Raw genomic sequence first — 72,089 nt, forward strand, 5'->3', positions numbered from 1 at the left:
TATTCTGATGGAACCTACGAGCTACAATGGCTCCCATATGATAAGATTGGTATCCTAACACAGCACTCCTAAGAATGCTAAGATCAGGGACACACATGTGACATGCTTCATCCTTAGCATTTATGCATCTACCGATGAAGAGAGCAAAATAATGTATAGCAGGAAAGTGAATGCTCCCTATGGTAGCCTGCGTTATATCTCTAGATTCCCCCACAGTTATACTAGCAAGAAAGTTTCTAAATTCAGATTTAGGGGGATCCCTAACACTACCCCATGATGGAAGTTTGCATGCAAGAGTGAAATCCTCTAGGTCCATGGTATAAGATTTGTCATAAAGATCAAACATGACTGAAGGAGAATTATGCGAAGATGAATACTCAAACCTCCTCACATATGAACTTGTAAGATCATGATACTGGGGGCATTTGTTAGCCTCAAAATCCTCAAGACCGGCATTGCGCAAATATGATTTGAATTCTTCTTTAATTCCCGCACGGTCCATAAAATTTTCCAACGGCCATTCGCAAGGCCGTACTGGAGCGTCTCTTGGTGGATCCTCGTCAGCATCGCGCATAGCAATCTTGGGTCCTTGCTTCTTAGAGGAACCACCTTGGAACATCTTCCTAAGCATATTGTTTTCCTCTGAAAAATTCTGAAATTTTTAGTAGCTTCAAAATAAAAGTAAACCAAACTCAATAATATTGATAGCAACTACTCCTACAAGTGCCTAGAGCCTATATCAAGCATTAGAACTACTTAGAACCATATAAATTTGACATGCAAGCTCAATAACATGGTCACCTATGTAGCACAAATTTGCAAAGAATAAAGCACTAGAACAAAAACTAATTGGACCAATGGAGGAGTCACATACTAAGGAACAATCTCCCCAAGCAGTTTTGCGAGAGGTGCTTTGAGCAAGGAGATCGAAAATCTCAGCAAAAGTGGCTGGAACTAGTGCTTGAGTTGGTTTTTCGGGTTTGTGTGAGATAGAGGAAGAAGATGGGTGCTCGGATAAGTGGAGGAGGGCCACCGTGGGCCCACGAGGCAGGGGGCGCGCCCTATAGGGGGGGCGCCCACCACCCTCGTGACCAGGTGGCAGCTCCTCCCGCGGTAATTTTTGCACAGTAAATCCTCAAATATTCCCTAAAAAATCATATTAAATTGGCATGGCATTCTGAGGACTTCTATTTTCAGGATTTTTTTATATTGCACGGATAAGTCAGGAAACAGACAGAAAAATACTATTTTTACTTTATTTAATATAAATAGCAGAGAATATAGAGAGGGTGCAGAAGGTTGTGCTTCTAGTTTCATCCATCGCATGCTCATAAAAAAGAATCCACTAACAAGGTTGATCAAGTCTTGTTAACAAACTCGTTCCGATTAACATGAAACCGGAGAAATTTCAAATAACACTAAGTTACCTCAACGGGGATATGCACATCCCCAATAATAAGTATATCATATTTCTTCTTGACAGTAGGAAGAGGAAATTCAAAACCTCCAAATATAATCGATGGAATTTTTCCAATAGAGTTGATACTATGAACTTGAGGTTGTTTCCTCGGAAAGTGTACCGTATGCTCATTACCATTAACATGAAAAGTGACATTGCCTTTGTTGCAATCAATAACAGCCCTTGCAGTATTAAGAAAATGTCTTCCAAGAATAATAGACATACTATCATCCTCAGGAATATCAAGTATAACAAAGTCCGTTAAAATAGTAACGTTTGCAACCACAACAGGCACATCCTCACAAATACCAACAGGTATAGCAGTTGATTTATCAGCCATTTGTAAAGATATTTCAATAGGTGTCAGCTTATTCAAGTCAAGTCTATGATATAAAGAGAGAGGCATAACACTAACACCGGCTCCAAGATCACATAAAGCAGTTTTAATATAATTTCTTTTAATGGAGAAAGGTATAGTAGGTACTCCGGGGTCTCCAAGTTTCTTTGGTATTCCACCCTTAAAAGTATAATTAGCAACCATGGTGGAAATTTCAGCTTCCGGTATCTTTCTTTTATTAGTAATGGTATCCTTCATATATTTAGCATAAGGATTTGTTTTGAGCACATCAGGTAATCGCATACGCAAAAAGATAGGCCTAATCATTTCAGCAAAGCGCTCAAAATCCTCGTCATCCTTTTTCTTGGATGGTTTTGGAGGAAAAGGCATGGGTTTCTGAACCCATGGTTCCCTTTCTTTACCATGTTTCCTAGCAACAAAGTCTCTTTTATCATAACGTTGATTCTTTGATTGTGGGTTATCAAGATCAACAGCAGGTTCAATTTCTACATCATTGTCATTACTAGGTTGAGCATCATCATGAACATCATCATTAATATTTTTACTAGGTTCATGTTCATTACCAGATTGTGTTTCAGCATCAGACATAGATATATCATTTGGATTATCAGGTGGTTCAGCAATAGGTTCACTAGAAGTTTGCACAGTTCTATAATTTTTCTTCTTCTTCTTTTTAGAAGAACTAGGAACATCAAAATTATTTCTTTGAGAATCTTGCTCGATTCTCTTAGGGTGGCCTTCAGGATACAAAGGTTCCTGAGTCATTCTACCAGTTCCAGTAGCCACTCTAATAGCATAATCATTTTTCTTACTATTCATTTCATTAAGCACTTCTTTTTGAGCCTTAAGTACTTGTTCTACTTGAGTGCTAACCATAGAAGCATGTTTGCTAACAAGTTTAAGTTCACCTTTAATATTAGCCATATAATCACCCAAGCGTCTAATCATATAAGCATTTTCTTTTAATTGTCTACCAAAATAAGCATTGAAGTCGTCTTGCTTAAACATAAAGTTATCAAACTCATCCAAGCACTGACTAGCAATTTTAGTAGGAGGGACTTCAGCTTTATCATATCTATAGAGAGAATTTACCTTTACTACCCGTGTCGGGATATCGGGATCAGGAGGTTCTTCAGTAAATAAATAATTAAGATCATATGTTTCTTCGACAGGCGGTATATTAAGACCATGTATTTCTTCAATAGGAGGTAAATTCTTAACGTCTTCAGCTTTAATACCTTTTTCTTTCATAGATTTCTTTGCCTCTTGCATATCCTCGGGACTGAGAAATAGAACACCTCTCTTCTTCGGAGTTGGTTTGGGAATAGACTCAGTAATTGGAGCAGGAGATGGCTCAGGAGCTGGCTCAGGAGGTGCCCAATTATTTTCATTTGTCAACATATTATTCAATAGGATTTCAGCTTCATCCGGTGTTCTTTCCCTGAAAAGAGAACCAGCACAACTATCCAGGTAATCTCTAGAAGCATCGGTTAGTCCATTATAAAAGATATCAAGTATTTCAGGTTTCTTAAGAGGATGATCAGGCAAAGCATTAAGTAACTTGAGAAGCCTCCCCCAAGCTTGTGGGAGACTCTCTTCTTTAATTTGCACAAAATTGTATATTTCCCTCAAAGCAGCTTGTTTCTTATGAGCAGGGAAATATTTAGCAGAGAAGTAATAAATCATATCCTAGGGACTACGCACACAACCAATATCAAGAGAATTAAACCATATCTTAGCATCACCCTTTAATGAGAACGGAAATATTTTGAGTATATAAAAGTAATGCGATCTCTCATCATTAGTAAACAAGGCAGCTATATCATTTAACTTAGTAAGATGTGCCACAACAGTTTCAGATTCATAGCCATAAAACGGATTAGATTCAACCAAAGTAATTATATCAGGATCAACAGAGAATTCATAATCTTTATCAAGAACACATATAGGTGAAGTAGCAAAAGCAGGGTCGGGTCTCATTTTATCTCTAAGTGATTCTTTGTTCCATTTAATTAATAACCTCTTAAGCTCATATCTATCTTTGCAAGCAGAAATAGCGACAGAAGATTCCATATCAAAAAGATAGCCCTCAGGAATAACAGGCATATTTTCATCATCACTATCATCATCGTATTTAGATTCAATAATTTCTCTTTCTCTAGCCCTAGCAATTTTTTCATCAAGAAATTCACTAAGGGGCACAGTAGTATCAGGCACAGAAGCAGTTTCATCATAAGTATCATGCATAGCAGAAGTGGCATCATCAATAACATGCGACATATCAGAACGAATAGCAGAAGTAGGTGTAGGTGTCGCAAACTTACTCATAGTAGAAGGTGAATCAAGTGCAGAGCTAGATGGCAGTTCCTTACCTCCCCTCTTAGTTGAGGGATAGATCTTGGTTTTTGGATCTCTCAAGTTCTTCATAGTGTCCAACAGATATAAATCCCAAGTGACTCAAAGAATAGAGCTATGCTCCCGGCAACGGCGCCAGAAATTAGTCTTGATAACCCACAAGTATAGGGGATTGCAACAGCTTTCGAGGGTAGAGTATTCAAGCCAAATTTATTGATCGACACAAGGGGAGCCAAAGAATATTCTCAAGTATTAGCAGCTGAGTTTTCAATTCAACCACACCTGGAAACTTAGTATCTGCAGCAAAGTGTTTAGTAGCAAAGTAATATGATAGTGGTGGTAACAGCAACAAAAGTAAAGACAGCAAAAGTAATGTTTTTAGTATTTTGTAGTGATTGTAACAGTAGCAGCGGGAAAGTAAATAAGCGAGAACCAGTATATGGAAAACTTGTAGGCACCGGATCAGTGATGGATAATTATGCCGGATGTGGTTCATCATGTAACAGTCATAACATAGGGTGACACAGAACTAGCTCCAATTCATCAATGTAATGTAGGCATGTATTCCGTATATAGTCATACGTGCTTATGGAAAAGAACTTGCATGACATCTTTTGTCCTACCCTCCCGTGGCAGCGGGGTCCTATTGGAAACTAAGGGATATTAAGGCCTCCTTTTAATAGAGAACCGGAACAAAGCATTAGCACATAGTGAAACATGAACTCCTCAAACTATGGTCATCACCGGGAGTGGTCCCGATTATTGTCACTTCGGGGTTGCCGGATCATAACACATAGTAGGTGACTATAGACTTGCAAGATAGGATCAAGAACTCACATATATTCATGAAAACATAATAGGTTCAGATCTGAAATCATGGCACTCGGGCCCTAGTGACAAGCATTAAGCATAGCAAAGTCATAGCAACATCAATCTCAGAACATAATGGATACTAGGGATCAAACCCTAACAAAACTAACTCGGTTACATGATAAATCTCATCCAACCCATCACTGTCCAGCAAGCCTATGATGGAATTACTCACGCACGGCGGTGAGCATCATGAAATTGGTGATGGAGGATGGTTGATGATGACGACGGTGACGAAACCCCCTCTCCGGAGCCCCGAACGGACTCCAGATCAGCCCTCCCGAGAGGTTTTAGGGCTTGGCGGCGGCTCCGTATCGTAAAACACAATGATTTCTTCTCTCCGATTTTTTTCTCTCCGAAAGCAAATATATAGAGTTGGAGTTGGCGTCGGAGGGTTTCCAGGGGGCCCACGAGGTAGGGGGCGCGCCCTAGGGGGGCGCCCCCCACCCTCGTGAGAAGGGTGTGGGCCCCCTGGTCTTCATATTTGGCGAGGATTTTTTATTGTTTTTTCTAAGATGTTTCGTGGAGTTTCAGGTCATTCCGAGAATATTTGTTTTCTGCACATAAAACAACACCATGGTAATTCTGCTGAAAACAGCGTCAGTCCGGGTTAGTTCCATTCAAATCATACAAGTTAGAATACAAAACAAGGGCAAAAGTGTTTGGAAAAGTAGATACGACAGAGACGTATCAGGGAGTTGATACATCCATTTTGCATCATGCTTTTATGTTGATATTTATTGCATTATGGGTTGTTATTACACATTATGGTACAATACTTATGCCTTTTCTCTCTTATTTTACAAGGTTTACACAAAGAGGGGAATGCCGGTAGCTGGAATTCTGGACCGGAAAGAAGCAAATCTGATAGATCTATTCCGCACAACTCCAAAAGTCCTGAAAATTTACGGAGAATTATTTTGGAATATATAAGAATTATTGGGCGAAGAAAATACCAGAGGGGACCCACCAGGTGGCCACAAGCCTGGGGGCGCCCCTAGGGTTTGTGGGCCCCTAGCAGGTCTCCGGTGTCCATTTTCTGCTATATGAAGGGTTTTTACCTGTCATAAGGAAGCTTTCGGGATGAAGCGTCGCCGTTTTGAGGAGGAACCTGGGCAGAAGCAATCTAGGGCTCCGGCGAATCTATTCTGCCCGGGAAACTTCCCTTCGGGAGGGGGAAATCGAAGCCATCGTCATCACCAACGATCATCTCATCGAGAGGGGGTCAATCTCCATCATCACCTTCACCAGCACCATCTCCTCTCAAACTCTAGTTCATCTCTTGTATTCAATCTTTGTCTCAAAACCTCAGATTGGTACCTGTGTGTTGCTACTAGTGTTGATTACTCCCTGTAGTTGATGCTAGTTGGTTTATTCGGTGGAAGATCATATGTTCAGATCCTTAATGATATTTATTACTCCTCTGATTATGAACATGAATGTGCTTTTTGAGTAGTTACGTTTGTTCCCGAGGACATGGGAGAAGTCTTGTTATAAGTAATCATGTGAATTTGGTATTCGTTCGATATTTTGATGAGATGTATGTTGTCTTTCCTCTAGTGGTGTTATGTGAACGTCGACTACATGACACTTCACCATGATTTGGGCTTAGGGGAAGGCATTGGGAAGTAATAAGTAGATTATGGGTTGCTAGAGTGGCAGAAGCTTAAACCCTAGTTTATGCGTAGCTTCGTAAGGAGCTGATTTGGATCCACATGTTTCATGTTATGGTTAGATTTATCTTAATTCTACTTTCGTAGTTGCGGATGCTTGAGAGAGGGGTTAATCATAAGTGAGAGGTTTGTCCAAGTAAGGACAACACAAAGCACCGGTCCATCCACATATCAAATTATCAAAGTAACAAACGCGAATCAAATGAGTGATACGTCTCCAATGTATCTATAATTTTTGATTGCTCCATGCTATATTATCTACTGTTTTGGATGTTTATGGGCTTTATTATACACTTTTATATCATTTTTGGGACTAACCTATTAACCCAGAGCTCAGTGCCAGTTTCTGTTTTTTTGCCTATTTTAGGGTTTCAAAGAAAAGGAAAATCAAACAGAGTCCAAATGACCTGAAACTTCACGGAACTTATTTTTTGGATCAGAAGAAGCCCAGAAGACTTGGAGTCTACGTAAGGGAAGCTTCGAGGAGGCCACAAGGTAGGGGGGGCGCCCACCCCCCTGGGCGCGCCCTCCACCCTCGTGGGCCCCTTGTGGCTCCCCTGACATACTTCTTCCGCCTATATATCTCCGTATACCCTAAAACTTCCGGAGAGCACAATAGATCGGGAGTTCCGACGCCAGAAGCCTCTGTAGCCACCGAAAGCCAATCTAGACCCATTCCGGCACCCTGCCGGAGGGGGAAATCCCTCTCCGGTGGCCATCTTCATCATCCCGGTGCTCTCCATGACGAGGAGGGAGTAGTTCTCCCTCGGGGCTGAGGGTATGTACCAGTAGCTATGTGTTTGATCTCTCTCTCTCTCTCGTGTTCTTGAGGTGGTACGATCTTGATGTATCGCGAGCTTTGCTATTATAGTTGGATCTTATGATGTTTTCTCCCCCCTCTACTCTCTTGTAATGGATTGAGTTTCCCCTTTGAAGTTATCTTATCGGATTGAGTCTTTAAAGATTTGAGAACACTTGATGTATGTCTTGCTGTGTGTATCTGTGGTGACAATGGGATACCACGTGATCCACTTGATGTATGTTTTGGTGATCAACTTGCGGGTTCCGTCCATGAACCTATGCATAGGGGTTGGCACACGTTTTCGTCGTGATTCTCTGGTAGAACTTTGGGGCACTCTTTGAGGTCCTTTGTGTTGGTTGAATAGATGAATCTGAGATTGTGTGACGCATATCGTATAATCATACCCACGGATACTTGAGGTGACATTGGAGTATCTTGGTGACATTAGGGTTTTGGTTGATTTGTGTCTTAAGGTGTTATTTTAGTACGAACTCTAGGGTTGTTTGGGACACTTATAGGAATAGCCCAACGGATTGATTGGAAAGAATAACTTTGAGGTGGTTTCGTACCCTACCATAATCTCTTCGTTCGTTCTCCGCTATTAGTGACTTTGGAGTGACTCTTTGTTGCATGTTGAGGGATAGTTATGTGATCCAATTATATTATCATTGTTGAGGGAACTTGCACTAGTGAAAGTATGAACCCTAGGCCTTGTATCAACGCATTGTAATACCGTTTATGCTCACTTTTATCATTCGTTACCTTGCTGTTTTTATATTTTCAGATTACAAAACCATTATCTACTATCCATATTGCACTTGTATCACCATCTCTTCGCCGAACTAGTGCACCTATACAATTTACCATTGTATTGGGTGTGTTGGGGACACAAGAGACTCTTTGTTATTTGGTTGCAGGGTTGCTTGAGAGAGACCATCTTCATCCTACGCCTCCTATGGATTGATAAACCTTAGGTCATCCACTTGAGGGAAAATTGCTACTATCCTACAAACCTCTGCACTTGGAGACCCAACAACGTCTATAAGAAGAAGGTTGTGTAGTAGACATCAAGCTCTTTTCTGGCGCCGTTGCCGGGGAGGTTAGCGCTTGTTGGGAGGCAACCCAACTTTATTTTTATTCCTTGCTTTTTGTTACTGTTTAGTAATAAATAATTCATCTAGCCTCTGTTTAGATGTGGTTTTATGCTTTTAATTAGTGTTTGTGCCAAGTAGAACCTTTGGGAAGACTTGGGGAGAGTCTTGCTGATCATGCTGTAAAAAACAGAAACTTTAGCGCTCACGAGAATTGCTGCCATTTTTATTTGGAGAGTGATATTTAGTTAATTCTTTTTTCAGATGATTAATAGATAAATTCCTCAGGTCCAGCAATTTATTTGAGAATTTTATGAGGTCCATAAGTATATGTTTGATCCAGATTACTACAGACTGTTCTGTTTTTGACAGATTCTGTTTTTCATGTGTTGTTTACTTATTTTGATGAATCTATGGCTAGTAAAATAATTTATAAACCATAGAGAAGTTGGAATACATTAGGTTTAATACCAATATAAATAAAGAATGAGTTCATTACAGTACCTTGAAGTGGTGATTTAATTTCTTATACTAAAGGAGCTTACGAGTTTTCTGTTAAGTTTTGTGTTGTGAAGTTTTCAAGTTTTGGGTATGGATTCGATGGACTATGAAATAAGGAGTGGCAAGAGCCTAAGCTTGGGGATGCCTGAGGCACCCCAATGTAATATTCAAGGATATCCAAGAGCCTAAGCTTGGGGATGCCCCGGAAGGCATCCCCTCTTTCGTCCTTGTTCATCGGTAACTTTACTTGGAGCTATATTTTTATTTACCACATGATATGTGTTTTGCTTGGAGCATCAATTTATTTTGTTAGGATTTGCTTGTTGTTATTTAGAAAAATGTTTTTCATCTTTTATTTCAATAAAAGTGGCATTGATAGCCTTTACTATGCCTATTTTAGAAGTCCACATGTTGCTGTTTGAAAACAGAAAATTTACCGCTGTTGCAATAATTCCCTAGAAAAGTCAGAATGTGATAAAATGTTGAAACCTTTTGCATATTAAGCTCTGATAAATTTAATACAGTGGGAATTTTATTTCATAATTTTTGGAGCTATGGAAGTATGGATGTTTCTGCATTCTTTACAGACTATCCTGTTTAGGCAGATTGCTGTTATGTTTGCATATGTTTGCTTCTTTAATGATTCTATTTGAGGATAGGACTATTAAATATGCATAGGCATTTAGTAGGCAATGTTGAATAATAATTTTAGTGATTTGATACAGTAGAGTATGATAAGGTTTTGGCAATGGTTTATCCTAACTTATCTCACGAGCCCTTGTTGAGTTTTGTGTGGATGAAACTTTTGAGATTTAAGGAGACCGTGATATGAGAGGAATTAAGGAGACACAAAAGCTCAAGCTTGGGGATGCCCAAGGCATCCTGAGATAATATTTCAAGAAGTCTCAAGCATCTAAGCTTGGGGATGCTCCGGTTGGCATCCCACCTTTCTTCTTCAACAACTATCGGTTAGTATCGGTTGATCCTAAGTTTTTGCTTCTTCACATGATGTTTGCTATTCTTAGATGTCATTTTATTTTATTTTGCTTGCTGTTTGAATAAAATACCAAGATATGAAATTCTTAAATGTTAGAGAGTCTTCACATAGTTGCATAATTATTCGACTACTCATTGAGCTTCACTTATATCTTTCGGAGTAGTTTGTTGTTGCTCTAGTGCTTCACTTATATCTTTTCAGAGCACGGTGGTGGTTTTATTTTGAAGAAATAATTGATCTCTCATGCTTCACTTATATTATTTTGAGAGTCTTTAGAACAACATGGTAATTTGCTTAAATAATCCTAATATGCTAGGCATCCAAGAATAATAAAAAATTTCATATATAGAGTGCATTGAATACTAAGAGAAGTTTGATGCTTGATGATTGTTTTGAGATATGGAGATGGTGATATTAGAGTCATGCTAGTTGAGTAGTTGTGAATTTGAGAAATACTTGTGTTGAAGTTTGTGATTCCCGTAGCATGCATGTATGGTGAACCATTATGTGATGAAGTCGGAGCATGATTTATTTATTGATTGCCTTCCTTATGAGTGGCGGTCGGGGACAAGCTATGGTCTTTTCCTACCAATCTATCCCCCTAGGAGCATGCGCGTAGTACTTTGTTTCGATAACTAATAATTTTTTGCAATAAGTATGTGAGTTCTTTATGACTAATGTTGAGTTCATGGATTATACGCACTCTCACCCTTCCACCATTGCTAGCCTCTCTAATATTGCGCACCTTTCGCCGGTATCATAAACCCACCATATACCTTCCTCAAAACAGCCACCACACCTACCTATTATGGCATTTCCATAGCCATTCCGAGATATATTGCCATGCAACTTTCCACCGTTCCATTTATTATGACACGCTTCATCATTGTCATATTGCTTTGCATGATCATGTAGTTGACATCGTATTTGTGGCAAAGCCACCGTTCATAATTCTTTCATACATGTCACTCATGCATCATTGCACATCCTGGTACACCGCCAGAGGCATTCATATAGTCATATCTTGTTCTAAGTATCGAGTTGTAATTCTTGAGTTGTAAGTAAATAAAAGTGTGATGATCATCATTATTAGAGCATTGTCCCAGTGAGGAAAGGATGATGGAGACTATGATTCCCCCACAATTCGGGATGAGACTCCGGACGAAAATAAATAAATAAAAGAGGCCAAAGAAGCCCAAATAAAAAAAAGGAGAAAAAAGAGGCCATAAAAAAAGAAAAGGCCCAAATAAAAAAATAAAAAATGAGAGAAAAGGAGAGAAGGGGCAATGCTACTATCCTTTTACCACACTTGTGCTTCAAAGAAGCACCATGGTCTTCATGATAGAGAGTCTCCTATGTTGTCACTTTCATATACTAGTGGGAATATTTCATTATAGAACTTGGCTTGTATATTCCAATGATGGGCTTCCTCAAATTGCCCTAGGTCTTCGTGAGCAAGCAAGTTGGATGCATACCCACTAGTTTCTTTTGTTGAGCTTTCATACACTTATAGCTCTAGTGCATCCGTTGCATGACAATCCCTACTCACTCACATTGATATCTATTGATGGTCATCTCCATAGCCCATTGATACGCCTAGTTGATGTGAGACTATCTTCTCCTTTTTGTCTTCTCCACAACCACCATTCTATTCCACCTACAGTGCTATATCCATAGCTCACACTCATATATTGCGTGAAGATTGAAAAGGTTTGAGAACATCAAAAGTACGAAACAATTGCTTGGCTTGTCATCGGGGTTGTGCATGATTTAAATATTTTGTGTGGTGAAGATGGAGCATAGCCAGACTATATGATTTTGTAGGGATAGCTTTCTTTGGCCATGTTATTTTGAGAAGACATAATTGCTTAGTTAGTATGCTTGAAGTATTATTATTTTTATGTCAATATGAACTTTTATCTTGAATCTTTCGGATCTGAATATTCATGCCACAATTAAGAATAATTACATTGAAATTATGCCAAGTAGCACTCCGCATCAAAAATTCTGTTTTTATCATTTACCTACTCGAGGACGAGCAGGAATTAAGCTTGGGGATGCTGATACGTCTCCAACGTATCTACAATTTTTGATTGCTCCATGCTATATTATCTACTGTTTTGGATGTTTATGGGCTTTATTATACACTTTTATATCATTTTTGGGACTAACCTATTAACCCAGAGCCCAGTGCCAGTTTCTGTTTTTTTGCCTATTTTAGGGTTTCGAAGAAAAGGAAAATCAAACGGAGTCCAAATGACCTGAAACTTCACGGAACTTATTTTTTGGATCAAAAGAACCCAGAAGACTTGGATTCTATGTAAGGGAAGCTTCGAGGAGGCCACGAGGTAGGGGGCGCGCCCACCCCCCTGGGCGCGCCCTCCACCCTCGTGGGCCCCTCGTGGCTCCCCTGACGTACTTCTTCCGCCTATATATCTCCATATACCCTAAAACTTTTGGAGAGCACAATAGACCGGGAGTTCCGCCGCCAGAAGCCTCTGTAGCCACCGAAAGCCAATCTAGACCCATGCCGGCACCCTCCCGGAGGGGGAAATCCCTATTCGGTGGCCATCTTCATCATCCCGGTGCTCTCCATGACGAGGAGGGAGTGGTTCTCCCTCGGGGCTGAGGGTATGTACCAGTAGCTATGTGTTTGATCTCTCTCTCTCTCTCTCGTGTTCTTGAGGTGGTACGATCTTGATGTATCGTGAGCTTTGCTATTATAGTTGGATCTTATGATGTTTTCTCCCCCTCTACTCTCTTGTAATGGATTGAGTTTCCCCTTTGAAGTTATCTTATCGGATTGAGTCTTTAAAGATTTGAGAACACTTGATGTATGTCTTATCGTGCGTATCTGTGGTAACAATGGGATACCACGTGATTCACTTGATGTATGTTTTGGTGATCAACTTGCGGGTTCCGCCCATGAACCTATGCATAGGGGTTGGCACACGTTTTCGTCGTGATTCTCCGGTAGAACTTTGGGGCACTCTTTGAGGTCCTTTGTGTTGGTTGAATAGATGAATCTGAGATTGTGTGACGCATATCGTATAATCATACCCATGGATACTTGAGGTGACATTGGAGTATCTAGGTGACATTAGGGTTTTGGTTGATTTGTGTCTTAAGGTGTTATTTTAGTACGAACTCTAGGGTTGTTTGGGACACTTATAGGAATAGCCCAACAGATTGATTGGAAAGAATAACTTTGAGGTGGTTTCGTACCCTACCATAATCTCTTCGTTCGTTCTCCGCTATTAGTGACTTTGGAGTGACTCTTTGTTGCATGTTGAGGGATAGTTATGTGATCCAATTATGTTATCATTGTTGAGGGAACTTGCACTAGTGAAAGTATGAACCCTAGGCCTTGTTTCAACGCATTGTAATACTGTTTACGCTCACTTTTATCATTCATTACCTTGCTGTTTTTATATTTTCAGATTACAAAAACCATTATCTACTATCCATATTGCACTTGTATCACCATCTCTTCACCGAACTAGTGCACCTATACAATTTACCATTGTATTGGGTGTGTTGGGGACACAAGAGACTCTTTGTTATTTGGTTGCAGGGTTGCTTGAGAGAGACCATCTTCATCCTACGCCTCCTACAGATTGATAAACCTTAGGTCATCCACTTGAGGGAAAATTGCTACTGTCCTACAAACCTCTGCACTTGGAGGCCCAACAACGTCTACAAGAAGAAGGTTGTGTAGTAGACATCAATGAGCATGATGAAAACTAACTTGATAGTAATTCTCATGTGTCCCCGGGAGCGCTTTGCTTTATATAAAAGTTCGTCCAGGCTTATCTTTTGTTACAAAAAGGATTTTCCCACCTTGATGCACCTTTGTTACATTTGTTACTTGTTATCCATTACGAATTATCTTATCACAAAACTATCTGTCATCGATAATTTCAGTGCTTACAGAAAATATCTTACTGAAAACCGCTTGTCATTTCCTTCCGCTCCTTGTTGGGTTCGACACTCTTACTTATCGAAACGACGATGATAGATCCCTATACTTGTGGGTCATCACGCCTCTGATTGTAGTCACGCGCGACACATGGTGATGGCGTGTGTCATATCGATGGATCCGACTGGGGGCACCCAACGCCACTGGAACGTTGCCGACGCTCGAGTGCCATCCAAATGGCAACCTCGCATTCGACGACGTGACAATGCCCAGGTGGGCGAGCTCCCCCCACCTCGTCCGTGATGAGGTTACCCTTCATCATCGCAATGGAGACTGAGAGGTGGACGGTGGCTGCTAGGGTTTGGGCGTGGTGTGGGAGGTGGCGGCGGCTACTACTGTATGTGTAGGTGAAGATGATGGGCACACCTGATATGGCGAGGAGGGGGAAGGGGGTGGGTGGACACGGGTGGGGGACTAATGCTGCCATTGATGGGCCTTGGAAATCCCCACTAGTGATGCATGTGGAAACCGCTGCATCAGGGGACGTGGTTAAACGACTGACCGCCTACGGCCTTCCACACGCCAACGCTACATACTTACGGCACGGCCAAGTGGGCGTACGTATGGTACGTGACACGTCATGTATGGGCGAGGTCGGGCGGGCGCCAGCTTTTTTCATAATAACCATCATACCTTTTATTATGGCAGGATACGGGCAGCGAAATTACTATGATGAATTATGCTTCAATTTTTGTATGACTAGATAATGAATGGCGAGGATTCTTCTCAGAGATGCAATCAAGGCTGCCCATCACAGGTTGTACGTGTTCTGTTGCAGATGAAGCAATTATTGTGTCCGTCGATGTGTTTAGAGGGGAGTGTTTTAATGCTATTTATTAAAAAAAGTATTTCGATTTAATTGAGGGGGTGTTTGTTTCCAGGGACTTTTTGTGTACGGACTACCAAACGAGAGGGACTTTTTAGGGACTAAACTAGGCATTTGGGACTAAATGAAGAAGACTCTCAAGGAGAGTCTCTTTGGAACTTTTTGGGACTTTTCCAACAATGCCCCTCCATGCGGCAAATTTGACAATTTTGACCTTGGGACGAAATCAATTCATGGAATGAACTGCCCGCGAAACTATTTCACAGCACTGACCCTTTTGTGTAGCGCCCGCCACGCAGGCGCCACACCCTACGGTGCAACGCCCAGATCTGGGGCGTTGCACGTCGGTCCACCGTGGCAGCCCTTGGGCCCGCACCCAGCAGTGCAGCGCCTCCGAGCTAGGCGCCACACATGTAATGTGCAGCGCCTAGCCCTCGGGCGCTGCACTGTGACTTATCCGGCGGCTTGGCCCCCCTCCCACACTCCCCCACCCCACACACCCCAACCTGAGCTTTGCCCCCTCTCCCACTCTCTCCCCCTCTCAAATCCTTTCCCAAATCTTGCAAATTTGAAGAATTTGTCCGTGGATTTCGAAGTCAAACCCTCCCTCAAGGTAATATTCTCCGATCCCCTTGTTTTGATCCAAGTAATGCTAGTTTGGGGAAACCCTAGTTTTGTTTGGATCTAGAGATTTGCATGGAGATGTGAGATCTTTGTTTGCCAATTTCCTATGATTAGGCTTTGTTAGTATGTTAGGGTTATTCTTATGGGTGTTCTTATGTTGGTGTTAGGGTTATGGTTAGGGTTAGGGTTGTTGTTAGGGTTATGGTTAGGGTTAGGGTTATGGTTAGGGTTAGGGTTATGGTTAGGGTTGTTGTTTGATATATATATATATATATATTAGGGTTTGTATTCCGTGTTAATCCTTAAATTAGTACTCACGGAAGCAATGTTACGTTGTGTTGTTTGAATGCTTATAGGGATGGGAAGAACATGTGTGTTTGTTCATCATGGGGACAAAGACGCCTTCTTGAAAGGCAATATTGAACCGGACCCGGATGAGCTTGATATGGTGTTTGATTGTAGTCCTAGCTATGCGGAGCTCTTGCAACAAGTGAGGAAAGATTTGAATTGGATGGACCCTAGTGATATCGTTGAGTTGGAGGGAAGGCATAATGTAGGTTTTGGAATGCACATCCATTGGAAGAAAATGCGTATCAACTCGGAGCAACGTTGGGTTGCATACAAGGAAACGGTGGCCGATTCACTTGACAAGGCTCTTGAGTTATTTGCAACGAAGAAGGTTGATTCAAATTTGCATTTGGACTTGAACTGCAAACCCTCCCCTTTTGTTGCTAGTAGCCCCCCACCCTTGAAGCGAGATGAAATTGTTGAACCTCTTTTGACCCAAGAAGTGAGGCCAACATTGAGCCTGTTTACAAACAACCAAGATGAAGCTTTGCAAGACGACAATGATGAGTATGCAGACGATGACAATGAAGTTGATCTCCATGACAACAATGTGGGTGATCTTGACAAATATCATTTGCAAGAGACAATGGACCATTCCATCCCTTTTTCCCGTGCATATGCATCGGATTCGGATGACGAAGGTCCCGATGAACAAGTTGATGAGGAGGGGTTCACGGTGAAGGAGGCTGAAGCTTTTGAGAAGGTATTCGGTCGGGATCACAAGACACTGTTGTTCAAGGATGTTAGTCTCGCAGATGAAGCCATTGTGGATGGTGGCAAATCTATATCTCTTGGGGTTAGGCCAAGCTCTCACCGTGATTTGGGAGACGACAAGAACCGGATTGCTAAAGGGTCTAAGTTCGAAACCTTGTTGGAATTGAAGATGTGGCTCGACAACTACTCGGTTACGCATTGTCGTCCACACAAGGTGGTGCACTCGGACGTCAATGTGCACTACACGGTTGCATGTGCATGTGAAGATGAAATATGTCTGTGGATTGTGCGTGCAAGACCATGGAAAGGAGGTCCCGCTTGGCACGTAGTGAGTTGTGTGTCAACTCACATGTGCTGAGGCAAAAGGGTGGATGGCAAGATTGTGTCCCAAGACCACAGACAACTCACGTCTGAGTTCATCGCTTACAGGCTCTCCAACTCAATATCCACACTTCCAACAATGAGCGTCCAACATGTCATTGGCCTTGTGAAAGCCATCTTTCATTACAAGGTGAAGTACGACAAGGCATGGAAGGCAAAGCAAGCCGCATTTAAGATGTTGTATGGTACTTGGGAGGAAGCATACAACCGAATCCCTAGGTTGTTGTTAGCCATGGCCGCCACAAACCCGGGCATGGTTCATGTTGTCGAGCCTCATGGGCACCAAACAACGGTTTATGAAGGAAGGAAAGTTCGAGTATTTGGCCGTGCATTTTGGGCATTTGAGCAATGCGTGAGGGCTTTCAAACACTGTAGGCCGGTCATCGCCATTGATGGCACGTTCTTGACCGGACAATACAAGGGCACCTTGTTGGTTGCGATAGCAAGTGATGCCAATAACGGGTGTTGCCATTGGCATTTGCTTTGGTTGAGGTGGAGAACAATGACAACTAGGAGTGGTTTTTGCGTCTTTTGAGGACGAAGGTTTTACCCGCTCAAAGGGAAATTTGTGTCATATCGGATCGGCATCCAGGAATTCTTAACGCGGTGGAGATTGACATTCCCGGGCATGCTCCGTTGCACCATCGATGGTGCATGAGGCACTTTTATTCTAACTTCTATAGGGCATGTGGCCTTAAGGAGTTGGCCGATGATCTTCAAGATTGTTGTCTCGCTTTCTCCGAGAAGTGGTTCGCCACTTTGTTGAACAAATTGCCCGCACACAAAAAACTTGATCACGGGGGTCAAGACTTTATCAATAGGCACATTCAACACCAGAACAAGTGGGCATGTGCTTTTGATGAAGATGGCCGGAGATACGGTCAAATGACAAGCAATATGGCCGAATGCTTCAATAGGGTGCTCAAAGGTGCACATGGATTACCCGTGACGGCAATAGTTCAATATGGTCAAACGATCAATTCCAAGAGCCTCGTGAGAGCTCCCGTTGTGGGGAATGCAAAGGTCATGGCCACAACAAAAGAAAATGTACGAAACCAAGGAAAATGTCCAAGAAAAATGATGCAAGCACTAGCCAACAAGGAGCTACACAAGGGAGCCAACCAAGTGGTAGCCAACAAGTGCCAAGCCAACCAAGAGGTAGCCAAGAAGTGCGAAGGCAAGAACGTGGTAGCCAAGAAGTGCGAAGGCAACCAAGTGGGAGCCAGCCTAGTGGTAGCCAACAAGTGCCAAGCCAACCAAGTGGGAGCCAACCTAGTGGTAGCCAACAAGTGCCAAGCCAACCAAGTGGTAGCCAACAAGTGCTAAGCCAACCAAGTGTTAGTCAAAGAGGATCTAGGCAACAAAGAGGTCGGCAACTAGGACTTATAAGAGGCCGTGGTGGTGGTGGTAGTCTAGGCCGTGGTGGTGGTAGAGCTCGTGGTGGTGGTGTTGGCCGTGGTGATGGTCTTGGCCGTGGTGATGGTCTTGGCCTTGGTGATGGACTTGGCCGTGGTGATGGACAAGGGCAAGGTCGTTATAGAGGAATGTTTGGATATCTCGATGGACCATTTCCGTATGTTGCTCACTAACTATAATGTTTCAAATGTTCTTGTTTTTCATATGTTCTTCTTTTTCATATGTTCTTATTTTACATGTGCTTCCATTTGTTTTTATTGTCTTTACTAACCATTATGTTTCACTCATTGTAGGTATGGCGGCTTCCCAACCCAACAAACCAACAATGAAGGAGGATGGCGAAGATGAGATGGCGGGATGGTGGGAGAAGGCTGCGAAGAAGCTTAGAGAGGAGGATGCAGCCAAGCTAAAGAAGAAGAAGGAAGAGGAGCTTGAGGAGAAGAGGAAGGCAAAAGAGAGACCGTCAAATGCGATGTGCGCTAGGGAGCAAGCGTTGGTGAGGAAATGTGAGGAGGCACAGAAGAAGCGTCAAAAGGATTTTGAAGAAGGAACCATGAAGCTTTGGGCAATTGCAGCTGAAAAAAAAGAGAGGGAGGATAAGATATTCATGGAGAGGGTGGTTAAGGAGGCCCACCTCATAAGGAAAAGGGAGGAGGAAGAGGAAGAAGAGAGGAAGAGGAAGAAGAGAGGAAGAAGAAGAATGGAAAAGGGCCTTGCTCTACGCAATAGAGCTATGTCATCTTCAACTTGCTTGTGGACGATAATCATGTTATCCTCTAAACTATGCTCTTCGATTTGGTTGTGAACTACTATGTGTCATGAACTACTATCTCTCCTCCCGATTTGGTTGTGAACTACTATGTGTCATGAACTACTATCTCTCCTCCTCGATTTGGTTGTGATCTACTATGTGTCGTGAAGTACTATGTATTATGAACTAGTATGTGTCGTGAAGTACTTTGTGCATATGTTGTCTTCACAGTTCTTTGCTTGCTATGTGTCGTGAAGTACTTTGTGCATATGTGTCGTGAACTACTATGTGTCATGAACTACTATCTCTCCTCATCGGAATATGTGTGCATGTGCCAAAAAATTTGCTAAGTACAAGTGCAACGCCTAGCTCTGGGGCGTTGCACTGTATAGTGTGGCGCCTCCAGGCTAGGCGCTGCAGCGGCTGTAGGTTGCAAACTTGGTGTTTGCTCTCTGCTTAGCTCAGCCCAGGCGTGCAACACCTCAGTGCTAGGCGTCACACTGTATAATGCAGCGCCTAGCATTGAGGCGTTGCACACCTGGGCTGAGCTAAGCAGAGAGCAAACAAAGTGTTTGCAAGCTACCGGGCGTTGCACTGTACAGTGTGGCGCCTCCAGGCTAGGCGCTGCAGCGGCTGTAGCTTGCAAACAAAGTACTTGCTCTCTGCGGAGGCGTTGCACTATACAGTGTGACGCCTCCACGCTAGGCGCTGCAGCGGCTGTAGCTTGCAAACAAAATGTTTGCTCTCTACTTAGCTCAGCCCAGGTGTGCAACACCTCAGTGCTAGGCGTCACACTGTATAGTGCAACGCCTAGCCCTGAGGCGTTGCACCCCTGGGCTGAGCTAAGCAGGGAGCAAGTACTTTGTTTGTAACCTACAGCCGCTGCAGCGCCTAGCGTGGAGGTGTCACACTGTACAGTGCAACGCCCTAGAGCTAGGCGTTGCACTGTATAGTGTGACGCCTCCAAGCTAGGCGCTGCAGCGGCTGTAGCTTGCAAACTTGGTCATTTTCAGGTACATTGCAACATTTCCTAGAATAAGTAGTCAGAAACTTTAAGTTCACATTTCAGTCACAGTTGAACATTATTAAGGCAACAAGTGCAACATAGAGGATCAAGTTCAACATTGCTAAGACAACCACTCCAAGTTCAACATAACTAAGACATACAAAGAGGATCAAGTTCAACGAAATAACAACTCCAAGTTCACCGACATAACAACTCCAAGTTCACCGACATTATAAATAGAGGACGATGGCTGGTTCCTAAGAAGAGCTAGTTACAAATAGAGCTAGTTCTTTGAGCGCTTTTTGGCTGCTCCCCCCTCTTGCTGGCTAACTTCTTCACCTTCCTAGGAAGAGGAACACGCTCCCGCTCCGGCTCCGGTTCCTCCACGTCATCGACATCGTCATCCAAATAGTCATCCAAAGCCACCATCCGCGAGGTGCCGACCGTCCTTTTGCCTATTTGGGTGAAGTCTTTAGGTGTGTACTTGTTGATTCCCGTCCTAGGCTTTAACCTATATGCAGACCTAACCTGGTACGTCCCCAAGGTCATATCATCAGCAACCTATGCATCAACAAAAGATATGGAAAGACCGTGTGTGAGGATATAGTTAGCAATGCATCAACAATTGGATATATATGCTCATGCTATACCCCTTGGGTGACCACACCCACATCCTCATCCTTCAAATGATCACCATGGCTCTACCCCGAAGCGGGATCTGATGGTGTCGCCGACCTAGACCATTCTGGTGATACATATTCGGGGTCACGACAACCGAAAAGGTTTGATAGCCGCCTTAACTTTTGGCCCTGGCGCTGCAACATGTACAAGTGAATGAGACATCGAACGTAGCAACACATGTTAAGTGCTAGTTTGAAGGAGATGTGAACCTTGATGAATGCTTGAAGTGCACCTTCTCCATCGCTTTTGCCAGCCGGGGTTGTTTCAAGAATAGTCTCGGTCTCATCAGCTGCTTTCTTGATCTGGGCACGCTATGAATAGAAATGGTATTAGCGTGTTAGGCAAGCGAAGATGTGAATAGTGTGAATGAAAAGCAAAGAGGGAAAATACCACAAAGTTCATCAGTGGAGCTGAAGGGATCACTGAGTTGCCTTTCCTGACTAATGCGTTGTATTGGTGCTGGGCTACCTCATCAAAAACAGTGGGTTCTTCCAAAATCTCCTCAGCATACGCCGGCTTGCATACCTCCACACGGTTACTTGCAAGAAACCATGTGAGATAGTTGTTGAACGCTACAGGGCAGTGCTCACGAAGCTGGACTCCTTTTTCAACCCTAGCTTGCTCCACACTAAGTGCAAACTGTACGATATACTTTCTGTGATGCTTGTCCCAATCCTTAATCTTCCGCTGTCTTTTCCTATCCAACCTGCAAGTTAGAAACATAATATTAGTAGCATCGAAACCGCCGAGAAGCTGCTAAGTGCTCAAGGTTAATTATATCTTACGCGTGTAGCAACTTGTCCGTGTCCTCCCACTCCGGCAGATGTGCTTGGAACAAACCAAACTGACGGCGCACTCGATGTGGGAGGTGAAGCTCAACCACCCAGTTGCATATGAGTGGGCACCGCATACGCCAGAGATCCCTATCCATAGTGCACATCGGATTCAGCCTGAACTCTAAAGGGTTACCAAAACTGTCTCCTGTTCCATACGACTCCCATATCACCTGCAAAATGGGATATAATGCAAAATTGATATCGACTTGCAATAGAAGCATCATAATCACTTATGCAATGTCAATTCACCTGCTCAGGCGTGATCGCGTCAAGCTCGCTCTGGTACAACTTGTACATGACCGAGGGATCATCTGTCGTCTCATTTAACACATCCCACTTGTAAGCCCAAGTGGGTCGCCGTAGTAGGTCGCCTTTGTCGTCCCAATCATCGTACTTCACGGTCTTCGGACGTCCAACCGGCAAACGCTCCCATCTCCATATGGAAAGTGCGAGCAAACAATCACCAATACCTCCAGATGACCTACAGCAGGCTTTGTCCAACTGCACATAAAAGAGAACATGGTTCAATTAAGAGCAAGATCGCATTCATAATGTAGCAATGAAGTGAAAAGGAAACAACTTCATACCTGTCTATACAAGTAAGCCAGTGTCGCCGAACCCCAACTCCAATTGCTATGGAAGACGGTTAACGCCTTCAGCCACATCCATGGAGCATTCTTGCATGTGCCATCAGCAAACATAGTCTTGGATATCACGTACCACATGTAGACACGAGCATATGTCTTGAGCGTGTCCTCATCAGCTTCCGATGGGCAAGTACCAAAGTGCTCAGTAATCCACGTGAAAGTAGCACCGTCTGCGACTCTTTCCTTCTTCTTGTCTTTTGCTGCTGGTTTCGGAGGCTCCGGAGGAACCATACCGGTAAGGGCATGCATCTGCATGCGCCACCCATCGGAATCGGTGCTCATACATAGAGAATTCCCATCGATAGAAAGACTGGTGATCATAGCAATATCCTGGAGCGTCACGGTCATCTCCCCGGTCCGAAGATGGAAACTATGTGTCTCCGGCCGCCAATGATCAATAAGCACGGTGAGTGCTGGAGCATTGTTGGGTGGCGTCGACCGTCTGACCATATGAATGAAAGGGAGAAGTCCTGTCTCCCTTACATACGGTATGTATCGCTCATCATAGAGCATCCACCCAAGGATGACCCCGTGAGAACGAAGCTTCAAAGGTGCAAGCTCCTACAAACAAACAATTCATAACATTACATATGGGGCATTTGTGTTTGAAATAAATACGAAATTCATAAAACAGGCCACTTTCATTATTACCCGTTGCTCCACCGCCATAGCGTACGGCCGGTGTTGTTTGTCCCAGTGATCATCGAGAAGCCAAACCATCCTAACAATTTTGAAAGAAAACTTTTTTGTCAACACGATTATCTTTTGAATACAAATAAACTAAAGTACGCCTACTAGATGCAACCATACCAATCTATGTATCCAACCATATCAAATCAAACAAAACTAATAAACTAGGGTTCCACAAATAACTAGGCCTACTTCATACAAATAACTTTTCCATAAACTATGCCTACTTCATACAAATAACTCTTCCATACACTAAACTAGGGTTCCACAAATCAAACAAACAAGGGTTGTAATACATGCAAAGTTCTAATACATGCAAGATTCAAATCTAATCTAATCAAACAAGGATTCCCCAAATCTTCAAAATATCATATTTTCTATGGATAGAAAGAAGGGGATCGGAGGAGAGTACCTTCTAGGATGGATTGGTGAAGAAATGCACGGACCAAATCGTCGGATCTGAAGGATTTGGGAGAGGGGATTGAGAGGGGGAGAGGAGGAAGCCGCCGGCGCCGCTGCTTCTTTTGCAACTGAACGAATGGGGTGGGGTGGGGTGGGGAGAGGGGGGAGCGAGCGGCTGGCATCTAAGTCACAGTGCAGCGCCCGAACGCTAGGCGCTGCACATTACATGTGTGACGCCTAGCACGGAGGCGCTGCACTGCTGGGTGCGGGCCCAGGGGCTGCCACAGTGGACTGGAGTGCAAGGCCCCCGAGCTAGGCGTTGCACCGTAGGGTGTGGCGCCGTCGTGGCGGGCGCTAGGGGTGGAAACGGATCGGATGCGGATCGGATAGTGCTCTTACCACTTCCATTTTCATATTTTCAAAACGAATACGAATCCGAATACGGATGTTCTCGGATACAGATGCAGCTCGGATATTATTCGAATACGGATACGTATCGGATATTTTCTTGATTCAGAACGGATACGAATTATATCAACATGTTGCTTAAGTAAATTAGTCGATAGCTATGTAACCTAAAATAATCAACTTGTGACATACAATAAGTCAATGATAAATAGGTTTATGAATAAATACTATTGTAATGCATACTAATTTATAAGTTTAATCATATAAAGAGTAAAATTTGACCACTTATTTGGCTTTTATTTTGGATAATTGGAATACTGAGCCTAGAATTTTAAAAAATACCTCCCATAATCTTATTCGGAAACGGATATATCCACTTCCATATCCATATTTGTGTCAAAATCTCCTACCATATTTTATTTCATATTTGTTTAATAAATTCGGATACGGACAATTTCCATTTTCATTTTGGTTCAGATGCGGATGTTTCGGATACGAATAGACATTTTCTCGAATACGAATATCGGATATTTCGGATTATCCGCTACCACTTTCCACCCCTAGCGGGCGCTTTACAAAAAGGTCAGTGCTGTGAAAGTTTCACGGGCAATTTATTCCGTGAATTGATTTCATCCCAAGGTCAAAATTGTCAAATTTGCCCCTCCATGTACCCATTGGCCCGCCACCCCATGGTGTTGTTTGATTGTTATTTTTCTATATACTAAGGGCAACATGGTTATTTAATAACCTCTAAAAGGGAGTAGGAACATTTTAGTTTGGAAACAAACAGGAAAGGACTTTTTAAAGATTAGGGACTTTTTAGTTGCGATTAGAAAAAATACGTAGACTAGAGAATCAAACACCACCTGAGCGCGCAACTAAAAATATAAATCAATCAGCCGGATAATGCTCTCGAAGTCTGGTCCCAGTTGACCTGTTCACCGCGATAAGCTCGACGCAAGACCAACGACTTGCCTAGCTTCGCAAGCAACGCAACCGATACCTCCGCGCCCGTCCACACGATTGCGATCCGACGGGGCCGCCGCCTCCGCGGCCGCCTGCTCTCGACAGCGACGTCGACTCGTCGATGCGGGGGCGGAGACCTAGAAATGCCGCCCTCTGGCCCCGCTTCCTCCCCAAATCCGGCATTGGCGAGCTTCCGCAATCCCCGAAAAGGTCTCAGCTCGATCGATTTTCTTGCGCACCCTCTATTTTTGTGGTTAGCTTTACTGCGCGAATGTTGCGATGCTTTCGACCGTTTAGAGCTTAGGCTTTGGTTGGCCAATGGTTCGTTTATGTTTAGGATGGGGATCAGCAGATGGTTCACTTGCTTGGTTGCCAACTTGCTTGACTTATACAGCACTACAATTTTACTGTGAAATGTTTGCTCTAAGCAGTCTATGTGTATGTGGCACGCTTTTGTTGCTATTTTGCGGAAATGCCCCCTTACTCTGTTTTTTTTAAGAAAAGGAGGATGACCCCCGGCCTCTGCATCTGGGAGATGCATACGGCCACTTTATTGATTATTCTCGAGGACCTTACAAAGTGTTACAACAATAAGCCTGAATCCACCATCTAGGCAACATATGCCGCTACTCCTATCCATATGATGAAGGGGTGCTAGCTGGGCCACTACCCAGACCACTCACCTAATCCTAACATCGAAAGCCGGAATCCCCAGCCTAGCCACATACCGGGTCTGGGGCATAAACCGGTCTGACGCACTCACAAGTGTCGTCTTCATCATCTTCCACTGGTCCATCTCCAAGCAGATTGAGGTGCCAACCTTGGCAGGCTCCTCCGCCATCAACGCCACCATGACGCCAAATGACGACCACCACCTACGCTAGAACATCTCCAAGCAAACAAGAAAACAAGGAAAGCCCAAAAGATACAAGGGGGCACTCTGAACTTACAACACATCGGAGAGCTAGTTACAAGAGGTAGGGCACTACTAGCATAAACCGATGACCGCAACCCTCAGGCGCCAAAGACACAGGAGGAATGCCGCTGGGACAAACACCAAGCCGGCCACACCATCACGCGCCAAGAACGTCTAAAGGCTGCAGGAAAGCCGCCGAGCAACAACAGAGAGGCGGACAGCGGGACAGCGAGAGGCACTGCACCTGCTGCCGGCCAAAAACCCCACCTTCAGCAGCCCTACGCCCGAAACCACACTCCCCAGACAACGCCTCCATGGAGGGAACGACACACACGGCGCCGCCGCTGCCCAATCCTGCCGGATTTTGGGTTTTCACCCGGGAGAGGGAACGGAGGTGGGGAGAAGGAGACCACGACATCGCCTCCAAGAAAGAAACGTCGCCCAAGGCCGACGTCGATGCCGGGCCGAACCAGTCGGCCAGGGGTTTCCCCCGGTCCCGATCTGCAACACCAGCCCCAAACTCCACCGGATCCAGCGACCAGCCGCGGGAAACCAAGCGCAGAGGGGGAGGGAGCGAATTGGGGACGGCAAACCTCCAGATCTGGCGAGGAAGAGGAGGCCTCCACGCTGTAGCCACCGGCCGCCGACGCCCCACCGCCCCCGCAGTCGAGGACGCCGGCCAGAGCCCTCCGCGAGCGCCGTTCAGGGAAAGAACGGTGACGCCACGCCGGCAGGGGCCGCCGCCCCTGGGATCCAGATCCTCCGCTGCAGGAGCGACGAGGGCCTCGCCGCCACCGTCACTGGCGGCCGCGCGGGCTTGCCCGGCGACCACCTCAGGTGGCGACGAGGAGGGAGAGGAGGGGTGGGGGAGGCGGCGCTCGGGAACCCTAGCCGCCGCCCGAGTCGCCCGGTCAGGCGACGCGGGGGCCGAGAGACCTCTGTTTCTTTGTCCCTTTTAAGCCGGTTCCTGCATGCATTACTTACTTCAAGCCTTGTTGTATGCTCTGCAAGTCTGACAGCTTCTCATGTCGGCCGAACAATAGTACACTATAGTGCCAAGTGAAATATTTGATGACTATTCCCCAATTCATAGGTTATTGTCACAGTTTTCGTTTTGGTACACTATGCCTTGTATATTTGTAGCAATTTGTTTTCATAAAGTTCCCTAAAAAAAGTTGGTTTCGGAAAGAGTGTTCAGGATGGCCTCTAGCGCAACTTAATTCGGGCCAAAACATTTCAATTGATTCCTTAAAAGTAAATGTTTCAATTACGAGGATTTTTTTCCTCAGGACATATACAGTAATTAATTCAGTATACATTATGTGTATTGCTTTGATGGATGGCAAGAGAATTGTTGCTTGTCCGCGATGAAGTGCAGCCCTGCAAAGTAAACTGCAAAATACAATACCCCTGTCGCAATCTGTTGGTGCTAACTTGTATTCTGGTCTTCTCTTGGCTTCACTTCTACTCCTACATTACTGCCCTGACTTAGTTAATGTTTCATATTCTTGCTTCTTCCCTGTCCATTGTAACTTTGATGCTCTATGTTTCTGGGGTTGCAGTATATGTATTTGCGCAGAACGATCAATCAGTTACTGCTTTGGTTTCAGTTGTGACAGGTCGCAATGGCCGTCCCAAGAAGGTCTTTGGATGGCAGGTTGTTCTGGGTGCTGGGTCTTGTTTGTGCCATGTATCAGATATTTTTTGTTCGGTCAGCAGCGGGTCAAACAGCACAGTTGAGTGTGAATGCTTCACCTCAGAATACTCAGATGATTCCTGAGAATATGTTTGGCATCTTTTTCGAGGTCAGGTTCATTTTTAACTGTTGATTCATACATTGATTTTGAGTAGTTATATGAGCCACATGTACTAGTAAATTCGTTCTCATACCCTATCAACACCATGCTTTGACAACGTTGGACTATTTACTTGGCCAACTCAACAAACTCTGTGTTAGATGGCTACGTATAGCCAACTGCAGCCCGCATAACATATTTGTATGATTGCGTGTAGAATTCACGAGCTGTAGAATTGCAACAAATATTCAGGATTTCAACTAGTGATTACCCATGACTGTTTTCTGCAACTGAGGGACAATTTATTTGTGGTGAGACTAGCCAGCAAACCTGTTGGCTGCTTATTCCTCTAAAAGAATTCATGCAGCCGAACCTTGTAATATAGTGTTAGAGGTTATTTAGTTTTTGTACTTGGTTGAGGATTGTTGCTTATTATTGGTTTTACTTGTAGGAGATTAACCATGCCGGGGCTGGTGGGTTGTGGGCCGAACTTGTAAATAATAGAGGTAATGTGATCTGATATCTGAGGTGTCAAAGATATACATGCACTTTGGTTTGTCTGATTGAAGTGAGTGCTCGTCATTTTGGCACTTCTTGGCGTATTACCTGGCATAGTTCAAAATTTTCACTTATAATTAGTTTCCAGGGAAATTACTGCAGGGTCATAATGCTCTTTGCTCGAATTAACTGCTACTGATCTCTTTTGTAACTGTAAATTGTTTAATGAGAAGCTACTGACTAATTGTTTGTCTCATTCTGTTAATTACAGCTCTGTTACAACATTAGGTATTAGCGGCGACTAATCATTTATACATAATTCTTGTATGTGGTGAAGAGTTGTTTAGAGGACATGCAATTAGAAGTAGATAATGAGCTAAACATTCTGTCCTACATTTTCATTTATTACCTGGCATAGTTCAAAATTTTCACTTATAATTAGTTTCCAGGGAAATTACTGCAGGGTCATAATGCTCTTTGCTCGAATTAACTGCTACTGATCTCTTTTGTAACTGTAAATTGTTTAATGAGAAGCTACTGACTAATTGTTTGTCTCATTCTGTTAATTACAGCTCTGTTACAACATTAGGTATTAGCGGCGACTAATCATTTATACATAATTCTTGTATGTGGTGAAGAGTTGTTTAGAGGACATGCAATTAGAAGTAGATAATGAGCTAAACATTCTGTCCTACATTTGTGTGGTTCCCTTATGTTGGTTCTGTTTTATGTGCAAATCTCTAACAATTTAAGTTGCAGGTTTTGAAGCTGGTGGTCCTAATACTCCTTCAAACATTGACCCATGGTTGATAATTGGAGATGAATTGAACATTATTGTTGCAACCGACCGCTCATCCTGTTTTGCAACTAATCCAATCGCACTTCGGATGGAAGTACTTTGTGAATCTAGTGGAAATGATGTCTGCCCACCAGGAGGTGTCGGTATTTATAATCCTGGCTTCTGGGGCATGGTATGACTTTTACTTATCTAACCCAAATTCAGGATTCTGAATCTCATGTGACTTGAGCTTTTCTCATTTTCCATATACCTATTTAATACTGTAGAAGGAATTGTGTGCATCGATATTCTCATTGATCGTGCACTAGGCACATATATAGGTACAAGGGGTGCGACCGATGTCTTCTCTCCCAAGATACACGTAAATACAGAGGGAGAGAGACACTGCAGGTGCGGCATACAAAACCCAGACCTACATACGTACATACATGTTCAACACCACCCCCCCCCCCCCGGCAGTCGAAGCGTCGCCGGTGACGCAAAGATTGGACCGAAAGCCCTCGAAAGTCGAGGTAGGTAGTCCCTTCGTCATAACATCGGCGAACTGCTGATTGGTGGGCACATGCAAAACTCGAACACGACCAAGTGCGACATGCTCCTGAACGAAGTGGATGTCGAGCTCAATATGCTTCGTCTGGCGGTGATGACGGTGTTGAACAGGGTTGGTAGCGAGGTAGACCGCGGAGACGTTGTCGCAGTAGACAAGCGTGGCCTTGGGAACCTCACATAGCAACTCCTGAAGGAGTTGTCGTAGCTAGGAGCACTCCGCGGCGGCGTTGGCCACAGCCTTGTACTCGGCCTCGGCGCTCGATCGTGAGACAGTGGGTTGTCGTTTAAACGACCACAAAATCAAAGAGGGCCCGAGGTATACACAGAAGCCGGAAGTGGAGCGCCGAGTGTCGGGACACCCAACCCAGTCGGCGTCGGAGTAGGCGACAAGGCTGGTGTCGGGGGATGCCGTCAGGGTGAGACCCATGGCCGTAGTGCCACGTATGTACCGGAGGATACGTTTCACCAGAGCCCAATGGGTGTCACGAGGGGCATGCATGTGAAGGCACACCTGCTGAACAACATACTGGATATCCGGCCGCGTCAGTGTGAGGTACTGAAGAGCACCGACGATGGAGCGGTAGAAGGGAGCGTCGGACGCCGGAGAGCCCTCGACGGTGGACACCTTAGCCTTCGTATCGACAGGCGTGGAAGCATGCTTGCAATTAAGCATGCCGGCTCGCTCTAGAAGCTCGTAGGCGTACTTCTGCTGATGCAGAAAGAAGCCAGTGGCACGGCGAACGGCCTCGATGCCGAGGAAGTAATGGAGAGCCCCCAAGTCCTTGAGGGCGAACTCGGTGCCAAGGCGAGCGGTGATCTGCTGATGTAGCGCTGGCGAGGACGCAGTCAGGATGATATCGTCGACGTACAGGAGAAGGTACGCAGTAGCGGCGCCCTGGTGATAAACGAACAGGGAGGCATCGGACCGTGTGGACCGGAACCCCTGCTGCTGAAGGAAGGCCGTGATCCGCTGGTACCAGGCCCAAGGTGCCTGCTTCAACCCATAAAGAGAGCGGGAGAGCAAGCACACCTGGTCCGGATGGGTGGCGTCGACGAAACCGGTGGGCTGCTGACAGAACACCTGCTCGTCGAGGTGACCATGCAAGAAGGCATTGGACACGACGAGCTGGTGAACTGGCTAGGCGCGAGAGACAGCCAGCTGGAGCACAGCGTGAATCGTGCCCGGTTTTACAACCGGGGCGAAGGTGTCGGTGAAGTCCATGCCGGCGCGCTGTCGAAAACCACGCACCACCCATCGCGCCTTGTAGCGCCCGAGGGAACCGCCGGGGCGAGTCTTGTGGCGGAAAACCCACTTGCCAGTGATAACATTGGCACGGGGAGGCCGCGGGACAAGCTGCCACGTACGGTTGCGCTGCAGAGCGTCGAACTCCTCACGCATCGCAGCAAGCCAGTTCGGATCCCGAAGGGTTGCGCGAGCAGAGGTAGGCAGCGGGGACGGGGCCGAGGTAGACGCGGCGCATGCGTACTCGTCGGAGGTGTAGCACGTGCTAGGACGAAACGTCCAAGTCCGAGCCCGAGTGACCACACCGGTGAGGGGTGCAGCCACCGCCGGCAAAGACCGGCGATGAGGAGGTCGAGCCGGTCTCTGTGGACGTCGAGGGGTCTGCGGCATCGCCTCGCGGGGCCGAGCCGGAGATGGGGGCGCCAGAGGCCGCGGCGGCGGGGGCGCCTGAGGAGGCGGCCACACTCGAGACGCCGCGGGAGGGGGCGGCCGGACCTGAGGGCGCAGGGAGCGCTAGCGGGACCGGGGCTGGGGCGCTGCTCGGCGAAGGGGGTGGCCCACTGTAGGTGGTGGCAGGGGCGAGCCGAGCCGCGGGAGGCGCCGAAGTCTGCGCGGGGAGGGACGGTACCTGCTGAAAAGGGAACACCAGCTCATCAAAGTACACGTGCCGCGATGTATAAACGCGGTGGGACACTGGATCATAGCACCGGCAACCTTTGGTGTTGGGAGGGTAACCGAGGAAGATGCAAGGAACCGACTGGGGAGCGAGTTTGTGAGGAGTGGTGGACGCGGTGCTAGGATAACACAGACACCCGAAGATGCGGAGACCATCATAAGATGGAGCCGCACCGAAGAGGAGCTGGTGAGGAGCGTAGTTCTAGCGAGTGCGGCACGGGCGGATGTTAAGGAGGAGACTGGCGGTGGCGAGAGCATCCGGCCAGGACCGAGGAGGCACGTTGGAATGGAAGAGCAACGTGCGGACGCAGTCATTAAGAGTGCGAATGACACGCTCGGCGCGGCCATTTTGCTGGGACGTGTAGGGACAAGTGAGACGAAAGATGGTGTCGTGAGAAGCGAGGAGGTTACGGACGGCTACGTTGTCAAACTCTTTTCCGTTGTCAGTTTGTAGGGCAAGGATAGGACGAACGAACTGTGTGGTGACATAGGAATAAAAGGCGGTGAGTGTGACGAGAGCGCCGGACTTGCGACGAAGAGGAAAAGTCCACACGTAATGTGAAAAATCATCCAATATCACCAAATAGTATAGATAGCCCGTGTTGCTTGCAACCGGGGACGTCCAAACATCACTATGCAATAACTGAAACAGAAAAGTGGAAATGTTGGTAGACTTGCTAAAGGGAAGTCGAAAGTGCTTGCCGAGACGGCATGCCTCACAAGTGTGGTTGTCAACCTTATTACATGAGAATGAAAAACTTTGAAGAATCTGATGTAAAACTGTGGAGCTGGGATGACCGAGACGAGTGTGCCAAAGGTCGACACTAGCGGCGAGGGCGGCTGGACGGGTGGCGGTGGTGGCGGAGGGATGCACCGGGTAGAGCTCGTCGGGGCTATCACATCGGTGGAGTACCATCCGTGTACGGGCGTCCTTCATAGAAAAGCCAACATCATCAAATTCGACAGTAATATGATTCTCACGAGCAAGGCGACAAACAGATACAAGGTTTGTAACTAAGTCAGGAGAGACAAGAACATTTGACATGTTAATCGGAGTGGAAGTAGAGGGAAATGACATATGACCAACATGTGTAATGGGTAAGGAGGAACCGTTACCAACGGTGATGCGAGTGGGAGTATGAACGGGAGTAGAAGACGTGAGGTTACCGGGATGAGATGTCATATGAGCAGTGGTGCCCGAGTCCATGTACCAGTCACCGCTGCCACCATAGTTGCTAGGTGACGGAGCCGAGTGCAGGGCGGTGAGGAGGGCGGGATCCCACGGTGGCGGCACCTGGGGCAGGTAGAACCCGCCATAAGGTGGCGCTGGGGCGGCGCCATAATCGCCCGAGACCGACGATGCAGGGAGGGCCGAGTAGGGGGCGTCGCCGGGCGGGGCGAGGTACGCTTGGTGGCTCGCCGGGCGGGGCCCAAGGATGCCCGGGGCGGGAGGCCGGGGGACCAGCATCGAGTACGCGTGGACGGCACCCATCCATGGGTTGGTGTCGTAGGTCCACGGAGGGGTGGCCTGCTGCTGACGAGGAGCCCCACGTGCGCCGGCTGCTGCTGCTTGCGCCCACCCCCGCGGCGGTTGCCGCGTCGCCCGCCACCCTGCGGCTGCTGCTGGGGAGCGGCGGGGGCGCGGGCGGTAGGGGGTAGAAGCCCGGGGGCGCAGGGGGCGGCGCGGGCGGGGCGGGTGGCGGCGGGGCGCTGCGAGAGGTGCCGGCGGCGAGGGCGTGGTGCTGCACACGCTTCTTCACCCCCTTCATCCGGCGCTCCTCCAACCACAAGTACGCCACAAACTTGGGGAAGGAGGGCTTCGGTATCAAGGTGAGGTTGGAGGCGGCGTTGCCGAAGTCCTCGTTGAGGCCGGCAGTGAGGGTGTTGAGGAGGAGGTCGTCATCGACCTTGGCGCCGATGTCACAGAGTTCATCCGCCAACGTCTTCAGGCGGCGGCAGTAGTCATCGATGGACTGTTTATCCTGATGACAGTAAAAGAATTCCTGCTGCAGAAAAACGCAGCGCTGAAGCTTGTTGTCGGTGAAGAGGCCGTTGAGCTTGACCCACACGGCGCCGGCGTCATCACCATCGCTCACGACCGTGTGAAACAGGTCCTTGGAGATGGTGGTGAAGAACCACCGGACGAGCGTAGCGTCGATCGCGGTCCACTCGGAGTCGCCTATCATGGCGTGAGAGTCGACGGTGCCGTCAACATGATCCACGAGATTGTTCTCGCGGAAGAGGAGCGAAAAATACGTCTTCCACGCGAAGTACGTGGAGTCGGTGGCATCGAGGACTACGGGGACGCATTCATGGATGTTGATGTCGCGGATGTTGGTGGGGTCTGGCCCGGCGAAGGGGTTGGAGTAGGTGGAGGCGTTGGAGGACATGGCGGCGACACGGTGAGGGGGAGGAGGGGCGGCGGCTAGGGTTGGGGAGGGGTTGGGGAGTGGTGGCGGCGGCTGGGAGAGGGGCGGCGCGGCTGCAGGGAGAGGGAGCAGTGGCGCGGGGAGGAGTTAGCGGCGGCGGCGTGGGGCGGCGGCAGCTAGGGTTGGGCGGAAGCGATTAGGAGAATCGTGACGGTATCTGATACCATGTAGAAGGGATTGTGTGCATCGATATTCTCATTGATCGTGCACTAGGCACATATATAGGTGCAAGGGGTGCGGCCGGTGTCTTGTCTCCCAAGATACACATAAAATACAGAGGGAGAGAGACACTGCAGGTGCAGCATACAAAACCCAGACCTACATACGTACATACATGTTCAACAAATACCAAGAGACAAGATATTAAGATCCATTAAACCTAGATCTTTTGCAGTCACTACTCATTAGTGACACACTGACTCACTGCTCACTGCTCACTGCATTAGAGTTGATACAGTATCTGTTATTTTCTTCTTCCTTTTAGGCTTTTATATGTGAACAATATAAGTTTGTTTCGAGTATAACAATAAGAATTGCTTTCGCTACCATGGTTGTAGAATATTGAGGAAGCGAAGGTTTATAAAGTCAGCATGTACATCAGGTCATCAGACTCCATGGATCTAACAGTTTCCTTGACAAGTTCAGATGGTCTTCAGAATCTAGCTGCTTATACCATCACGTAAGCAATACTGTGGTTTAATTTACCTACAGTTCAGCATTTATTATTACAACTATGGCTCTCTCCGTGTAATGGATGTTTGTTCTAATTCTTTCTTCCGTAGGGCTGATAAGGAAGATTTTAAAGAGTGGGCGAAGGTTGAGTTTGATCTGCAATCAAGTGAAAGAAATTCTAACTCAAGGCTTCAGCTTACAACCAGAACAAGTGGCATTGTTTGGTTTGATCAAGTATCACTTATGCCATCTGATACTTACATGGTAATTTATTTTCCAATTATTATCTGGATATCGTCCTTTTCCTTTTGTATCATAACAGATGGCATGTTTCGACTGCAAAGTTCCCTTGCATCCACAAGAATTGAGACACAACATAGCAGTAAATATATATTCGATTATGCAACAACTATCTACGTTTCAATTATGATTTCAGATATCCATTTTTTTTACAACTCAATGAACTTAAGTTATTTGTCCATGGATAGCTTTGATGCTGTAAATACGAAATTCTGTTGTGCAATTTACAACTATTTATGTTTCAGTTATCATGTCATAAATAAATCTAAACATTTAATAACCTGCGACCAGAGTTCTCACTAAACTTAGTTTGCGTACATGTATACGTATTGTTCAGCAAGCAGTTCTAGTAGTTCACATTCAAATGTTTCTTAATACAGGTGCATTGGTCATAATTAAAATTGCACGGTGTACTTTTATGATACTTTTACCCCTGGAAATATCCACAAGATATCAAGTTATCTATTTGTGTATCTTTTGTAGCATTATCAATTTGTTCTTAATTTGCACATGACATATAATTTAAGAAGAAAAATGAATATTATCTAGAGTTTCCATCGTTGATTACAATGTATCTTTCGATCATTTTCCTTTTCAGGGGCATGGTTATCGTAAAGATCTTGCGTCTATGCTGGCAAATCTAAAGCCTAAATTTTTGAAATTCCCAGGTTTGTCACTGTTCTTTTCATCTTTCATCTGTGATTCATATCAAAAGGTGAAGATATTATGCCTTGTAGTTAATATCTGGTAGAAGTTCCACGATTTTTTGCACTACAAGATTGACAATGTACTGTGAATATTGTACAATTTCTATGTCTAAAAGTCAGCTTACGTGTTCAAGTATTCAATGACATATGTTAATTGTTCTTTTTTCTCAACCATGTATTTCTGCACTTAAGAGTACAATATTAGACTGGGTAGACTCGTGGTAACGAACTAAACTAGTACTGTATTAGATACATATTCTTCTCTCTATCACTATATGTGCTATGACTGAACGAAGATACCTTGCAAAATTATAAGCAACTGATACTATCAGTTGCCACTGGATTATCTTGTTTACACAAAACTTCTTCACACACAGTTTATGGGTTTGGCATAACAAACTGCATGAACATGATTTACTACGCGGATAAAAGTTCACTCTAGAAAGACTTTTTTGTTTTCTTGCTTCAAATGCTCTGGCAGCATACCAAACAGGCTATTGGCGCTTAGGTGTTTTTGAGGTTTCAAATAATCATTTGATGTTTTCCCTCAGTATATGTAGCTGTGGTTGGTAGATTTTGTAACATAAACTGTATAAAGAAGTTGTGTGTCGAACAACATGATTCAGTGGCAAGTAGTAATAGTCAGTATAGTAAGCTCTGATAAAAAGATTTTGTAACATAAGGTTAAAACTAAGAAAATAGGTTAAAGCTCAGTTATGATTAAACATTGATTTCTGGAGATTGATAGTATGCTGATTACATGTTTTAGGTGGAAACTATGTCATGGGAAACTACCTGTTAAATGCATTTCGCTGGAGTGAAACCGTTGGACCCTGGGAGGAGAGACCTGGTCATTTTAATGATGTTTGGGGCTACTGGACTGATGATGGACTTGGATTCTTTGAGTTCCTTCAAGTGAGTAAAAAAACCTACTGCTTGACTTTGATCTGGAAATCATTAGACAATTGCAAACAGTCTAAAGCTGAGATTTGTTATTTTATTACTGTAGTTAGCAGAAGACCTTGGTGCTTGCCCAGTTTGGGTGGTCAATGATGGTAATTACTATGTCTAGGAAGTAAAAATGATTGTTTGCTAATCTGGTGATGTGATCAATTCTTTTCATTGTGGCAGGGGCTAGCCGAAATGAACAAGTGCCATCTGCCACAATAGCTGCTTTTGTAAAGGTATGTTCTTGAATATTGTTATACATTTGTTCACGTGCCATGGTCTATATCTATTCCTCCCTTAGTAGGTTTTCTTATTTTCTGAGCATTAGTCTAACAAAGTAAAAATTGCGATTGCCTGTTTACTCTCTTTACTGAATTTATTCCCCAATAATAAGGAAAGGATTACACGATAAATGAACCATCCATTTATTTTAAAAGCCATCTCAGTAAAGAACCAAGTAGAATAGAAAATTAAATACAGACATAATCTTGTAACTAGGATTCAGAAATGGCATCCCTAGGGTGAATAGTCAGAAGGGAATCTGCTAAATATAATCATATATGTGTGCTTACGCAATGTTTTTTTTGGAAACAAGTGCATATGGCTAATTACTATATTTGGATGCATAATTGAACAATCACTTGGTCCATATTCTATCTGTTACTACAAATCTCGAATGTCTAGGCAACAGTCTGGCGTGAATATCTGGGAAATAACTAAATATATATCAAAGGTCCACATGAAATACATATTTCTTACATGCCTAGCTGAAGGGTGCCATGCATAATGATCCTAATTAGGATTGCGATAGTAGGTGATCTTTCTTAACAATACTTGTTTCCATTTGTAAGAAATTGTTGTTATTTGAATTTCTTTGCTTTTGCAGGATGTTGTTGACGGTATTGAGTTTGCGAGGGGAGACCCTGGGACTTCATGGGGTTCAGTTCGTGCAGCAATGGGACACCCAGAGCCCTTTCAGCTTAATTATATTTCTATGGGAAATCAGGAATGCTCAATGCACTACTATAAAGGTTAATTTATATATCTCTTGGTTTCTTCACATTTTCTCCATGGATGGCCATACAGGAAAGCAACCTTTATCGAAGCTGCTTTTTTTAAAAAATCTCTGAGTTTTCTCTTGTCTGTATTTGTAGAGAATTACCGCAAGTTCTATTCTGCAATAAAAGCATCCTACCCAGATATCAAAATCATATCCAGCTGTGATAGATCTACCATTTCACCGGTCGAACCTGCTGATCTGTATGATGTTCATGTAAAGACTGTTGCTTGGTCTTCACTTAGATAAAGTATATATATTCAGCTTTAAATGTTGGCAATGTTTGACATCCGCTCTGTGGCAGGTCTATACCTCATCTGGTGATATGTTTTCCAAATCTAGCATGTTTGACAGCACACCCCGAGGCGGACCGAAGGTACGAGCTGTGCTTCTATTAATATCAATTCTCATCCTTACAACTAACCGGTACCCTGTGTAAATTTTAGGCAATTGTTAGTGAATATGCTGTGACTGGAAATGATGCTGGCCGAGGAACACTAGTAGCTGCTTTAGCTGAAGCTGCATTTCTTATTGGATTAGAAAGAAACAGGTTCTTGTATTCTACTTCTGGTTTGGCATCATGGCGATGACAGCAGTCATTTTGAACTTGCGTGTTTTACCAACTTTTTGTACGCAGCGACGCTGTTGAAATGGCAAGTTGTGCTCCACTCTTCGTAAATGACAATGATCGCAGGTAAATGATTCAACTCTCTGAATCAATAAATCAGTCAGTGTACTTCTGACAACGTGCCACAGTTTGTCTACGTGAAGTTAAGCTAAAATTTTGGATAATCCATTGACTTGAATTCTGTAGAGAGATGGAACGATCCCTAGAGAGAGAAATACACTTGTACATCATTACAATTTTTCTACTGATGCCTTTGCCATCCATGGAAATACGTTTGTGCTTAATAATAGGTGGAGTCCAGATGCCATAGTCTTCAACTCATGGCAGCACTATGGATGTCCAAACTACTGGATGTTACACTTCTTCAAGGAGTCAAGTGGTGCAGCACTTCATCCATCTACCATTCAAGTATCGAACTATAATCAACTGGTCGCATCGGCTATCACTTGGCAGAATTCTAAAGATGGCAATACTTACCTAAAAATAAAGGTGCATTTATTCCCTTGTCCCGGAATTAAACTGAGCTGATGAAAATCGAAATAACCAAATCCGTTTATGTCAGGTTCTCAATTTCGGCAACAAGGCTGTAGATCTTAGTATCTCCATAACTGGGCTGGAGAATGAGATTCAGACATTTGGATCCATAAAGACGGTACTTACATCTGGTTCTCTACGGGATGAGAACTCCTTCCAGCAACCAGACAAGGTATGCTACATTGACTAGTTGTCAGTAACCGCAAACTGAATTCGGCACGAGAATTTTCCGTCTTGGATTTGTAGCCTGTAAATTGCAATGCTTATAGTGTTTTGTCTTGAACTTTTGTTTGGAATGCAACAGGTGGTGCCGGTGGAAAGTCCGATAAGCAATGCGAGGGAGGAGATGAGTCTTGTACTGGATCCGTACTCCCTCACCTCGTTTGATCTCCTCTTGGACCCGAGCAATAGCACGATGATGCATTCAGTCCCGGAGTCAAGCTTGCATTCAAGTATGTGAATACAGAAAGGAATGTGATAGACGAGAGAGCCGTCTCCCAATGCAAAACATGAATTTGGATTAAACATAAACTTAATATGGCCGTGTGTGGATGTATGCATAAAGACACAGGTGAAAGGGCAAGTGACTATGATTATAGATATGGTTCAGACTCTAAAGCTTATGAACATATCCTCCGTCGTAGTCTAGGTGGTTAGGATACTCGGCTCTCACCCGAGAGACCCGGGTTCAAGTCCCGGCGACGGAATTTTTCTCAGAGGCTTTCATACCGTTTTTGGCGAAGAAGATTTGCTATACTCCCTCCGTTTTAAATTTAACCAACGAGAGAAACTGCGGCGGGAGAAAAAATTATATAACCGAAAACTTCTTTTGAATATGAATTCACTGATATAATTTTTGCTCCCGTCGCAATCGGTTTTCGTAGTTAAATTTACGATCAATCGGTCTTCGTAGTTAAATTTACGGTCAAAGTTGAAGCACGGAGATAGAGGAAGCACTACATTATGCTACATTTTTCTCGAGGCTTTCATATCGTTTTTGGCTAAAAAGATTTGCTATACTCCCTCCGTTTTAAAATATAGTGCGCCCGCGCTTTCCGGGGTCCAATTTTGACATAAATTTAACCAACGAGAGAAATTGCGGCGGGAGAAAAAATTATATAACCAAAAACTTCTTTTGAATATGAATTTACTGATATAATTTTTGCTCCCGTCGCAATAGATTTTCGTAGTTAAATTTACGATTAATCGGTCTTCATAGTTAAATTTACGATCAAAGTTGAAACACAGAGATAGAGGAAGCACTACATTATGCTACATTGTGGAATGGAGGGAGTATTTCTGAAAGGAACCGCGTCCTTGAAACGAGAGTATTGACAAACATGTTGAAAATATTCTCCGATGCTCCCGCTGTGAGCAATCATTGACGCGCACCACGACGGCACTCGTGCTCGTGGCTATCCTAATAAGGGAATCTATTCTTAACCCGCTCCCAAATTTAAAATTCCAAATTTCTCGCTCGCCTCATTCATAATCCCGGCAGGAGGAGAATCTCTCGCGGCCACGAAAGCACCGGAGGCAGCCACCGCCTCTGCCCCGCTCCCCCCGACGCCCGCCCATGGCTCCGGCTCCGGCTCCGGCGTCCAGCGGCCGCATCCGGCCGTGGCTGGTGGTTGGCGACCTGGTCCTGGCGGTGCTGTGGGTGTGCGCGGGCGCGCTGGTGAAGCTGGCCGTGTACAACGTGCTCGGACTTGGGGGCCGCCCGGAGGGGGAAGCCGCCAAGGTCTCGCTCTCTGTCGTCTACATGTTCCTCTTCGCCTGGCTTGAATCCGCCACCGGCGGCGCCTCCTACAACCCGCTCACCGCCATCTCCGGCGCCCTGGCCTCCCGCGGTGGCATCGCCCTCTACCTCTTCACCGTCTTCGTACGGGTCCCTGCGCAGGTGATTAGTCGCTCTGTCCCGTCCTTTTATCTATATATATATTAATATACTTGAGACTTGAGACTTGAGACTTGAGAGGAACATTTACCTATTCTTTTCAAGAGAAGAGCCATCACAATCTCACCAGTACCTATTTGAGGGCCATATGATCTTATAATATACTAGTATCTCATAACCAATCCATGAGGTATTTTCGTTGCGACTCTATGCTACCATCAACACACATTTGTTCGATATATTGGACAGCTTTGTTACAACGGGCAGGCAGCTATAGCAAGTGGTGTCAAAATGCCAGAATCTGAACATGACACCAGTATTTGACCACATTATGGATGCCCTAAGCTAATACGTAGTACTATAATTTTTTGCTTTTATGCTATGGGCACACGTGGATACATATAATGTTAAAGAACAGAAAGGCTTTGTAGGTAATTGTGTGGGCATGTGGCATAATGCAGTACTATTACACTGTGGTCACTTTTGTCACATCAGATGTGATATAGATTGATAGCGTAACATAACATCTGTGTTGGCATTGGCAAGTAGATGATTTTCTAGAGATTGGACAAGAGACAGCATATATCATGTGTTACGAAACTTTCTGTTTTTGTTCAAATGATGAAATCGGATGGGAGGGGAGAGATGAACCATCAGATCTATTTAATTCATGTTGAACAATAGATGTTTCATACTCTCTCTGTTGCAAGAAAGATGTTCCATACTTTTTTTTTTGATCCGCAAACCGTAGAACAATAGTTCTAGGTATATTTTTCATATATTATCAATAGTATGTTACAAGGGGAAAGGAAAAAATAGAAAGGCCTGAGAGGCCAAAACAGAGTTAGGGGCTAGCCAATGCCTGCTCTTGGGGAAAAAACATGATTTACAAGTTGCTATCTCCCCTGTCCCCTCCCCCGTGCGGCGGCGCCGCCCCCCACCGGGGAGCCCCCGTCCTCCTCCTACAGCCTCGCCCCACCTCCGCTCCTCTCCGCCGCCGTTGCCCGGGGCATCACAGGGCAAAGCCCTTGTGGCGCGGCGGCGGCGGTTTTCTCCTCGGATCGTGATCTGGTTGGAAGGCGGCGCTCCTTTCCGGCCCGATCGGCGGCGGTGGCATAGATCGGCGGCGACATGGAAGTGGTGCGGCGGCGGCGGGGGAGGACGGCACCAGCAACGGCGGATCTGGCCTTGACTCAGTCGGGCTAATTCGTTGTGCTACCGATCTCAATCGCCGTCAGCGGTGCACTGCTCCTGGACCTGATCTGCATCACGAGGATGTCTGGGGCGCCGACCCTAGGCTTGTTGGTGGTGGCCTTCTTCTTCATCGGAGTTGGTTGGCCGGCTGGCTGTGCTCGCATGGTCATGGCGGCGGTGGTCGCAGTGACCGGCGGCTTGGCCGGTCGGCGGCGGCGGAACTTGGCCGGTGGCAGCGGAAATGTTCTGTCTGGATCCCGGGGCGGCGGCCCTGGAGGGTGGTGGCCGGTGAAGCTAGGGCTTCTCGCGGCGGCATGGCGTGGTGCAGTCCCTGTCCAAGGCGGATCTGTGACGGCGATCTGCTATGGATTGGTTCGGATCAGAGATGGTGACGAGCGCGCGGGATCCTTCTCGGCGGCTCTCGCGGCTTGGCGAGGCGGGGTGGGAGCCCTCTTCCTAGGCTCCAGTGGTGGCACACTCAAGCAGTGGCCGTTGCGCCAGGGATCCCACGGTGGCACTGTTGCTGCGGTTGGTCGCCAGATCTAGGCGGCTGGATCTGGGGCTTTGAAGGCGGTCGAGACGGTGCACAGGTTGTTTGGGTGGATTTCTTGGAACGGATCCGGGTAAAAACCTGGTCTTCGATCGATGGCCGGGGCCAGTGATGACGATGCCCTTATCATCGTTTCCTTCATGAAGGCATCATCGAGGTGAAGCTCCCAACTCCACTCAATACCTCCGGAGGAAACCCTAGATCAGCTGATCGGATGTTGGCGGCAATCATGTGTCGTAACCCCCTTGGGGGTGGCATTCTTGGAGGTGCACTCGGCTTCGCGGGACCAGCGGACGGCTTCTCTGGTGGAGCGGTGCTTCATCCATACATTGATGACGACGGATCTTGACGGCGTGTCACGGTGCAGATTCGGAGTTCGATGTGGGAGGATGGACTCGCGCAGGAGGACGACGCTGTCTGGCGTCATGGTGGTGTCGATGGCAGAGAGACCTGGCACGGTAGATGCAACAGTACAACTCTGAAGATGGAGTCGTGGCAGGTGGTTGCGGCGGCCTCATACCCGGCATGCGTCCTGGTTGAGGAGTGCGCCGGACTGGTAGGTGCTCCATACCAGGCAGGCGTCCTGGTTGGGACCTCAGGTCTTAGATGTTTAGGTTTGATTGCGATGTCTGTTTGGTATTAGGCCCAGGCTATCAGCGCTCCTTCATCAATTGGATAGGTGTAGCGACAGTTGTTGCTGAGACGGTGGCTTTAGTCTTGCTGTTGTATGACTTTATAAGGTCTTGTGAGAATAATTAATAAAGTGGCCGCATGCATCGCCCAGATGCAGAGGCCGGGGGTCATCCTCCTTTTCTAAAAAAAACAAGTTGCTATCTATCCACTGGTGAAAGGCATAAACATGCTTCTCTTTTATTTTGAATTGCAACAACTTGAGGTCTTGCTTGAGGTAATATCTCCAGGCCTGAAGATATTTTTGGAGATGTTTCATACTTTTGGAGGGGAAAGATACTTCTTTCCTTCTTTGAAGTTTTTTCTCTTTGGCTGATCTGCCTGTTTCTTGTAGCCATGTTGATTTATGGATCTGCACGTCTGTCTAACGTTTGACGTTGTTTGGTTATCAGGTGATTGGGGCGGTTATTGGAGTGATGCTCATGCGATTCACATTCCCTAAAGTAGGTAAAGGAGCTGCGTTAAGCATCGGTGTTCATCATGGGGCTTTAACTGAAGGACTGGCAACCTTAATGGTTGTTATGGTGTCATTGACACTTAAAAAGAAAGAGCAAGGGTTCTTTGTGAAGACATGGATTGCCAGCATTTGGAAAATGACGATTCATATCCTTAGCTCAGATATGACTGGAGGAATTATGAACCCTGCATCTGTAAGTGTTATCTACACCTAATGTCATGAGACTGCTGTAGAAATCAACCTCTTGAACTTGAACTACAACACATGTGCATAACTTCGATACAAATCTAATACAAATCATCAAAGTAGTATGCATACAGATGTATGGCAGCACTAATTACGTTCTGGTTGCCAGTGCATTCCTTAATATTCTGTTCCTTTGCAGTATGTTATGATCAGTTGACATGTGAAATGTTCACATCATCCACTTCTCAACTACTTTCCAAGTGTACCATGGTGATATCAAACTCTGGACATAAAATCAAACAGTTTTTAAGTTGCCTAAACGGCTTTACATGCATGCATTTTCTTGTCGTCTCAAAGATGTTGCATTGATGCTATCGAATACTTCAAAAGGTCATGGTATATCACACCAACTAACAGTTTGACAGATGTTCACTGCTAGCAAGTAGCTATCAAACTTAGTGATAAACCATGAACGTGTTTTTATTCACAGTAGAGTAACACCTGACATGCATTTCTAGCTTGCTACATCTAATTCTTGAGATTGAACTTCAGTTATCTAATGATTCACCTGTGTTATACTCTTCAGGCTTTTGCTTGGGCCTATGCTCGTGGAGATCACACATCATTTGACCACCTATTGGTATATTGGCTTGCACCTCTCCAAGCAACCCTTGTAGCAGTATGGGTGGTTACCTTCTTAACTAAACCCAAGAAGACCAAGGAGCAAGAAGCGGATAAAAACAAGAACAAGAAGGAATAGACTTCAGGAAGTGAGGCCAGCTCGCTTGGTTGGGGAGTGGATGTACATACAGTACCATGTGGGTTGAAGTCCTCATGGACATGAATTTAGGTTCTATTTGGCTTTCCTTCAAGTGTTCCTTCAAAGAAACTAGAAGGAATACTGTTATTGTGGGAGTGGTGTCCACCATTTTTTCTGGAGCAAGAACTCCAGATAATATTATCACTAATTATTCCGAAATGTTTGTCTGTCAGCATGCCCTAATGTATACTTCTTGATATGTGCTAAAATGTTCCAGGCAGATTTTGGAAACAGTAGGCAGGAGATGATACAGCTCAAGTGCGATCAAGACTGTTGAACTCGTCACCTGTCTCGCACTGACTGACAATTGACATTTTGTGATCCTGCAATTATCAGTGTGTCCCTCAAGTCCCATTCTCCATAGAGACTGGGAATGCAGTGTGGTCTAGGTTTTCCAGTTTCCAGAAAAGAATATCATTGCCAATATACGCAGACAAGTTAATATACAAGTTGTGAATAAACATGAATAATAAAACATTCAGCACATATGATGGAGCTAACAGCCTAACAATGACTGCTAGTTTCCTTTAAATTACATACATCGGTTGGTTATCAGCAGAAATTGCTAGTTTCTCTAAATTAAAACTGATGGATGTTAGTATAGAAAATCTGGTTGGGCCAGTGATGATGTTGACAAACAACACTGACTACCTTTTGTATTATTGTCACTGCAGTTCAGCCATGCTGCTATCAGACAATTACTAACCTGAAAGTTCGACCATCTTCTCCTTTTTCAGGCTAATAATTATTAAGTGCCCACACACATATCCAATTCTGGAAGATTCGTTCTAGTTATTTGCATGCTTTATCCCGTATATTATATAGAGTACTTACTAATTTATGCAGTAGTACTTCTATTCTATACCATCCAGTTGGTTCATTCGGGTTGAATAATCCATATCCATATGTATTTGTACAACGGTTTTGCTATATACGTATACTGCTCGACTAAAAATATTGTAGACGTATGATTTTCTTCATACAGGGTTCAGAAAGAAAGAAGTAGCTCCTTTGTGTATTTGTACTTGGAACTTGGAGCTGCAGTTTAACGTCCTTCTCTAAATGAGGCGGGCTGCAAGGGAAGGTGCAATGGGCCCCTTTTTTGTGGTCCAGGTCCATGTGCCATGTTTTCTGTCTGTCCACAAGGAGGGCATGCGGCCCCTCAAAGGTGTTTAACGTCCTTCTCTGGTGGCCCAATGCAGACCCACTAGGCCCGTGCTATTAATTTGGTCTCTCATTGCTTTTCATTTATACCTCTTCTTTTCTGGTGTGAGATTACTATCAAGCAAGCGGTTCCAATAATAATACAACAAATAGAAACATAACTTGTACACAAATAGAAAAATCACCATGATCATTATCATTTTACAAACAAAAAAGGGCATGATTTGTTATCTTGCACATGCATCTACTTGCTATTGCCGCTGCATTTTTATCATCGACGCTATTGAGTCTCCGGATCGTGGATCGGATCTGTTTAGGCTGACGAATATGCTTTGCATGCGATCGGGACGTGTTGCTTGAAAGCTGGGGATGGTGAGGATGCAATTGTAAGATGTAGTAGAACTCATTTTGATCGAGATTTGTAGCATCATTCAAGTAAATACAGATTGAGATCGTCCTCAAATGATTCCTCGCAAGGGGGGGAAAGGAATCCTCAAATGATCGAGGAAGAAATGGAACGTTGGATTGTGTTAAAAATGCTCGCACACGTTTGCCCGATCACTGAAACCTCCAATTCACGGCTCGTATATCATGGTCCTGACCGGAAATAAAAGCTGGAGTACGATGTTCTTTTCTAGAGAGAGAAGGCTGCGCAGCACGCTAGTGCGCGTCAGTTGTCAGGACGTCCAGTCCAGTCCATGAATGTCCCGGGCTGGCAATCACAAGACATACTCCTACTGTACTCCTTGGTGATAATCTATTTTAAGGTAAAATGGTGTGACAAGTCTGTGATGAGCCGGGAATCTCGACTTCTTCCGGCCCTCCATGTTGCATGTGCAACTAACTGCAGATGGGCCCTCCATGTTGTTCGTCTGATGATGCAAAATCAAACGGCTGACTGTATGTATACGCTACACCCCAAAGCTTAAAACGGTGCTGCTCGCAGGCATTCGGAGACTTGTCCATCGCCCAGCTACTCGACAAGGACGCAAGTCGATCGTATTCGTAGGGTATGCTCTGCCTATGTGAAAGCGGACAAAACTCAAATGGGAATTCTACTCCGGCTCTTCATGTACGGACCCTCGGTCCATGGTAGTAGTGGCACAGCGACAGACAGCTCACCCGAGATGGCGTCTCCGTCGGCCGTGTCGCGGTGCGTCGGCCACAGCACGCAAAGTTTTCACCGCAGCCGCGCGCAATGAAGTGCGTTTACCCTAAATTATGCCATGGAGTCTCCAGATGGTGGTTCAGTTCTATGTGTGAGATTTCAGCATTATTTTCAGTGAACTTACTAGCAAGTTTGTGCAGTATATTGCATCCTTGGCACAAGTGAAGTGAACACATGCATGCACTGACCAATGTCGAACCAGCTCCATGTGTGATGGGGAGCCACTCATCCAGAGTACGGCGTGGAGTTAATCGCCAAACAAGTTGTCTGCTCCTGATTTGTCATGGGGAGCCAATAATCTAGATGCGCGGAGTGAAGCCAAGGACTTGATGAAGTGGAGTGGCCCAAATTTAGGCTAAAAATGAATCAAAACGGACAATAAAATGGATATCGTGACTTTGGTCCGCCCGGACAGAAACAAACAGATGTGGGCGGACGGAATGCGTCGGATCCTTGGGTTACAATGCTCGCGCATGTTTACCTGATCACTGAAGCGGTACCTACGTCACGCAAATCAGTGGAAAATAGAGCTATGTACTGTACAAAAGAGAGAGAAAAGGCTGACAATCTGATCTACTACCTTCGTTTCATTTATAAGTCCTACGCGTATACCTAGATTGTCAATTTTATCACCTTAATATAAACTATATAATACAAAAATTATACGATTTGAAAATAGAGCATCTGAAGTTTATATTGGTATATTTTTTGTGATATATGACTTGTATTAAGTTGATTAAATTAACGACCTAAAAACATGCGCACACCCTGTAAACTGAAAGAGAGGTAGTAGTAATAGTGGAGCGGCCGAATGCACACTCTCCATGGACTCCAGTCCAGCCACGCACACAACCGAACACGAGCCCCTACCTGGTTGGCCGCGTCGGGATAGCTATAGAGATAAGCACAACGGGCCTCGATAAGGCACCGGATGTGAATGCGAAGCGACAGGGCCCTCCACGACGCCGGATCCGTACGGATATCTGTGGCCGGTAGGTAGGAGTATGATAGACGAGCGGGCGGGCGGGCGGGACCGAGATCCATCCATCGGGGCGCGGGCGGCGCCGGGGCCAGGTCCAGGTCCTTTTCAATGCTGGCTCGTGTGGTGACCCTTTGTCCGTTCCGCGCAGCTGCCAGGAAGCTTCGTCCATCCCCGTCGCCCCTCCCCGCGACGTCCCCTTGGCTTGGTTGTTGCCCGGTTTACGTTTGCTGCGCTGCGTGGCCACCCAGCGGGCCGCACTGGACTGCCAGCTAATTAAAAGGGGCAGCGGTACGCGAAAGCAATCGCCATCCACCCGGTATCTTCCGTCGTCGGCCGTCGTGTGTGTTCTACCTGTGGCCGCGGGCGCTATCTCATCTTTGCTACTTAGAGCATCTTCAGCCGTTGGCCTTCTAGGAAGCGTCTAAAATCGTCGTTTGGGGATGAGTCGGCGCAAAAAAAATGGGTTTGGGCGAGTTGGTCCCCAGTAGCTGACCCCAAGGCCGCCCCAGGCGCGGTTAAATAAAAAAAGTTTAGTAAATTTCGGCACAGTTCGACGAAGTTCGGCTAAACACGACAAATTTCGATCAACTTGGACATATATTTAAACAAAGTTCGCCGATTTTCATTACATAGCAAATATATAATAAACTAATTAAAAAAAACTTGCCGAACATCTAGTAGTCGCCGTCGTCATCGTCATCCTCGTCGTCGGCCTTCTCCTCCTTGACGCGGGCCCCCTGCTGGACCCGGCGTCGCCATGGCGGACTGGTGGCGGCGGCGGCGCGTCGTCGTTGTCGTCGATGACTCCTCCTCCTCCTTCGTCGCGGCCCCGGCGGCGCTCCGCGAAGCGCTACAGGGCGGCGCACTGACGCTCCATCGCCATCTTGAGGGAGTCCTGGCGTGCCCATTCAAAGGCCGTGTCGTCGTCGCGCTCGACCTCGCCGTGCTCCGTCTTCACAGCGGCGAGCCCCCGCTCTGCCTTCATCGGCGCGAGCCCCGGCTCCGTCTTTGGCTTGATGAAGCGCGGAGGAGGAGCCGATGAGGAGGCGCGTCGGCCGCCCTCGTTGATGACGATGCCGGCGCTGCGAGTGCGCCGGCCGAGCGGCGACTCCGCCGCGGGCTCGGCCTTGACGCCGAGCAGCGCTGGAGTGCCGGAGGAGTGCGAGGAAGAGCGCGAGGAGGAGGAGAAAGAGGAGGAGCCGAACCTCCTTGGCGCCCATGGCCCGTCGCGTCGGTGGTGCGCCTGGGCGGCCGCCCTCGTCGGGGGGTACACCAACGGCGGGTCGTTGCCGCCCTCGAGGTGCGTCAGCACGCCCTCGAATGTGCGACCGGGGACGCCCCACCACAGGCGGCGCCCCTCGCTGTTCTTCATGCCGCCGACCACCGTGCGCCGTTGGTGGACGCCAGCCGCCGCTGCTGACAGTGCTCGAAGTACGCCGCCCAAGCCGCATGGTTGTCGACGGCGTACTGGGGGAGGGAGAGTTGGGTGGCGGTGAGGGAGGCGCGCACGACGTCGACCTCCTCGGCGAAGTACCCGGGTTTGGCCACGGCGTCGGGCAACGGGGGAATGAGCACTCCCCCGTTGCTGAGCTTCCAGCCCGTCGGCCCGGCGCGCATGTCCGGGGGCGCCGGGATGTTCGTCTGGAACAGGAGCCAAGACTCCTGTTCGCGGAGCGAGCGGCGGCCGAAGCCGTTGGCCGCCGCCTCATCTCCAAGGAAAACGTTCGGCCATCGGGAGAGGGGAGGGAGAGCGAGGGCTCGACGGCGGCGCTTGGGAGAGGGGGGCTCGGCGGCGGCTCTCGGGAGAGGTAGAGCTCGGCGGCTAGGGCGGCTAGGGCTAGGGCTGGTGTGGCCAGAGACGAGGGAAGCCGCCGGCTTTATATAGCCGTGACGCGCCCGTGTGTACCCGTGCGAGGGAGGGGAGGCGTCGGCGCCGTACCGTGACGCGCCGCCCATGAGGAATCAATGGTATAAGGCTGACCGGCGGTAGCCTTGTCATTGATTCCCCGCGGGAAACCGAGGCGTGGGGAGAAGACGACGCGCGGTGTCGCTGACGCAGTGGGCTCGCGGTTCTTTCATGCCAAAACCGCTCACCCCGACGTCTCCGAACGCCTCCAGCGCGTCGGGTTCGGTCTGGGTCCACCGGCGCTAATTTTGGCCTAGGCCGACGAAAATTCGTCTTCTGAAAACGTGACTGAGTCGATATTTTTACGACGACACGAAAAAATCATCTGAGGAGGCTTTTCTGAAGACGCGGCTGAAGATAGAGTGCCAATGCTGTCGCGCGTCGTGACAACAACGGCCGCGAGTTAAGATGGACGGCAAGCTCGTTCCGAATTTGTGTCTGGTAGTAGTTCCTCACGCGCCCGTCACGCGGGATTTTCTTTTTCGAGATTATTATATGGCCAAACACGCACCTCACGTCTCTCCACGCTCCACGGCTAGACAAGCCCGCGCCGTGCATTTGCATTTGCAGTTTGTTACGCCTGATCACCTCCACGCATCCATCTGTGGCCACAATTAGCATGGATTTCACTCCTCCACGCATTCCTAGGTTTCATGCAGCTGCCAGGAAGCTTCCTTCTTCGTAGTGCAGTACACAACCTCGACCCGGCAGGGGGCACACGCAAGTGACACGGCAATTTTATCTCCTGGCCCCTCGCCAGTCCAACAAGCCCATCAAATTTATGGTTCGAATTCAACACATTCCTGTCCACCATCAGCAACCACAACAGCCACCTGTAAAAAGTTGAACTTGCCTGCTCCGACAAGGCGACAACCTAGCATAGCAGACATGGAGGGAGGCAATGACAGAAGAAAGCGGCAACCCAAGGTAGCGCAAGAAAAAATAGTTTAATCAATTTCTCTTTACATCGATGCAATGCCAAAGGCTTACACAGAATCTTGCTTGCGTAGGTGGTAGTTCTTGTCTTGAGCCGCCGAGGAGAAAAAGGTCGACGTCGACATACTCATGGCTACAAAAAGCTTCACAGCGCGGATGCCAGAATTAATAATAGACAAACAGGAATGAAAAGGCATTAGGGGCATCTTCAACGACGATCCATAAATTTTCTCCCGCATACGTCCGCGGAGAGAAGGATCAGTCTGCGGACATGGATACAGGCGCCGGCCATGCAACGCTACCCGTATACATTTCAACAACTTTTGAACCAACCGAACGGAAATTGTGCAAACACGGCGGATTTCATATAAGCCGGACGACATTCGTTATATTTTGGGCAATTTTTAACTAAAAATTATATCGTACAAAGGTAAAACTAACCTACGGGCGGCACCGGCGGATATCCATGCGCGCGACATGGATACCCTTGACTAGTCTACGGCCAGCCGCGACGGATCTCCATTGTCTTCCTCATGTCCGGTAGCTCGCTCGCCGGACTGCCGTGAGCCCCAGAGATATATGCTTCAGCGTAAAGGGCGGCTTCCATGCTATATTAATATATAAATAGGTATTTACATGGCTGGGAGGAAAGTCCCCCAAAAGGAAAACAAACAAGCAAAGTCTATAGTGAATTTACGAAAGAAGTGATATAATCACTGAGAGCTAAGATCAGCCTCAGTTCTCTCAAGCCAAGCTCTATATGAAGGACTGATCCCATTGAAGATGAAGTTATTTCTCTCCTTTCAAATATTTCAAGCAGCATTGGTGAAGATTTCAAAAAAAAAGCCTACCGGAATAAGTTTTCTTTGCCCTGATTGTGGCCTCAATCCTTAAGATGCCAGAGTTGTATGAGATACCAATCTTAGACCAACAAGTTTGGCTAAAAGGGCAATTAAAGATCAAGTGATCAATAGTCTCTTCCTTGTGAGGAGTGCATAGGACGCATGATTCAATATCTCCAACATGAAACTGTCTTCTTTTCAGCATGTTTCCTGTGTTCAGTCGATCGGCTAAAAGAAACCACATGAACACCTTTAGTTTCATTTGAAGCTTTGATTTCCATATCCATTTGAAAGGCTCCTGACAGGTGATTTGGTCTATGGCAGCGCCGCTCATCAGAATGGAACCCTCATGATGTGCTTCAGCCGGAGGGAAAGGGGACGATGATGGCCTGCTACCGGTAAAGACACCAGTTGTGTACGCCTGTGTTGCTTCGGTGGTGGCCTTCATTGGACCCAAGCGGCGGCGACACCCATGTTCGACTTCTCCTCGATGACGACGGCGATCGCGGATGTGCTGGCCACCGTTTCGTCCATCTTCATGAAGCCGGCTTCTTTCTCCGTCGGTAGGGTGCGGTTACGCGTACGTTGACAACGGAGGATGACACGGTCTCGGTCATATATGACACGCTGTTTGGTTGCAACTTGCATAAGTTCTTGTCACCACTTCTCACTAGTGGTAACTGAAAGTGTAACTAATCTCCGGGTGGTTTTGGTAATTCATAACAACATATAGCTGATTGAACTAATATCTATTCAAAATAAATATTTCAGGATGTTCAATGATTGGCATGGCATGGACTAGAGATGTGGAACCCTCAAAATGCACAGGACAAAAATTGGCAAAATCTCAAGACTCTTCACTTCTATTTAAGTGATCCAAGATCACATTGAGTCCATAGGAAAGCCAATACTATTAAAAGGGGATGAGGTGTTGCCTAATGGTCTACTTGCTCAAAGTGCTTAGTGATATTGCTCCAAAAAACCCAGCCACTTTCTCCATCCAAATATGTCCAAACCCTAATTCCAAACTCGGCCCCATCGATTCTTTCTACCCGGAGCCACCGAGTTCATTTGACATAGCCACTGCCAGAAACCCTAATAGTTCGGTCACACCGATACGGATCTCGGTCCCACCGAGATGGCCTTGCCAGCGCTCTGTGATCTATTGCATTCACTTTGGTCCCACCAAGTTTATGCAATCGGTCTCAGCGAGTTGGCTTGACAGATTCTCTGTTGCTTATTACTTCACTTTGGTCTCACCGAGTTGATGCAATCGGCGCCACCGAGATGAAGTTTGCCCTATGCCCTAGCACATCGGTCCCACCGAGTTGTTCCAGTCAGTCCCACCAAGATTCCTAATGTTCATATTTTTGAACAGGTCGGTGCCACCGAGTTTCCTAATCGATGCCACTGAGATGAGTCAAAAGTGTGTAAAGATTGGATTTTGTGTGGAGGCTATATATACCCCTCCACCCCTTCTTCCTCATTGAGGAGAGCCATCAAAACGTACCTACACTTCCGCCATACAGTTTTTGAGAAAGAACCACCTACTCATGTGTTGAGATCAAGAGATTCCATTCCAACCATTTGAAATTTCATCTATAGCCTTCCCCAAGTTGTTTTCCACTCAAATCCCTCTTCCACCATAGCCAAATCTGTGAGAGAGGGTTGAGTGTTGGGGAGACTATCATTTGAACCACAAGAGCAAGGAGTTCATCATCTACACACCATATATTACCTTTTGGAGAGTGGTGTCTCCTAGATTGGTTAGGTGTCGCTTGGGAGCCTCCGTCGTGATGTGGAGTTGAACCAAGAAGTTTGTAAGGGAAAGGAGATCGCCTACTTTATGAAGATCTACCCGAGTGAGGCAAGTCCTTCATGGGCGATGGCCATGGTGGGATAGACAAGGTCTCTTCTTCATGGACCCTTCGTGGGTGGAGCCCTCTGTGGACTCGCGCAGCCGTTACGCTTCGTGGGTTGAAGTCTCCATCAAAGTGGACGTACGATAGCACCACCCGTTGGAACCATGCTAAAAATCTCCGTGTCTCCATTGCATTTGCCTTCACCAAACCCTTCCCTTTAGCTTCATATGCAATGTTTTACATTCAGCTGCTATACTCTTAGAATTGCATGTGTAGGTTGATTTCTTGACTTAATTGCTAAAATCTGCCCCCAACTAAAATTGGGAAAATGATAGATTTTAATTTGGTCAAGTAGTCTAATCACCCCCCCTCTAGACATACTTTCGATCCTACAAGTGGTATCAGAGCTTTGTTCTCCATTAACATTGATTTCCGTAGCTTTGGTGATCATAGCCTTGGTTTCACAACCTAGGAGAGTATGACGTCTAGCGAGGGTAACTATCACCATAGAGGTCCTTATTTTGATGCTACAAAATTTGCTAGTTGAAATCCTAAGATGAAAATGCATATTCTTGGTCCTAACCCCGCTGTTTGGGCTGTTGTGCGTGTTGGCTTGCAAGGCGAATTCTTTTAAGATAGTAGAGAACTGGATCATGAAGAAATCGCGAAAGAACTGAAGATGTTGCAATACAATGCTCAAGCTTGTGATATTCTCTTTAATGGATTTTGCCCCAAAGAATTCAACAAAATCTGCCGCCTTGAGAATGCAAAGGAAATTTGGGATACTTTGGTTGATATCCAAGAAGGTACCGAGCCCGTCAAGGAATCCAAGTTGGATGTGCTTCAAAGTCAACTTGACAAGTTCAAGATGAAGGATGGTGAAGGAGTCGCCTAATTGTACTCTAGGCTTGCTCTAATCACAAATGATATTGTCGACTTAGGAAGCGAAGAGATGACCGACAAATTCATCATCAAGAAGATCCTTAGAGCCTTGGATGGAAAATATGATACCATGTGCACATTGATCCAAATGATGCCCAATTACAAAGATCACAAGCCCATGGAAGTCATTGATAGAATTATTGCTCATGAGATGTCACTCAAGGATAAGGAAGAGCTTCACAATAAGTCAAGTGGTCCTTACAAAGCTTCAAGTAATGCTCCTACAACATCAAGTCGTGATCGTAATTGCTACAATTGTGGAAGACCCGGACACTATTCCAGTGAGTGTATGGCTCCTTACAAGAAAAGAGAAGACTCGCCAAAAAGGAGAAGTAGAAGAGATGAATCACCTCCGAGAGAGAGAGGGAGTAGAGATGATCGTTATGAACAAAGACCCTCTCATAGAAGCAAGGATTCAAAAAGGAAGGGCAAGTCATCAAATAGCTACACAAGACAAAGACATCAGGCTCACGTTGGTGAATGGGTGTCCGGTTCCGACTCCGACAACCACTCCAAGAGAAACTATCACTCTGACTCCGACAATACTCAAGATGAAGGTGTTAACGGTCTTGCACTAGTCATCCAACTCCTACGACATATTTGATTCACCAAATGAAGGAATTGGAAGATGCTTCATGGCTAAAGTCCCCAAGGTATCACACCCCGAGTATCTTGATTTTGATAGTGATGAAGATGATTTGCTAGGTGATGATGATTTACTTGTTGACAAAACTAGTGATAAAGACTATAATGAACTTGCTAGTAACCATGATAATCAAGATGAAACGAATGACAATGATAAGAAGGAGATTGAGCGTCTAACTAAAGAACTAAACACTGTTAAGTTAGCTCATGAAACAACTTAGGAGGATCATAGAGAGCTCCTAAGGACTCATGAGAAGCTACGCTTCGAGAAGCTAAATTTAGAGCAAGAGCATGAGTTCCTAAAAGCTATCAATGATGATCTTCGAAAGAAGAGTTCTTGTTATATTTCCAAACGTCTCCTCTTGTCTACTTATATGCCACAAGTAAAATCTAGCAACAAGAGCAAGAAAGATTCTTCTTCTAGTAGTAACAATAACCATGCTAAATTCAATGTTGTTGCTTCTAGTAGTTCTCTTGATTCTACTAATGATTCTCTTAGCCAAGTTACACTTGAGCAAGAAAATAACTTATTGAAGGGAATTATATAGAATGGTGTTTACAAGAACCTTGCCGGGAGTAAGCAATTTGAGGAAATTGTACGCAAGCAAGGAAGGCACCGGAAGAGTCAAGGTATTGGTTTTGAACGAAAGTTCAATACCAATGGAGTTTGTAACACCCTGGTAGTTCAGCTATAGTAATCCCCTTCTAATGATGCCTTGTCATCATTCTTACTGTTGCTAATATCACTTTGATTCAAATCCAGTCCAAATTTTAAATTCAAATTAAAGTCAAAATTCTAACTTCTCAAATATGCAAAATAAAATGTTCACATTATTCTACAAATTCCCCTGATCATTTGTCATGTTGAAACCAACATCATTTGACTCACCAATTAATCCCTATTAAAATATAAAGTGGTCCGACAACAACAAAAATAACCATTTCAAAATAAACAAATGTTTATGTAGTTCCAATTGACTCGAAACTTTGTGGACCTCTCCAAAATAATAACGAATATTTATGTGACAAGTTTCATAGTCAACTAAATTTATTTGGTATGAAATTTAAATGCAAAACATTGAAGAAAAAGTAAAACAGAAGTTAGAAAGTATAAAAGGAAAAGGCCACAGTGCAGCCAGACCTTGGTGCAAAGTGGAGGCCCGGCCCACTTCCACCTCTCCTTCAATCTCGCTGCAGGAGCAGGGGAGGTCGTGGCGGGCATCCACGCCATGGCCGCGCCCCTGGGTGACGTGCCGGTGATCCCATGGCATTCTGGGAGGATAAGACGTCACCCCGTGCCCCTTCCCCGAACCCTAGCTTTTTCTCCCTCCTTTCCCCGCGCCGTTCCCTCTCCCTCCCACGTCGCCCGACCCCGTCGCGGCCTTGTCGTCATCGATCCCGCGGCCACCGAGCCTCCTACACCTCCTCGTGGTGCCCCCACCGGCTTCCCCATCGTCGACTACATCGACTGCGGGCACTCGCTCGACTGGAACCGCTCCGAATCCTCACCATCGAGCTCGACCACACCGTCGGCCGCACCACTACCTCGCCGCCGCGCTACTCCTCCGGGCCTTCCCTGGGCTCCCCGACCTCGCCTTCGTGCTCGTGGTGAGCATCTCTCCCGATTCCCCTGTCCCCCCTCTTCGATTCGCCGCCGTAGACCCACGCCCGCGTGTCGCCGCCAATGGTCGGAACTTAGAGCTCCGCCCCCGCGCGTAGTCGCTCACTCCCCGTCGCGCCGTAGCCGCCCCTGTCCATAGCTCTGGCCGCGCCCCAGTGCCTCCCACCCGTGTAACCGCTGCTCATCTATTGCTGCTGCCTACCGCAGCTACCTACTGCCTTGCTGTTGCGTACTCCTATGGCCTCCTGCACTGCTGTCCTGCTATGCCCGCTGCGCTGCCGAAGCTTTCTGCTGCCGCTGCTTTCTGTGGCTCCGGCGGTCACTGCCGCTGCCGTTGCGCCCTGCAGCTCCTATCGTGTCCTGCCACCCGGGCGTGCGACCGCCGCGCTCAATGCTCGCTGCGCCAGCCCTACCCGGCCACAGCCGCAACCGCCACTCGCTGCCGCCCCGTCCCTCTCTGCCTCGCCGCGCCCCTGCAACTGCATCCGCGCCGGCCATCTCTCTGTCGCCCGTGGCCGGCCAGCGCTCCGCCATGCCCGCGCCATCTTCGCCCGACCGCGCCATCATCGCCCGACCGCGCCTCGCCGCGGCTCCCCGCCGGCTGTGGTTGCCGGGGCCTTCCCAGGCGCTTGCGCGTGCACGCCGCCCCTGTGTGGCCGGCTCTGCCTCTGTCGCTAGGCGGCCGGTCCTGTTAGATTAGGATTAGGATTAGTTTTTTTGTTTGATGTGTTTATGACATTTGGGTCCCTCCTTTTTTTTCTTAAATAAAATCAGTTTACATATTATTAGGAAACTAACATGCGGGACCCGCACACACTGTTCACCCTGTTGACCAGTCTTTGTTGACTGGGTCAACTGAGCCAACTGACCCCACCTATCAGTCTCGGTGGTGCACTGTGGGTGCACTACACCGAGTGCACCTAGTGTTTCTACTGTGATTTTCGAATTTAAGATAATTCCAGTAATTATAGAAAATGTTTAAATCTTTAGAAAATTGTAGATAATAAACCGTAACTCGGATGAAAATGTTTTCTATATGAAAGTTGCTCAGAAAATTCCAATGAATCCGAGTATGTGGCCCGTTCATCTGTCACATGCCCCTAGCATGCTGAACATGGAACTTTCCCCCTCTTTTCCTCTGTCCGGAATCCGACTAACATCGGGAATTCATCCTCGGATGTTTATCCCCTCCCCCTGCAATGTGTAGTACTACCTTAGGTCGACCCTAGTTCTGCATATCGTCATGTAATTCTTAGTGTTGCATCTGTTTGCTTATATTTGCTGTTTCTTCCCCCTCTTCTCTCCGGTAGACCCCGAGACCGATGCTGCCCCTATGATCGACTACGTCACCGACGACCCTTCTTCCTTCTCAACAGAGCTTCCAGGAAAGCACACCCCCATTGAGCATTCCTATATCGCCCATTTCTTTCCCTCTCATGCTTGCATTAGAACTGCTACTGCTATTTGTATGATCCTATTCTGATGCATAGCCTATTTTTTTGTTACCTCCTTTCATACCTTACTTGCTTATTCTAAACTGCTTAGCATAGGTTGGTCAGAGATCCATCAGTGACCCCCACCTTGTCCCAGTTGCCCCTGCTTTATGTTTGATGACTCGATCAACGTGATCAACGTCCAGGCCCCGACACCGCACATCACCCTCCCTTAATTGTACGACTCTGCAGAGTTACTATCGAGTGCCGAGGGTGATACCTCATCAGCACTTCGGATGTTAACCCTGTAGTGTAGCTATTCGGTCATGGTCATCGACGGTGATTCCTCCTTGACCACTCCCGATAATGACTCTGTCGTGCAACCCCTCAAGTGTGGACCAACGAGGGTGATTCCTCCAAGTCCACCTTGATGGTTACATCGAGTGGGAATCCATCGAGGGTGATTCCTAAGGTTTCCCCCCTTGCTATTTCAGACACACAGTTACTTTTACTTACCACAGAGTCATGATGACATCGGGTCGGCCCCGAGGGGTACCCGCGAGTGATGTGAAGTCGGGTTGATCTGGAGGATACCCGCAAGTTTTCCACGCGGCGCGGCCGGGCATTCTTAGCCCTTGCCGCAAGTCCGTGAGACGGGGCGATGGGACCATATATCGTGGATAATTGATCGTTACCGCACTACAAAACACTAACGGTTTGGATATTTGATCCGAGTAGGCCTCTGGCCTTTTTCGCACTAACCACCACGTGGGAATAAGTATGGGCACTCTACGTCGTATGTATCAGCCGAAAGCTCAACGGACGTCGGCGATGGAGCAGCGCGCGCCGGGTTGGACTAGAACGCCTCGCCTTGTATAAGGGAGGCTTGGTCTGCTCACCGGACGCGTACGCAACGTGCAGGATTGCAAAGGGCGATGGCACATGACCCCTTCGCATTTAGGATGTAGACCGGCATGCTGGCCTCTCTATTGAGCCTAGGTAGGACTGCGGTGTGTTGATCGGCCGAGGCCGGTCATGACCTGATGGTGTGTCCGGCCGGAATTGATTGAGCGTGTTGGATAAGTTGGTGCACCCCTGCAGGGAAGTATTCTATCTATTCGAATAGCCGTCTCCACGGTAACGGACGCTCGGAGTTGTATCCCGATTGATACAACTAGAACTTGATGCTGAGGCATGTAATGGATATGATGGCTCCAGGATTGTTTTCTCGCAGGGAGTCGAGGAAGTGATCTCTGGGCATGTTACAACATACTTACTAATATTATAATATGCCTTTCTATACTCTTTTGAATGCTGCAAGATGCTTGGAGCTGCTTGAAGATGCTAGTCTTTGATAGGCTAGGCTTTCCCCTTCTCTTCTGGCATTGTGCAGTTTAGTCCATAGATACAACCCATTCCTTTGATACATATGCATATTTAGTTTAGATCTAATCTAAGTCTTACGAGTACTTTGGATGAGTACTCATGGTTGCTTTGCTACCTCTTTTTCCCCCATACCCGATTATTGCGACCAGATGACGGATCCCAGGAGCCAGATGACACCACTGATGGCTACTACTACCCCGAGGGTGCCAACTACCACGTGACGGCCGTTGATGGCATGGAGTAGTTAGGAGGCTCCCAGGCAGGAGGCCTTGCCTTTTCGATCGATGTTGCTTTTGTGCTAGCCTTCTTAAGGCAGACTTGTTTAACTTATGTCTGTACTCAGATATTGTTGCTTCCGTTGACTCTTGTGTGTTCGAGCTTATGTATTCGAGCCCTCGAGGCCCCTGGCTTGTAATATAAAGCTTGTATTATTTTAATTTATGTATAGAGTTGTGTTGTGATATCTTCCCGTGAGTCCTTGATCTTGATCGTACACATGTGCGTGTATGATTAGTGTACGATTGAATCGGGGGCGTCACAGAGTTGAATGGGAAGAAGATCAATACCCCACGGCAAAGTTTGTTCCTTAACAAGAGAAGTATGACCCCACTTATTTTGAGGGAACACAAGCTCAAGATGATCTTCCACCACAAGACCACAAGCTAAAAGGCAAGGACAAGCTTTAAGAAGAGATTGGCTCATTTGAAGAAGCTCCTAAGGCCATGGTCAAGTGTGTTCCCATGACTACGTCAAGCTCTACTTCATCAAGTACAACTACAACTCCAAGGATTCCCATCAAGTTGGTGTGGGTCCCAAAGAAGTGTTCTTGAGGGTGACTCCGACACATAGTTCACTCATATTCATTTTGGCAAGGACTTGTGCAATCAACTTTCATATCTTGCACTAGTTCATGGAGTCACAAACCCTCTTGTTGGTAAGACAAGGGACAAGGTAACCTAATGGTTTCATGGACATCATCATATGTGCATTTCACTCTGTGTCTATGGATGTCCTTGTATTTGCGGGACTAAGCCATGTAGGTATTGAAAGTGCAACACTCCAAAGGATTGCTCCAAATGATCTACATCAACATTGAGCATCCACATCTTCACTATCTACATGAAGTCATCATCAACAAAACCCAAGGTTGGTTCATCCCTCTTAGGGGGATATCACATCTAGAGAGCGCTTTGCTCCAAAAATTGAGCTAAAGCAACTCTAATGGTGTGAACACATTAATACATTATGTAAAAGTGGTAACCCCACTTTTGCTTAAAGATGAGTATGACCTATGATCAAATGTTCTCACTTGACTCCTAAGTCAATATACTCATATATAGATGACCTATTGATCGCCAATTGCTTGATAGATGCTAGAATTGATTGTGCATGCTTTGTCACATATTTCATTTGCTATCTTATTGTGTGAGCATGTTGGTTGCATATTTTCTCCATTCGAGGACATCCATTTGTTGTCTTGATTGTCTTGGTTTTTATTGGCCAAGTGGATTTACAAGAATGCCTAAGAACTTTCTCTAGCTATCTATGCTCTTCTTGTCTCAAAATCTATTCATGCTATATCAGAAAAATTGAACAAGTTTTTTTCGGACCCTTCGGGTGAGGAGCACTTGGAGCCACCGATCCGTCAATGGCTGCCTTGCAAAACCCTCAACTACATTTCGGTCAGACCAATCCACTCAAACTCGGTCACACCGAAAGCATTAGATTGATCTAGGTTTTCATCTTGGTGCTACCGATTAGACAGACTTGGTCCCACCGATTTGCTGTAACTGCATGCAGTTTCACATCTCGGTGCCACCGAGAGCACATGGGTATATATATCTTGCGGCCCGTACGGTTGAAAAATTATTCAAACGTTTCGAGCCCGCGCCCCATTGCTGCCGCCCCCTTGGTCTCCGGATCTTCGCCGTCATCTCCTGTGTGTCGTGGCCGCAGGAATCCGCCGCCGTCAACGGAATCTACTCCACCATTGCCGCCGTAGAGGATCGTCACCGAGTTAGGGTGAGATTTGATGTCCTCATGCTTTCCCTCTCCGATTCAATGCACAAGGATTTTGCCTAGTATCTTGCCACGTTTGAGACTCATCTATCCACCAAAAAAATCGTTTCAATAGATTTTAAGAAAAAATTTAGGGTTAGCTTTCCTCCAAACTCATTCTGGACCGACCAAAATGAAACTTTTTGTCCCACCAATTGGCCCTGACCATTGCACAATTACAACTTGGTTCCACCAAACGTACAGATTGGCGAGACCGAAAGTAAAATTACAGTGAAACCCCAGCATTTCGGAGCCATCGAACCACAACTCGGTTCGGCCGAAATGTTGTGTTGGCTCAGTGAGTACTTCAGTGTCACCGAAATGATCAACTCGGTAGCTCCGAAATGCTTTATGTGGAAAACTAAAACTAAAGTCTGGACTCAATTTTTTGAAAAACTATCTGTTTTTTCTGATAACTCATCTGCTCTGCCCATACCCATCTATTCACAGGGTCAGCTTTGCAAGATGTCAAGTGCAAGTGACACTCAGAACTAGTGTGAATAGAATGTTGAGATGAGTGAAGGCTCTAGTCCCAATGAGAGCTATGATGATGGCAGTAGGAGCACTCCAAGCAACTTGCCAAAGGATGCCACCAGGACAAAAAAGAAGAGAACCTCAAAAAGTGAGGATGAAGATTTTGTTGCAGATGAGGTCACTTCCAAGAAGAAGGCAGTACTCAGAAAGGAGTATGGCTCTGTAGCTACCACTAAGCCAGGTGCTAAGAAGAAGACTGTTTTCAGGAGAGTCCCAATGTCAAAGTCACGCAAATCATCAGCTCCACAAGAGACAATGACCTTCACACTGGAAGAACCAAGTGATTTAGAAGGTGATGCTAGCAAGAAGAAAAAGAGGGCTACAAAGACAACTGCTACAGTTCTTGGCCGACCTTCCATGAGGGAAGATGATCAGGAGGAGGATGAAGAACATGCTGAAGCACCTCCAGCTAAGACACAGAAACTCATGGCAGATGCTATGAAGTTAGCTGCTGCTCCTTCCAGGCCCAAGTCAAAGCCCAAGGTTTTTTCACCCAAGAGGTTAACAAGAAATATTCCAGCTGCTGAGAAGAACAAGGCCCCAGTGCCTGCAGTTCAAGATGATGATGAGCCACTAGTGCTCAGGAAGCTCAAGCCCTAGATCCCAGACCATGACAATGCACACCCTATTGCAGAAAACATGATGCTCAGGAAGGACAAGGGCCTGCGAGAGTGGAGGAAAGTGGATCCCTATTCAGTTAGGAGGAGGACTGCTTGTGACTACCGTTTCCACACCACAGAATAACAAGATTTCTAGTAAACAGTTTTGCTTGATAAGAAGCCCATTTTCAGTGACATGAAGTGGTGGACTGGAAATACATTGATGCAAATGAATATTTTTTCCCCACATTCATGAGAGTTTCAAACTTGCCGGAGTTGATGCCTTTGTTGGTCAGAAGCTCGTCAAGTGGAATGATGAGATGATCATGCAATTCTACTCCACAACACACTTCTTTCCAGATGGGAGGATTGCATGAATGACTGAGGGTTCCAAGTACCAGTCATCAATCTCTGAGTGGGCTGCTCTTATTAATGCCCCTAAGGAAGATGAAGATGATGTTGATGTTTAAGCCCAGGAGGACCACAACTCAATGGAAAATATGTATAAGGAAATTCCCAAGAAAGATCTTGGTATACACAAGATTGGGTCAATCAAGCACTTGCTAGCTGGGTTGGCCACAACCAACATTATCTTGAGGCATACCCTTTTGCCCAAGTCTGGAGATGACAAGATGATACGTGGCCACTCCATCAATTTGCTTCACTTGTTTGACTCCCCACCTTAGAAGTTCAAAGTTATGAGTTTGATCGTAGAGACGGTTAAGAGGACAGCTGCTGACCAGAAGAAGTCTTGTGGATATGCCCCACACATCCAGATGCTTATAAACTCCAAAGTTGGTACAAACACATATCTACTTGATCATGAGCACCTCTCTCTTCAGCAAGAGTTCGAGGATAATGTGGTGGTGATGGATTCCTCACACCCCACATCTATTGAGGCTCAACAGGAGGCCCAAGCAGCAGCTCAGGAAGCCACAACTCTCAATGCACCCATTGCAAACCTCAAGTCAAAGAGCGATCAGATGACATATCTTCTAGAGGCCACCCTGAGGATTGGGAGGAGTCTGGCCCACATCTCCAAGAACTAGGAGAGTTTAGAGTGGGTTGTCGAGACAAAGATTCATGATCTTGATGTGAAGATCACCGAGGTTCAGACGGTTGTGGAGAAGCTGCACGCAGATCTTGAGGCAAGTAGGATTGCTACTAAGGACAGTGGAGATGATAGACCTACCACTCAGAGGTTCCAGACTGTACCCAGGGCACTCAGATCTTCAGTTGTGCCAGTTGCAGACACGAGGCCTACTCACTCTGCACCTACTGCTACTGCTTCAGTGCCACCTCCAGTGTCTACTCCACCAGTCTAGCAGACATCTTTAGAGGCATTTGCAGATGCACTTCTCTCCACGCCATCTACGCACACCGGAGCCACAAGCCAGAAGACCCCTTCAAGAGGTCTAGAGGATCGTGCCTAGAGAGACACATAGATCTATACCTTTTCGAGCTTTTGGTACTTGTTGCTAAGGGGGGGATTGTATAGATAATTAGGCTAACAGAGAGAGTATGTGTCTCGCTTTTGCTCTTTGGTTTTATTGAGTTTTTGCTACTATGTTCGCTTGATCCGTGCTACTTGATCGTTTGATGCTTGTGAGATACTATGTTTGGTTGTGTGGTTGATCATACTTTGCTTAATGTGTGCTTAATGCTTATCCCTACAATTTCTTGTGTATGATCATTCACTTATGTCTTTGGTGATGCGTGCATGTTATTTTACTCATATCATTTTGTGCGCTCCACCAAGATGTATGTGACATGGAAGAGTGACCCATGATCCTAACCGATTGTGCATTTGCATTCAAACACAAATATTTAATAATGCACAAATTTAGGGGGAGCTCTTGCTTATCACATACTTCTCAAAGCGATGATGTATTTAATCATTTGTCGAAGCTTTAATCTATATGTTGTCATCAATTACCAAAAAGGGGGAGATTGAAAGTGCAACTAATCCCCGGGTGGTTTTGGTAATTCATAACAACATATAGCTCATTGAACTGATATCCATCCAAGATAAATATTTCAGGATGTTCAATGATTGGCATGGCATGGACTAGAGATATGGACCCCTCAAAATGCTAAGGACAAAGATTTGAAAAAGCTCAAGACTCTTCATTTCTATTTATGTGATCCAAGATCACATTGAGTCCATAGGAAAGCCAATACTATTAAAAGGGGATGAGGTGCTGCTTAATGGTTTACTTGCTCAAAGTGCTTAGTGATATTGCTCGAAAACCCTCGGCCACTTTCTCCATCCAAATATGTCCAAACCCTAATTCCAAACTCGGTCCCACCGATTCTTTCTACCCGGAGCCACCGAGTTCATTTGACATAGCCACTGCGAGAAACCCTAACAGTTCAGTCACACCGATACGGATCTCGATCCCACCGAGATGGCCTTGCCAACGCTCTATGATCTATTGCATTCACTTTGCTCCCACCAAGTTTATGCAATCGGTCTCACCGAGTTGGCTTGACAGATTCTGTGTTGCTTATTGCTTCATTTCGGTCTCACCGGGTTGATGCAATCGGCGCCACCGAAATGAAGTTTTCCCTAAGCCCTAGCAGATTGGTCCCACCGAGTTGTTCCAATCGATCCCACCGAGATTCCCGATGTTCATATTTTTGAACAAATCGGTGCCACCGAAATGAGTCAAAACTATGTAATGGTTGGATTTTGTGTGGGGGCTATATATACCCCTCCATCCCTTCTTCCTCACCGAGGAGAGCCATCAGAACGTGCCTACACTTCCACCCTACATTTTCCGAGAGAGAACCACCTACTCATGTGTTGAGATAAAGAGATTCCATTCCAAACATTGGAACCTTGATTTCTAGCCTTCCCCAAGTTGCTTTCCACTCAAATCCCTCTTCCACCATAGCCAAATCTATGTGAGAGAGTTGAGTGTTAGGGAGACTATCATTTGAAGCACAAGAGCAAGGAGTTCATCATATACACACCATCTATTACCTTTTGGAGAGTGGTATCTCCTAGATTGGTTAGGTATTGCTTGGGAGCCTCCGCCATGATGTGGAGTTGAACCAAGAAGTTTGTAAGGTCAAGGAGATCGCCTACTTCGTGAAGATCTACCCGAGTGAGGCAAGTCCTTCGTGGGCGATGGCCATGGTGGGATAGACAAGGTTGCTTCGTCATGGATGGAGCCCTCCGTGGACTCGCGTAGCCGTTACCCTTCGTGGGTTGAAGTCTCCATCAACGTGGACGTACAATAGCACCACCTATTGGAACCATGCCAAAAATCTTGGTGGCTCCATTGCGTTTGCCTTCTCCAAACCCTTCCCTTTACCTTCATATGCAATGTTTTACATTCCGCTGCTATACTCTTAGAATTGCATGTGTAGGTTGATTGCTTGACTTGTGCTAATTGCTAAAATCCGCCCCCAACTGAAATTGGGAAAATGATAGATTTTTATTTGGCCAGGTAGTCTAATCACCCCCTCTAGACATACTTTTGATCCTACAGTAACCTTACCACACATGATCTGAACATAGTTTTAGCCCTAGGTAGGAAATAAATGACAGCTCATCCAAGCTACAATCAAATGACGCTTCAAATTATTAAGAGCCATATGGCTGAATAGGGGAAAATTCATTGGTGCTAACTAGGTGGAAGTACATCCTGTTCCTCTACCTATTCTGTTATTGTTAGTTCTTCTTCTTCTTCTTCTTCTTCTGCTACTCTTTCTCTTCTTCTTTGGATCCTTGTTTGGCCTTTGCTTTTTCTTCTACAAGATTGGGTTATGGCTATAGCCAAAGAATACAAGCATATCAAGGCATGAACTTGTTGGAAATATGCCCTAGGGGCAATAATATTATATTATTATATTTCCATATTCATAATTAAGTGTTTATATTTCATGCTATAACTGTTATGATCCTGGAATATGCGATTCGGTGGAAAAAATCGTATGCACGTGTGGAATAATAAATGGTAAAATAATGGTTCCTAGTCTCGCCTCTAAGACTAGCTCAAGTGTTGTTGGTGATCACGTTTTCCGGATCTTAAGACATCCTTAAGTGTATAGATAGTCCTAAAACAAAATTGAGATTATGATGTTAGAAGAACAATCATATTTTGACCCAGTCTTGTCTGTTATGAGTTGAGTTATATCGTCTGTAACCAATTGTAATAACACAGAGTGTTAACGTGTGGTTTTATTCCTTAGACCATGAGATTATGGAGTTTGCACACTTTGTACCTTTAGGATTGACAAAACCTTTTGGTTGCATCATATATAACTCTTCTTTAAGAAATCCATTAAGGAATGCAGTTTTGACATCCATTTGCCAGATTTCATTAAATGCGGCAATTGCTAACATGATTCAGACAGACTTAAGCATCGCTATGACTTAGAAAATCTCATCGTAGTCAACACTTGAACTTGTTGAAAACCTTTTGTGACAAGTCGAGCTTTGTAGATAGTAACACTACTACTATCAGTGTCCGTCTTCCTCTTGAAGATCCATTTATTCTCAATGGCTTGTCGATCATTGGGCAAGTCCACCAAAGTCCACACTTTGTTCTCAAAAATGGATCATATCTCAGATTTCATGGCCTCAAGCCATCTGTCAGAATCTGGTCTCATCATAGTTTCTTCATAGTTCACAAATTAGCCATGGTCTAGTAACATGACTTTCAGGACAGGATTACCGTACCACTCTGGTGCGGAACGTGCTTTGTTCGACCTAGAAGGTCCAGTAGAAACTTGATCCAAAGTTTCATCATCATTATCATTAGCTTCCTCTCTAGTTGGTGTAGGCATCACGGGAACGGATTTCACTGATGTGCTACTTTTCAATTCGAGAGAAGGTACAATTACCTCATCAAGTTCTACTTTCCTGCCACTCACTTCTTTCGAGAGAAACTCCTTCTCTAAAAAGGTTCCATTCTCGGTAACAAAGATCTTGCCTTCGGATCTGTGGTAGAAGGTGTTCCCAATTGTTTCCTTAGGGTATCATATGAAGATGCACTTCTCCGATTTGGGTTTGAGCTTTATCAGGCTGAAGCCTTTTGACATAAGTTTTGCAACCCCAATCTTTAAGAAACAACAGCTTAGGTTTCTTGCCAAACCATAGTTCATACGATGTCATCTCAACGGATTTAGACGGTGCCCTATTTAATGTGAATGCAGTTGTCTCTAATGCATAACCCCAAAACGATAGTGGTAAATCGGTAAGAGACATCATCTATCGCACCGTATCTAATAAAGTACGGTTACGATGTTCGGACACACCATTTCGCTGTGGTGTTTCAGGTGGCGTGAGTTTTGAAACTATTCCACATTGTTTTAAATGAAGGCCAAACTCGTAACTCAAATATTTGCCTCCGCGATCAGATCATAGAAACTTTATTTTCTTGTTACGATGATTCTCCACTTCACTCTAAAATTCTTTGAACTTTTCAAATGTTTCAGACTTGTGTTTCATTAAGTAGATATACCAATTATCGGTGTCAAAACCGGCAGATCTTGGGTAGGGGGTCCCAAGCTATGTGTCATGAATCGATGGGTAACAGGAGACAAGGGACACGATGTTTATCCAGGTTCGGGCCCTCTTAATGGAGGTACCCTACTTCCTGCTTGATTGATCTTGATGAATATAGAGATTACAAGAGTTTATCTACCTCGGGATCATATGTTGTGGTCTAAAACCTAAGGGTATGATGAGTAATATCATAATGATCTAGCCTCTCCCTATCGACTAGCCCGGCCATGGCTTATATAATGTACCAAAGGCCTAGGATAACAAGAGTCCTAGTCGAATACGTCGGTAGAGAGGAGTTCTTGCCTTGATCACCAAGTCTTGTGGAATCTTCCTCGTGCATACATCGGATGTCTGAACTAGCCCATGAGTAAACGACCATGGGGGTCCTCGTCCCAATCCAACTGATCGGGAGACAACGTGGTGACTACCCCCTAGTCCAGGACACCGTCACCCATATATGCTTAAATCATCTGTGAAGGTCAGAAAATAATGATACCCGCCACGAGCCTCAACACTCATCGGACCGCATACATCGGTATGTATTATTTCCAATAAGTCAGTGGCTAGCTCCATTGTTTTGGAGAATGGAGTTTTAGTCATCTTGCCCATGAGACATGGTTCGCAAGAATCAAATGATTCATAATCAAGTGATTCCAAAAGTCCATCCGCATGGAGTTTCTTCATGCGCTTTACACCAATATGACCTAAACGGTAGTGGCACAAATATGTTGCACTATCATTATCATCTTTGCATCTTTTGGCATCAATATTATGAATATGTGTATCACCACGATCGAGACTCAACAAAAATAGACCACTCTTCAAGGGTGCATGACCATAAAAGATATTACTCATATAAATAGAACAACCATTATTCTCTGATTTAAATGAATAACCGTCTCATATTAAACAAGATCCAGATATAGTGTTCATGCTCAACGCTGGCACCAAATAACAATTATTAAGGTCTAAAACTAATCCAAAAGGTAGATGTAGAGGTAGCGTGCCGACGGTGATCACATCGACCTTGGAACCATTCCCGACGCGCATCGTCACCTCATCCTTAGCCAACCTTCATTTAATCTATAGCCCATGTTTTGAGTTATAAATATGAGCAACCGAACCAGTATCAAATACCCAGGCACTACTACAAGCATTAGTAAGGTGCACTCAATAACATGTATATCAAATATACCTATGTTCACCTTGCCATCCTTCTTATCCGCCAAATACTTGGGGCAGTTCCGCTTCCAGTGACCAATCCCTTTGCAGTAGAAGCACTCAGTTTCAGCCTTAGGTCCAGACTTGGGCTTCTTCCCGGGAGTGGCAACTTGCTTGCCATTCTTCTTGAAGTTCCCCTTCTTTCCTTTGCCCTTTTTCTTGGAACTAGTGGTCTTGTTAACCATCAACACTTGATGCTCCTTTTTGATTTCTACCTCCGCAGCTTTGAGCATAGCGAAGAGCTCGTGAATTGTCTTTTCCATCCCTTGCATATTATAGTTCATCACGAAGCTTTTGTAGCTTGGTAGCAGTGATTGGAGAACGCTGTCAATTACACTATCATCTGGAATATTAACTCCCAACTGAGTCAAGTGGTTATGATACCCAGACATTCTGAGTATGTGTTCACTGACAAAATTGTTCGCCTCCATCTTGTAGTTATAGAACTTGTTGGAGACTTCATATCTCTCAACTCGGGCATTTGCTTGAAATATTAATTTCAACTCCTGGAACATCTCATATGGTACATGACGTTCAAAATATCTTTGAACTCTCGATTCTAAGCCGTAAAGCATGGCACAATGAACTATCGAGTAGTCATCAGATTGAGCTTGCCAGATGTTCATAACATCAGCATCTGCTCCTGTAGTAGGCCATTCACCTAGTGGTGCATCAAGAACATAATTCTTCTATGCAGCAATGATGATAATCCTCAAGTTACGGACCCAGTCCGTGTAGTTGCTACCATCATCTTTCAACTTAGCGTTCTCTAGGAACGCATTAAAATTCAAGGGAACGATAGCACGGGCCATTGATCTACAACATAGTTATGCAAAAACTAACAGGACTAAGTTCATGATAAATTAAGTTCAATTAATCATATTACTTAAGAGCTCCCACTTAGATAGACATCTCTCGAGTCATCTAAATGATCACGTGATCCAAATCAACTAAATCATGTCCGATCATCAAGTGAGATGGAGTAGTTTTCAATGGTGAACATCTCTATGTTTATCATATCTACTATATGATTCACGTTCGACCTTTCGGTCTCCAGTGTACCGAGGCCATGTCTGTACATGCTAGGCTCGTCAAGTTTAACCCGAGTATTCCGCATGTGCAAAATTGTTTTGCACCCGTTGTATTTGAACATAGAGCTTATCACACTCGATCATCAAGTGGTGTCTCAGCACGACAAACTGTCGCAACGGTGCATACTCAAGGAGAACACTTATACCTTGAAATTTTAGTAAGGGATCATCTTATAATGCTACCGCCGTACTAAGCAAAATAAGATGCATAAAAGATAAACATCACATGCAATCAAAATATATGACATGATATGGCCATCATCATCTTGTGCCTTTGATCTCCATCTCCAAAGCACCGTCATGATCTCCATCGTCACTGGCTTGACACCTTGATCTCCATCGTAGCGTCGTGATCGTCTCGCCAACTATTGCTTCTACAACTATCGCTAACACATAGTGATAAAGTAAATCAATTACATGGCGTTTGCATTTCATACAATAAAGAGACAACCATAAGGCTCCTATCGGTTGCCAGTGACTTTTACAAAACATGATCATCTCATACAATAACGTATATCACATCATGTCTTGACCATATCACATCACAACATGCCCTGCAAAAACAAGTTAGACGTCCTCTACTTTGTTGTTGCAAGTTTTATGTGGCTGCTATGAGCTTCTAGCAAGAACCGTTCTTACCTATGCATCAAAACCAGAACGGTGATTTATCAAGTTTGATGTTTTAACCGTCAACAAGGACCAGCCGCAGTCAAATTCGATTCAACTAAAGTTGGAGAAACAGATACCCGCCAGCCACCTTTATGCAAAACTAGTTGCATGTCTACCGGTGGAACCGGTCTCATGAACGTGGTCATGTAAGGTTGGTCCGGGCCGCTTCGTCCAACAATACCGCCGAATCAAAATAGGACACTGGTGGTAAGCAGTATGACGATCACCATCCACAACTCTTTGTGTTCTATTCGTGCATATCATCTACGCATAGACCTGGCTCTAATGCCACTGTTGGGGAACGTAGCATGCAATTTCAAAAAAATTCCTACGCTCACGCAAGATCTATCTAGGAGATGCATAGCAACGAGAGGGGAAGAGTGTGTCCATGTACTCTCGTAGACCGAAAGCGGAAGCGTTTGACAAGGCGGTTGATGTAGTCAAACTTCTTCTCGTTCCGACCGATCAAGCACCGAATGTACGACACCTCCGTGTTCTGCACACGTTGAGCTCGATGACATCCCTCGAACTCTTGATCCAGCAAAGTGTCGACAGAGAGTTTTGTCAGCACGACGGCATGGTGACGGTGATGGTGAAGTGATCTGCGTAGGGATTAAGGATGGCAATTTTATCCATGGACATGGGTATCCATGGATATCTGACCCGAATGGATAGGATTTGGATATGCTTTTGTGTCCATGGGCGGCGCCCAAACCCGACCCGATTGTTCGTGGATAGGGCATGGATATAATCTTGTACCCATGGATATACCCAAACCCGACCCGATAGTATGACTTAATGGGGGAAAATCTGCTATCCTTGCCCCACGGTCATATGTCCCACAACAATTTTACACTTTTTTATCTAAAACATGCATTAGAAATTACACAATCTCCATCGTAACTTTTTTTAGTTGACATTCAATCCCCTCTGTAACATAATCCAACACCCCTTCCCTTATTTTTACCTCCTCCTTAAATGGCTCGTCATTCTCATCTGTTAGAAAAATACTAAATGATCTTAGGTTGTTAGTGGATGTTGATTTACCATAAGTGAAGCCTAGCCTACCACGAGGTGAAGAATGGAAGAGTTTATGTTAATATTGTGTTATGTCTTATTTATATGTCTCGAGAGGACCCAATGGATATCCAATGGGTATGGATATCCATCGGATTTGGACATGGAC

General features: G+C 45.7%; 1 protein-coding gene and 1 non-coding gene across 4 annotated transcripts; both read left to right on the plus strand.

The window, feature by feature from the left end:
- Window positions 1-24,831: 24,831 nt before the first annotated feature.
- Window positions 24,832-44,559, plus strand: LOC125551857 (alpha-L-arabinofuranosidase 1). 3 transcript variants are annotated; one of them, XM_087518499.1, is made up of 20 exons: window positions 24,834-24,991; window positions 27,308-27,502; window positions 27,945-27,999; window positions 28,751-28,962; window positions 34,244-34,365; window positions 34,469-34,622; window positions 35,257-35,326; window positions 36,135-36,280; window positions 36,375-36,420; window positions 36,497-36,549; window positions 37,200-37,344; window positions 37,468-37,586; window positions 37,675-37,746; window positions 37,817-37,920; window positions 38,008-38,064; window positions 38,289-38,487; window positions 38,561-38,704; window positions 40,217-40,432; window positions 43,256-43,513; window positions 44,093-44,559. In XM_087518499.1, the coding sequence occupies exons 2-20, from the start codon at window positions 27,323-27,325 to the stop codon at window positions 44,264-44,266; spliced, it is 2,526 nt and encodes an 841-aa protein (XP_087374625.1). In that variant the 5' UTR covers window positions 24,834-24,991; window positions 27,308-27,322; the 3' UTR covers window positions 44,267-44,559. The 3 variants fall into 3 exon arrangements, with proteins under 3 accessions (XP_048571185.1, XP_087374625.1, XP_048571186.1); XM_048715228.2 differs by lacking the exons at window positions 40,217-40,432; window positions 43,256-43,513; window positions 44,093-44,559 and adding an exon at window positions 38,837-39,150 and having other exon boundaries at window positions 24,832-24,991; XM_048715229.2 differs by lacking the exons at window positions 40,217-40,432; window positions 43,256-43,513; window positions 44,093-44,559 and adding an exon at window positions 38,837-39,150 and having other exon boundaries at window positions 24,838-24,991; window positions 27,317-27,502.
- Window positions 39,167-39,239, plus strand: TRNAE-CUC (transfer RNA glutamic acid (anticodon CUC)). The gene has a single exon. It is a non-coding gene; the product is annotated as a tRNA-Glu (tRNA).
- Window positions 44,560-72,089: the final 27,530 nt, after the last annotated feature.

This window comes from Triticum urartu, chromosome 4A, assembly GCF_056163025.1.
Source record: "Triticum urartu cultivar PI428250 chromosome 4A, HENAU_Tu73, whole genome shotgun sequence".
NCBI lineage: Eukaryota > Viridiplantae > Streptophyta > Magnoliopsida > Poales > Poaceae > Triticum > Triticum urartu.

Bases quoted from the DNA above. Each gene is read 5' to 3' on its own strand.
- LOC125551857 (XM_087518499.1), top strand. From the start codon at position 27,323: ATGGCCGTCCCAAGAAGGTCTTTGGATGGCAGGTTGTTCTGGGTGCTG. The intron at 36,421-36,496 runs GTAATTACTATG...TCATTGTGGCAG, and splicing joins AGTTTGGGTGGTCAATGATG to GGGCTAGCCGAAATGAACAA. The intron at 37,587-37,674 runs GTAAAGACTGTT...GCTCTGTGGCAG, and splicing joins CTGATCTGTATGATGTTCAT to GTCTATACCTCATCTGGTGA.